The sequence below is a fragment of the Gopherus flavomarginatus genome, chromosome 1 (assembly GCF_025201925.1).
Source record: "Gopherus flavomarginatus isolate rGopFla2 chromosome 1, rGopFla2.mat.asm, whole genome shotgun sequence".
In the NCBI taxonomy this organism is placed as follows: Eukaryota; Metazoa; Chordata; order Testudines; family Testudinidae; genus Gopherus; species Gopherus flavomarginatus.
In genome coordinates, this window is record NC_066617.1 from 245,066,478 (window position 1) to 245,138,566 (window position 72,089).

Here is a 72,089-nt window from a genome sequence, read left to right on the forward strand (position 1 = left end):
CCCATCTCCACGAGGAAATCTTTTAATTACCTCTTCTCCTCTCCCTCTCCCCGAATGACAGCTTTCACCACTGGAGTTGAGTTCTTGGACATTAGCAATTGAATAGGAAGCCTTCATACTGTATATCATTTTAATCTTTCATGTTTAAGTAAGCCAGATGGCTTATTATTGCAAGCTCTGTTTCAAAAAAGCACAAAGTTTCTATCAGAGGATTTGTAAGATGATGGTAAAAAAGGGAGATTTTGCATCACACAAAATAGCCTGAATTTTAATTGCACATCATACTTTGCCAGTAATTTTCCCGTAATTACCATTCCTGCTAAATGAATAGGTGGATTAAATGGATAACTAAAATGGCATTGAAACTTCCTCGAACGGAGATTTGTCTTTAATATATGGACTAGCTAAGCAAAATTGTCAGTTGCTTGTATGTAATTCACACAGCTTTAACACGCTTTACTAGCTTGGGTGGGTTTTTTTTTAGCTATTAATGTTTTACTCCAGCATTTTAGACATGCCCAATGTGATTTAGCGCGTTACATATGGAAGCTTTTGATTGATGACATTAAAAAAATGAAGGCTGTTTTATGTAAGCCTTGGCTAGACTCTTTCTTGCTATTTACAGAATACCATTCCCAGTTCTCTGCACTCTGGGTCTAATTATGCAAACATTTATGCTTGTAGCATTACTTATGTGTATAGTCATGTATATAGTCACTTTAAAGTCAGTGCGACTACTCAGATGTGTTACATTTCTCACGTGCATAAGTATCAGCAGTATCAGACTCTATGATTCTTAAACAGATACAGGCACACTAATGTTGCCACCTCATATTAGGAACAATTAAAGGATTATTGAAGTTCTAGAGACTACAGGCTATATTCTTGCTTAAGTGCATGTGGATATTTATAACACTTTGTGATTTGAAATGATACTAAATCTTGTATTCATGGAACCATATTATCTCTATTAGAACTGATCAGATATTATTTGTTGAATAATAAATGTTGCCGTTATTCAGCTAGGTCTGATCCCCACATAATAATGTCTATGACCAGTCCTGTTCCCATTGAAATCAAGACCAAAATTCTCATGATCTGGTTCTTATTTCCAAAAAAAACTTTACACCACTTTGGCAGCACACCGGGGCCTTAAATATAATTTGCACCCACTGTAAGGATCCTTTAACCTCCCAGGTGTAAAGGAGACTTGCGTAATTAGAATCACACTCTCACTGATTTCAATGGCAGCAGGATCAACCTCTCTGTCTGGGCCACAAATTCTTTAAAATAGGGAGCAGGTGGCAATCCTAATACCTATACCTACATGAAGCTCACATCTTAATCCTAGCATTCTGATCAATTTATATCAGATGTGCTGTTTTAGTTTTCAGATGGAATGAAGTCCTGTGCTCTGTCGAGGTCTATCTAGATCAGGAGTTGGCAACGTTTCAGAAGTGGTGAGCCGAGTCTTCATTTATTCACTCTAATTTAAGGTTTTGCATGCCAGTAATACATTTTAATGTTTTAGAAGGTTTTTTCTATGTCTATAATATATAACTAAACTATTGTTGTATGTAAAGTAAATAAGGTTTTTTAAATGTTTAAGAAGCTTCATTTAAAATTAAATTAAAATGCAGGGCCTTCCGGACCGGTGGCCAGGGCCTGGGCAGTGTGAGTGCCACTGAAAATCAGCTTGTGTGCCACCTTCAGCACGCATGCCATAGGTTGCCTACTCCTGATCTAGATATAGTCAACACTCAAATACACACCCTTCTCTTGACCCAAAGTTAATGACCACTATACAAATAGGAAGGCTAACTGATCAGCCACTGGCCAACAACCTTTTGCACCACAAAGTTTGGAAGTTAACAAAGCACTCCAAAACAGTTTGCAATTATTGAAACATCTATTGTACTGTCTTTTACTAAATATATTAAAAATATTCATCAATATGCTTCATTTTGCATTCATTTGAAGATAGGGTGATCATATTTCCCTCTGCTGAATACGGGACACCTGGTAAAATTACATGTATTCAAAGGAGTTTAATGGTAATCAATCAGAACTATGCAGTACAAACGTTCAAATTAACATCAAGTTGATGGCACCCCTGTTAAAAAGAAACACTGTGTAGTTAGAGTCTTTTTATTTATCTTCTTATCTGTAAGGCTTTAGGTTTCACAGGAGGAGGGGTGAGACACATACCCCCCTTTCCTTCCCTCCCCCCCACACCTACTCCTCTCTCACACATGGAGGTGAACAACTAACCTGACCCTCCCTACACAGCACTCTCCACCTTCCATGCCTGGCTGGGCCCCTGGGATGGACCTGTGTCTCCCGGTAACTGGTGCTGCATCTTCCCAAGGCAATACATGGGGGGGGGGGCATGCGGGGTCACATGCCCCCTCAGATTTTTGCCAGGGTTCACACCAGAATGTGGCCGGCAGCAGCCTTTCAACACTGTGCAGGAGGGAAGGAACAGGAGCCGCTTCCAGCTTCATGGGAGCGGGGTGGAGGAGGAAGGGATAACTGGCCCATGTCTTTGCAGAGCTCATCCCCACCCCCACTGCCGCCTCCCCGTGGCTGGAACCAGCTTGTCCCTTCCTGTCTGCAAACGCAGCTATCACAGCCACTGACATAATCCAGCCACCTTCTGTCCCGTGGCTACAGCTTGGGCAGGAAGAGGTTAAGTCCTAAGAACACATTGTGCACTAAGGCCCAGGGAATTTGACAGCAGGGGCTTCAGCAGCCCAGGCCAAAGAGGTGGCTCAGCAGGGGAGGGTGCCTAGGGGACAGAGCAGCCCCAAGCTCCCTGGGGCAGGACACAGGGTGGGGGGTGCTCCCGGGGGGCTGCTGTGGAGTCTGTAGGATCAGGGCGGGAACAGGCTGGAAATCACTTCCCCTCTCTCACTCCAGAGCTTAGCGGGGAGCAGAGAGACTTCCCCGTGCCAGTGCTGTGCAGGGCTTTGGCACACACAGGGCTTGGCCCCTCCTCGTCTTGGGCTTTCCCAGGGCTCCAGCCCAGCCAGAGGCAGTAGGGGGAAGGAAAGAGCCTGCCAGCCGGGCTGTTGGTGAGCTGAGCGCGCTGACCAAGGGGTGGTTCTCCGCACAGCATTGGGAGCGGGACGTGCTTGGCTGAGGGAGATATGAAGGAACAGTGGGACTGGGGGGAGGGGCCAAAGAGCAAATCAGGGGGAGGACAGTGAGAAGAGGCGCATGTAAAGGCCACTGCCTGGTGCCTGCCCGCACTCACCGGCAGCTGCAGCTCACAGCCAGCACTGGCTGGAAACAGAACAAGGGGCGGGGCCCTGCTGGCCGACAGCCTGCACACAGCGGGAGCTGTGCTGACAGACCAGCAGGAGGAGTGGCCTGGCCCAGCGTGCTGCAGCTTCGCCCCACCACCACCAACCTTGCACACCCACCCCTATCATCAGCCACTGGATGCCCCCTACTCTACGCTGGTGGGAGGGCAGCTGGCGAGCAGAGATCCGACCAGCAGCAGGACCTGCCATTACTGATGGCGGGAGGCAGAAAATATGGGACAATTTGCCCATTTTAAAAAAAATTGCTGGGACACTTGCAGGAGGGCTTAAATACAGGACTATCCCTTTAAAAACGGGACAGCTGGTCACCATATTTAAAGAGTAATAATGATTGTAAATAGATTCTGCTTTCAGTTAAAAAAACAATTCTAGAACCTAAATCATGACTGCAGGCCAGACATTCAGGTCATTTTTTTAGCATAACATTTAGGACTATTTAATTAAGAAGTCATCACTGAACTTTGAGGTGAAGGATGTTCTTAACTGAGAGGAGGGATGATACAGCCTGTGGAGCAATAGTCTTGAACTTTAGAGACCTGGGTTTAAGAGCCTGCTTTGCAACAGGCTTCCTGTGACACCTACACCAAATCATTTAGCCTCTCTAGGTCTCAGCTCCTGATCTGTAAAATGGGAATAATAGTACCTTTCTTATACAGATGATAAATGCATTGAAGCTTGTGAGGTGCTCAGACTATGGTAAAGGGGACCATATAAGTACATAAAATAGATGATATTATGGTCCATTTTCTGACCCACTGCAAATGTTTCCTGACTAAAAGCTAGGCCCCGATCCTGCAAGCTGCTCTAGCTGGACCAGCCCTTTTCAAGTCAGTGCCTGGGTCCACTTGTGCAAAGCAGCCTGCAGAATTGGACCCATAGTCAATGTCCTGTAGGTCAAAGTCCAAAGTGTTTTGCATTGCAACATTTACTGTGGCTTTTTTTTAATCAATGGGTTATGCTTGTCATTCCATGTGTGTGCCCATAAACCTTGATGCCACACTGCACACTATCATGTATTCTCCCCTTCTATACTAAAATACTCTTCATTTGGGGTTACATATGCATGACTGGCTGAGGATATCATTTGAAGAGAATGCAGTTGCAGATATAGCTCTGTAGTTGGAACTGGGCAAAACACTGTGATGTTCATAATGTTCAAAAGTAGAAGTCTTTATTTTTTGTTCTGTAGAACACCCAGGGGCAGCTCTAGCTTTTTTGCCACCCCAAGCACAGCAGTCAGGCAGCCTTTGGCGGCACGCCTGCGGGAGGTCCGCTGGTTCCGCGGCTTCAGGACCTCCCACAGGCACACCGCCGAAGGCTGCCTGACTGCTGCCCTCGCAGGGACCACCCTAGGCATGCGCTTGGAGCACTGGTGCCTGGAGCCACCACTGAGTACGTAGTTGGTGCTACATCAATAATAATAATAATAATAATGAGTGGTTCTGAGGTTCAAAGCCCAGTTTTGTCTGTGGGGCTGAAGGAGGGAATTTGTAAAACATGACCAGGTATAGGTGGCATGCTTTAGCGGATCTATGAACTAACGAGTGGTTTTTATTTAAAGAAACTGGCAGTGGTTCCACAGGGACTGTGAACTATAGGGATGAGGGCATATAAGTACCTGGATGGACAGTTGTTGCAAGTCATTCTGTACGAAGCTGCAAAAAATCCAGCATGTAGGGGCTGGTGTTGAGTTTAGCAAGCAATAGAAAAATCAAAAGGAAATTGGCTGCATCCCTTTACCTTGTGCAGACACTTCCATATGAGCACTAATATTACTGGGTCATCAGTGCCAGTTTTTCCAATTACAAATAGCTAAGAATGCAGCATGTCATATCTGATGTCAGTAAATTGCCTGAGCTGCGGATTTCAGGAGACTGTTGTAGTTTATCAATTTTCAGTTGTCTCCTCCCATGGATGCATTCTAGTTGGAAAAGAGTTGATCACAGAAATGGCTAAACAGTCAAAAGCTTTGTTAAAAGTAAACGCTAGCCCGTTGCCCTAATATTAAAACAAAAAACTTTGGTGAATGCGTTTGAAATTGTTGCTGTTAATGCTTTCAGCTGCCTCCAGCCTTATTGTCTTCAAGGTTTAAGTGGATGGAATCACTAGCCCCACAGTCTATTATCCTTATTAACAAAGAGTTTATATCACTCCTAGAGACAGTGCTTACTGAGTGAGATATGGCACTATAAAGTGAAGCCTATTACTGTACCTTAGGGAACAATGACACTATCACAGATTTCAGCTCCAGCTCTCTGTTATTTCAAGACAGGAGCACAAGGGTTTTACACAATCATCTCATTGAAGAGGCAAAGCTCTCTTAAGCTAACAAATCTGGGACTAGAGCTTCCTACTGCTATCTAGCTCTGTCATGCTGCAATAAGAAGTAGATTAACCATTCACTCCATCAGAGGAGTGCCTTGTCTGTTGTGTTGTCCATTGTCGGTGCCACTGAGATGTTGAACCCACCCTGAGTTGTTATTCATGTAAACAGTTTGGATAAATTTTATTTTTGTTACTTTAATTTCAGGTACTATCAAAAGGACTCTGACTAGTTAAATATGCTCTAAATTTTGACCAGATCCTATTCATCTTACAAGTCCATTTGGGACCCAGTCCTGCAAGCTGATCTGCATGAGCAGATAGATTCCTTTGTTTGTGTGGAACCCCACCCTGATACAGTGGTCCCCCTGTGTGCGTTAGCTTGCAGGGTCAGGACGTAAGAACTTTTCTAAACACAGTTTTGTAAGGTTCGGTAACTGATATGCTTAAATCAGTGCAACACCCCCTCAGTTATACTAACATAAAGGTGCTGGTGTAGCTTATTTCTTTGAAGTTAGTAATAATGAGGTGTTATATTAAAAAGGCTACGTGAAAGAGAAGATAAGTAGAATTTGGCACTTTTGGCTTTATAAATATAAGCTCCGACAATCCTAATACTAATAGAATTGTTTCCATGATTTTTTAAAATACCAATTAAAACAATGTAGTTAAATAAATATTCCCTTGCACTGTTTGCAACCCACACTTCTATCTATTTGTCTATCTAAGGGTTTATACTGCCATTCATCGTGACAGTATTTGAGTGTCTTCTGTTTAAAATCAATAGCAGTTGGAGCACTATGTCAGTGCCTGGGAACCAGGAAGAGAATTTAACTTGCAGTGACCATAAACAAAATGAAGTTGACCAGTCTGTAATGTTTTCATTGTTTCAACTGGAGAGAAATTAAACTGTACTCAGACAGCAGAAATAGGGAGATATAAATCTGATTTTTAAAATTCTTTCACTTCTAATAGTCAAAGTTGTTAGTATTAGTAACATAGGTGAGGGAATTTATTTTTAAAAAGTTTTTTAAGCTGACAATGTTTCTTTTATCATAAAATGTTATCATCCTAATTATCTATTATTTTCTCAATAAATATAGTTCCCCCCTTTCTTTAAGTGCTAAGAGAATATAAATTGGTATAAAAGCAAGAACTCTCTTAATTGTAGTTATTATCAGCCCATATTACTGTACTCTGTATAACATACTGGTAGGCCAAAATAAGATATTCTAACTCTATAAAAATACATGCATGTATGTGTGTAAAGCGTACACATAACCAATTATATGTTTGGAATATATTCAAAGTCATTTCTTTTTAACCTACATTTTTTCTCTGACCTTGGACAGATTCCAAATTACTTAAGATGACAAAAAATTGCTTTTACAGATAACTTTTAGAATTCTGAAGAAACCAGAAGGTAGCAGTGCAAATCCTGAGTATTGACAGAGTCTGTTATTCGTACTCATTTGTCCCCAATTGGTGGATCTGTTTGTTTTTTTAATGTGTCTCTAATGTCTCACTAGTGTATGTGGATAGAGAGGATGACATAAGGCCCAATACACAGAGGACTTAGAAACTGCACACTTGATGTTGCCCACATGGGCTTTGTAACTACAGTACAAAAAGAGGAACAAAAACCTCAATCTTCTGGCTACAAAAGGAAGTCATATTGCAGAGTACTGTAAGCTACCAGCTCCTGAAACATGCCCACTGAAGAGCTTTGGGGTCCACAGTGTGCATCTCATGCACCAAAGGCTGGGTAGATTGCCATCCCAGCAAAGTAGCCCTGCTTCTTGAGGTGCAGAATTTGACAGAAAAAAATGAATTCTTTCTTTGAAAATCAGTACAGCCAGGCTCACAAAGGGAAGGCTTAAATAAATCTTTCATGTACACCACTGACGTTACTTTTTCGTCAACTCCTGTTGTGGAAATCCCACACAAAAACCCATCTATCATGATAACGTAGGTATCTAGAGCAGAAAGCAGCTTCGTGCACAACAACTGGCTGCTGAAGGGCAAAGGATAAAAATAAAAAAAAAAATTTAAAAACCCTATAATAAAAAGGCTTTAGGGAGAAGAAATCATTTTCAACAATTGTAATAGTTAAATCATTTTAACCTTACACTCATTACTTGCAAACAAATGTGACATTATGAATCAACTTCAGTTATGTTGTTAATAGACTTTATTAATACCAAGGAAAAATAATATACATAGTATCCTCAATGGGTGTATAACTATCATCTTAAATGGCATTTTCTGATATTTTAAATGAACAGCATGGTTTATTTTGGCAGCGGCATCACATAACTAATGTTTCAGATTACACACAAAAATGAATTTTGTTCCAGTCTTGAAATGAAACATTTCATTTCAATAAAGGCTTGTAATTGCAACACTTAAAAACTATCATTAATGGTGAAAAAAAAGTTCTCCAGGCAACACTTAAAAAAGAGTAAACTTCCCTGCTCATTCCTGTATTACAGCCAATGTCTTTTTATTGTCTGTTTTCATCTCCATTTTACTTTATCTGCCAAACTACTTTGCATTTCAAGACATTTCCACTCACCTTGAGTTCTTGGTTCAAAAAAGAAACAATAAAGTTTAATCTTTTCACTTGACAATGATGTATGGGTCTGTTGAAAAACACTTTTCAGGTATTATCATTAAAAAGTCCTCTTTTTTTTTTAAAGTTTCTCCTCCATTCTTGTACACATAGAAATAGAAGATATCATGCAAGCCAGGGCTTTTATCAAAGCTTCTAATAATACCATTTAATTAGAAACCAAAGACTGCTAAATATTCCCTCTAAGAGCTCTTCAGCATAGTCCTTCTCTAGGTTTAGTCATTCCTCTTTAGCTAAACATTGTCTAATGACTTTATTAGTGATTTTAAAGGCCAGAGAAGGCTACCATTCTGCTTCTTTCTTTCCATATTACATCTTGCTGGTTGGGGAATTTGCTGAGCTGTAGCATCAAGCAACTGGTTTGAATTAGGATTTTTTCCCCCTCTTGCAGTTAGCTACTTATTAGCATTTGTCAAAACAGAGATAATGCAGCCTCCGAATGTTTAATATTGTTCAGCAATTTTCTGAGAAAACAGTCAGACAGGAAAGATATAACAATTGTTCCTTTCTTGGGAACATACAGGGCTGCTGTGGGGTTACTTAGAGTAAATGTCTTAATTTAATTAGATTGAATGCATAACTGTGTTAAAATTATTTAACACTTTGGATTTTTTTCTGCTTAAGACTTTTTTTTAAATGTCTGGTTTGTTATGCAGGAACCATGCACAAACCAGCAGCCAGTGCAAACAGACTGCATCACCAAATAAATGAAAACTGCCCAACTGATAATAAAAAGTCTGGGTGGCATTTTTGTTGGAAAACTAGTGTCTAAATATATAACATCCCCAATTCAATTTCCAGAAATTTACCAAACCCAGGAACATCCATTAATAAAGAGGAAAAAGCTACATCAGTTAAAGGCTCTCAAACTTTTCCCCAATTATCCAAAGTTACATAGCTGAAGTATGAGAAATTGATTTCTGAAGTGGATTAATTTCCTTGAGTAGATAAAAACCCTTGCTCTAATTCAGCCCGCTTATGCTGTTCCCAGCTATAAAACTGTTCTCTTCATCTTCCTTTTTTGGAGCAATGGTAATAGGATGTTGGAGTGGGATAGGTGCCATGAAAGATGATATGTTAATTACTTTAAAACATACGTTTTCTTTTCAAAGCCCCTCTAGAATGAGCTGTGAATTTATCATTTCATCTGCATGGTACATTCCATTCTAAAGTCAGAGCTAAATTCTCCCTCTTTCTCTCTCACTCACTGTTCAGAAACACTTTGGAAATTATTACCACATGTCCAGGAGTCACTCATGATGATGACCGCTAATGCCATTCCTCTTGTTACAGTATTAACTCAAAATATACCACTGTTGTCTTTGATTAGCACAAGCAAAAGCTAAGAACAAAGACATACCACTGACATAATGACAGTTTTATGGCTCCCTTCTGAAAAAAAAATATGCTCATTAGCATTCAAAATATAAAACATTCTCTTCAGTAATTCGGTGCAAAACTGTGTAATCTTCTTTTTGCTTCAAAACCTCAAAACCACCGACAAGTTACCTATTTCCTGCAATGCATATCTGTGGTACTTGCTACATATAGAAATAAAAACATCAGGTGAACTGGGCCAAACAGAAAATTATCCCAGATCTTTCCCTGTGATCTCAGAATTAACCCCTCCTGATGGATTGGTGTCCTCTAGCAGAAGGCAATTGCACAAAGATATTAATGCTGCCACTTACACATATACTCTTTGTGAAGGCAAACACACTTTGTCCACAATGAGGCAATGACATGTTCTGGTTTGTTTTTAAGTCTCATTATGTGATCATGCCCTTTAGACCAACTTTTGAAAAGAAATCCACTCCCTTCCCCAAACCTTTGGAAGCAGCCTTATAGGAGCTATCCACTCAAAATCAATAACCACTGTATAATCCCTTTGCCTTTCCTTGTGGCTTCATTAGTTATTAATTTGTTCTTCAGTTTATAAACTGCACTTAGCCAACAAACTGCAAGCACATGTGCACTAGTTGAAAATAGCACATACCTCATTAATATTTAATTAACTAAATGGACTCCCACCCAAAGATAGCTAGTTCCATTTTCTTCTTATGCTTAATGAAAAGATGGACCAGTGAGGTGATCAAATCACAGAGCCAAAGGCCCTCCACCAAGAACACTTCACATCTGGTCCCCAGATGATGAAATCCAGGCCACCTTCTCCCCTCACTGCTACATGCAGACATCTCCCATTGAAGTCAAACGGAGTAACGTGCACACTGTGGCAGAGCTGGTTAGAGTCCAGGGACTGCTGGTGAAAGTACTTTCACTGATCTCAACTGGCACAGTGGTTCATAAGCCCCAAACCACATAGGGCTTTAAAAATCAAAATGAACACCTTGAGTAGCATGTAGAAACAAACAGGAAGCCCATGCAGCCTCTAGAGAGGAGATGTTATATGTTCCCTATGATTAACATCACTAAGCAAATTAACCACATTTTGCATTCACTGAAGCTTTCAAGTAATCTTCATGTATAGCTCTCATATACAGAATATTGCCGTAACGCATTCGAGAAGAGCATGGACGACTGTCGCAAGGACCACAGGGGAGAGAAATAGCCATAATGGTATAGCTAAGCACAGATGCAAATAGACACTTCTCCACACTTGCCAGAAGTATTCCCAGATTGTGAACTCCTTGCCACCAGTTTCATCTCAGCACAATTTTTGCCAGGTGCTGGGAAAACAAAAAATCTGCATTTTCTAGTTTTGGGAAAGTAAGATTATGAAAAGCTATGTCATATCCTCATATTGCAGCCCAAATTCTTTCACAGTCTCCCTTAGTAGATTCACACACACACTGATCAAGGGAAAAGGGTGACAGAATAGAACCCCACATGAAAGGGAGCCCTCAGAGAAGATGAGCAATTGTTCGGAACCACCCACCTGGGATCTCCATTAGATGAAAGAACTGAACAAGCATCTCTCCCCATTAGTTTTTGAGAAGGGGAAGGGGCATGCAAAGCGCTATGTGGTGGGAAGATATTAATAGTCCAGCTGGGTATTGCTAGTCTGGAGAGGATATGAGACTAATTGAAATGCTAAATCTAATTTTGTTAATGATTTATTTTCCATTTTTAATATTTGTGCTTTGTTGTACATACAGTCAAAGCCTCGATACATATGTTAAAGAAAACCAAAATAAATCAAAAATAAACAGTTACACTCTCACTTCCGGCCAGGGTCCACAGTGTGGTAAAGCACTCCTCATGATCAGTCAAATCAAACGGCGATGACAGATCTAAAAGAATCAACCTGGACACAAGCTCTCTGCTAGACATAGGCCTTAAGTCAGATAGAAAGGGGCCAAAGAAATCTGAGGACTCCTGCTGATATCAGAGTTGTCTTGCCACAACCCTCCCAATGACCTCATCCTAAAAAGGAAAGTTAGAGACAGGACAACAGTTGAACAGACTATCACTGTCAAGAGATAGGTTCTTTACAGCAGCAGAACAACTAGCCACTCAAAGAAAGCTGTCTCCCTGCCGTCTCTTGGAGAAAGCATTGATAATATCATCCAGAAACAGACACAATACTTCTGTACTATGAAGGGCATGAGGGTATGAGGGCCATGAGTCCAGCTGATAAATTGCAGAATGAAGGTGCAATCCTTACTGTGACCTTGCAGTCTATATGATTTTATAAAAAATTGATCATGAGTGAATATAATAGGATGGCCAGATGAGAGGAAGAAAATATTGGGACACATGGTGGGGGAGGGAGGGCGGGGGTCCGCAGGCAGACCAAAAATAAAAATAAAACAAGCCGAGTGCTGCCAGCAGAGCGAAATATTGGTACAAAATGTGTCCCAACCAAAGATCGGTCGGGACACAGGACAAACATCTAAATATCAGAAAGGTCCCAATTTTATCAGGACGTCTGGTCACCCTAGAATATAATGTAACTGGAATATGCTTCATGCAAAAGATCTCTTGTACGGTGCCATTACAAAGCTTATAATCTACTGAGTGCGATCATCCTATTTGTATAAATGTACCACTCTTGTATTTGAAACTAGAAATATGAAATATGACTCTGAGAGCCTATTGTAATTATGCAAAGTGTAGGTCATTAATGGTGGTTTGGAATCTTGATGACTCCCATTAACCAGAACAATTGTCTGCAGATGGGTGTGTTTTACCTGTAAGTCTTCCTGTATACATGTGTGCTGGCAAGTGGGCAATGAAGGTTTGCAGTGACATGTGATCATGTCACCTAAACTGGAATCCATCTTTAACCTAGTGTCTTTCCATTGAGAAGGAAGGGGTGGAAAGAGAGGCACAAAGGATTCCTGCCTTATGCAAAAGATATATAAAGGGGTAGAACAGAACAAAGCAGGAGAGGAGCCATCATGAAGAATCCCCTAGATACCACCTGAGCTGGAACAAGAGCTGTACCAGGGGAAAGAATTGTGCCCAGGCCTGGAAGGTGTCCAGTCTGAGGAAAAAACTTACTGAAGCATCTCTGAGGGTGAGATTATCTGTATTCAGTTTGATTAGACATAGATTTGTGCATTTTATTTTATTTTGCTTGGTGATTTACTTTGTTCTGTCTGTTAGTACTTGGAACCACTTAACTCCTACTTTTTGTCTTTAATAAAATCACTTTTTACTTATTAATGGACCCAGAGTATGTATTGATACCCGGGGGAGCAAACAGCCATGCATATCTCTCTATCAGTGTTAGAGAGAGCGAACAATTTATGAGTTTACCCTGCATAAGCTTTATACAGGGTAAAACGGATTTATTTGGGTTTAGACCCCATTGGGAGTTGGGCATCTGGATGTTAAAGACAAGCACACTTCTGTTAGCTGCTTACAGGTAAACCTGCAGTTTTGGGACAAGTAATTCAGACCCTGGGTCTGTGTTGGAGCAGACGGGAGTGTCTGGCTCAGGAAGACAGGGTGCTGGAGTCCTGAGCTGGCAAGGAAAACAGGAGCAGAGGTAGTCTTGGCACATCAGTTGGCAGCTCCCAGGGGGATTTCTGTGATCCAACCCGTCACACTTACCACATCCAGAATCTCTGCAAGTGAAACTGTCTGATACTTAAACAGAGAAGACATTGCACTTGACCGTTCCTGCCAGTCCCCTTACCACAAATCGCTAGTCTCTTCTGGATCACATTGCTTTTATCAATGAAATAACCAACACCTCACAAGTGTAGTCTATTCTGCCTTCAGGGGAAGGACTTCTGGATTCAATAGTCTGTTTACTACCCCAAACAGGGTATGAATGGACTAGAAACTCAGGAATATGATTTTTTTGGTGGGGGAGAGTGTCATAATTATAAAGGTAAGGGTAACAACCCTCCTGTATACAATATTATAAAATCCCTCTTGGCCAGAGGCACCAAAATCTTTTTATCTGTAAAGGGTTAAGAAGCTCAGGTAACCTGGCTGACACCTGAGCCAAAAGACCAATAAGGAGACAAGATACTTTCAAATCTTGGTGTGCTGGGAGGCTTTTGTTTGTGTTCTTTGTTTTGGTGGCGTTTGCTCTTGGGACTCAGAGGGACCAGATCCAGGCTACAGCTTTTCATCAATCCATATTCTCCAAATCTTTCTGAACAAGTCTCTCATATTTCAAGCTTGTAAGTAACAGCCAGGCTAGGCATATTAGTTTATCTTTGTTTTCTCAACTTGTGAATTTTACCTTTGCTAGAGGGAGGTTTATCCCTGTGTCATGGTATAATTCCCCACTCTGAACCTTAGCGTCCAAAAGATGGAGTACCAACATGAATTCCTCTAAGCTCAGTTACCAGCTGAGTACTTGTAGCGCTGCCACTAACCAGGAATTCCAGTGCCTGGTACACTATGGTCCTCCCAAAACCTTGCCCGGGGACCCCCAAGACCCAGACCTTCTGGATCTTAACACAAGGAAAGTAAACCCTTTCCCCCACCGTTGCCTCTCCCAGGCTTCCCCTCCCTGGGTTACCCTGGAAGATCACTGTGATTCAAACTCCTTGAATCTTTAAACAGAGAGGAAAATTCACCTACCCCCCTCCTTCTCTCTCTTCCTCCCAGACTCTCCCTGAGAGAGAAAATAATCCTAACACAGAGAGAAAATTAACCTTTCTCTCCCCCAATTCCCTGGTGGATCCAGACCCAGTCCCCTGGGGTCTCACCAGAATAAAAAAACAATCAGGTTCTTAAACGAGAAAAGCTTTTAATTAAAGAAAGAAAAAAACAAACAGTAAAAATTATCTTTGTAAATGTAAGATGGACTATGTACAGGGTCCTTCAGCTATAGACACTGGGAATACCCTCCCAGCCTAAGTATACAAGTACAAATAAAAATCCTTTCAGCCAAATACACATTTGAACTCCTTCCAGCCAAATACACATTTGCAAATAAAGAAAACAAACATAAGCCTAACGGGCCTTATCTACTGGACATATAAGAGACTGTATCAAAGAGACTGGAGAGAAACCTGGTTGCACGTCTGGTCCCTCTGAGCCCCCAGAGTGAACAACAACCAAACACTAACAGCACACACAAAAACTTCCCTCCCTCAAGATTTGAAAGTATCCTGTCCCCTGATTGGTCCTCTGCTCAGGTGACAGCCAGGCTCACTGATCTTGTTAACCCTTTACAGGCAAAAGAGACATGAAGTACTCCTGTTCTATTAACCCTTAACTATCTGTTTATAACACCCTGTTTTGTTGTAACTTTGAAACTAAGGCTAGAGGGGGTTCCTCTGGGCTCTATGAATCTGATTACCTTATAAAGTTATTTTCCATCCTGATTTTACAGAGATGATTTTTACATTTTCTTTTTAATAAAATCCTTCTTTGAAGAACCTGGCTGATTTTTCCATTGTCCAAAGACCTAGGGGTTTGGGTCTTTAATCACTTTGTAACCAATTGCTTAGGAGATTATTCTCAAGCCTCCCCAGGAAAGGCAGTGTAAGGGCTTGGAGGGATATTTCAGGGGAAGAGGAACTCCAAGTGGTCCTTTCCTTGGTTCTTGTTAAATCACTTGGTGGTGGCAGCTTGACAAGTTTAACCAAAGCTGGTAGAAATAAGCTTGGGGGCTTTCATGCAGGTCCTCATATCTGTACCCTAGAGTTCATACTGGGGAAGGAACCCTGACAGAGGGGGACTAAGGACTAGACTAGGAATGTGGTGGCAATGGAACACTAGGCTGTCACATAGAATGCTTAGGATGAGAAGAAACATTGGAACTTCTGCTGCCTGGGGTTTTGAGGAATATGAATACTGTGGAGCTGATTCCTTCTGCCCTTCTCAAAAAAAGAAATGTAATTCCATATAAATGCAGCATCCTTGATATCTGTTGAAGCATTGTCTACGGTGGAGGGCATATTTCACCTTGCCAGTTAGAGAATGAGTACAGCAAAGGTGGTAGCATCTAAAGAGAGAGATTGCAGCGAACAGGGGTGTGTGAAGGGAAACCTGATAGAGCTGACTGGGTTCCAAAGGGACTTCCACTTAACCAGGAAAAGAAAGAAACCAGACAGACATGCAAACATAAAGCACCAGGGAAAAGAAGCACAGAATGTGTCTAACTGATCTATTTTAGAATTTTCTATAGCACCCATCACCATAAAGTATAAATTCTTCCTTCACTAGTTAACTAGGTCCTTTCCCTGGTTATAGGCAGTGATGCTCGGGGTATGTATTTATAATCATTTTAAAAATTAATATTCAGGTTATGAATTAAAACAGAGATTAGTCCACAGTCAGAGGAATCAATAATCAAATCAGTAATTAGTGCTAATTAATGAATTATTAGTTCAAGATACCCATAAATGTTCAAATTATATAATGCCACTCATGAGACCACCAAGGCAGCACTCTGTTAAAACAAAATACCATGTGTACTGTTCCCCGTGAGTTGAGCTTTCATTACCACAGGCTCCAATTTTTCTTCCAAATAGAAAAGGCACTAATGAATGGTACCCAAACTGTGCGTGAGAAAAAACATCACTTTTTATTTATCAAGATGTGTGTGTGTGTGTGAGAGAGAGAAAGAGGCTACGTCTACACTACAGCATAAAATCGAAATTACTAAAACCGGTTTTATAAAACTGATATTATAAAACCGATTTTAGGCGTCCACACTAGGGCACATTAATTCGGTGGTGTGCGTCCATGGTCCTAGGCTACCATTGATTTCCGGAGCGGTGCACTCTGGGTAGCTACATTAAAGGAATGAGACCAATAACTTCGATTTCCATCCACACTAACCCTAAATCAATATAGTAATATCGATTTTAGGGTTACTCCTCTCGTTGGGGAGGAGTACAGAAATCGATTTTAAGAGCCCTTAAAATTGATTTAAAGTGCCTTATAGTGTGGATGGGTACAGAGTTAAATCGATTTAATGCTGTTTAAATCGATTTAACTGTGTAGTGTGGACCAGGCCAGAGAGAGAGAGGGAGGGAGGGAGACTTACCCAAGATTTAAAAGAGAAATTATGTTCAGGGGGCCAAATCTAGAGTTATTCATTGACTTTCATTGTGTTGATTTCAGTTAGTCAACGTTTACATTAATGTAACTGAGCAGCATTTGGCCTAAATTCTAAAAGTAGTGAGAGGGAATATAAGATTAGGGGCAAATTTTCAATAGTTGCCTGTGGGCCTGCGAGTATCAATGTCTGCAATTTTGCATATACAGGTTTTCAGGCATTTTAACATGTCATAAAGCTTAGATTTGATTGCACAAAAGGCATTTGCATGCTCAGATTTAGTATGCAGACATCTAGCAATCAAATTTACTTTGATAAAAACTTGTGAGCCCAAAATTGCTAGCCCAAATTTAGGGACTGTGAGGAGGCCTCTTTGAAAATTAATCCGTAAATCTGTGTCACAAAAAAAAAAAGGGAGGGGGAGACAAAGATGAAACAGAGAAAGGAGACGTGATTAGAAATGAGATATCTAAAAGTAAATCAAGAGAAAAAAAAACAGGAAGGTCAAAATAGTCGAGACTTAAATCAAACTAGGAAGTTCAAAATGGACACTGGCACTTATATAGAAATGATACATATTGGGTCAGATTCTTAGCTATATTCTGGCTTCCAGATTCTGGATCTGATTCTATGCTGGACCCAGCACTGATAGGCTAGGATAGGATATACTGTGGTGCTGAGATAACACAAAGATGGGCACTTTAACATGATTAAATTGGTCTGAATTAGATTAGATCTCTTCTTTTGAATCACTTCTCTACTTTAACACAATTAAGCATTTCGTTAAGGCAATCCAGGTGTCAACATCATATGTCAAAATACACAAAGTAAATATCCTTAAATCAAACTCTAAGGAGTTCCCAAGCAGCATTTTTCTTACCTTGCCCATCTGTACATTTTTATTATGGATGTAAATATATTTTCCTCAGCTTGTGTGTGTAAAGTGAAATCACCTTTAATCAAGATTTACTGATAAAAATCTAATCCTTCCAAGCCTAGTTAAGGGTCATTTTGCTTCTGCTGTAATCACAGTGAAGTTAAGAAGATGAAGAAATAGATTATTTTTTTCATTCTGGCGCTAAATCTATCTATAAATAGGCCACTTATCAAAATCATTTTAGTGTAAGTTAGTGTGGTTTAGTGGAAAATCCTGGATCCAGGCTACAGCTTTAGTGAGTAGGCTGTACACTGGGGAGCTCTGCAAAGGCTGGAGGGACCAATTATTTAGTTATTTAGTTACAGAAGACCCCTCTATGTTCCAGGGGATTTCCAAACACTCGAAAAGGATGGTCCCTGCTCCAAGGAAGTACAAGGTAAGGAATCCCTTTCTCCAGGACATAGAATACCAACAGAACTGTTCTCCTCCCCCTCTGCAGGAGAATGCCCAGGGGATGTAACTAGTTACAGCTGCACCAACCTTGCCACCCTACAGCCTCTTACCCCTCCCCATCCCTCTCCACACTAGAGCTCTTCAGAAAGCCTCAAAGCAGACCAGCTCTGCTGTATGCAGTATCTGCACTCCCTGCACAGACTTCCTCCAAATCTTCACAGTGAAACCACATTGGTACCACACTGCCTTCAGGGTCCTCTGAGCCAGCAGATGGGGAGCAGGATTTGCCTCTAAAGCCATCTCTGAGTAGAAAAGGAATGTCACTTCACTGCTTGGTTATCTATCTATCTAATCTATCTATCTATCTATGTAGTCCCCATACTCATGGTATCTGAGCATCTGTACTCATGTGATTATGCCAGATTCCCCATCAGCCCTAGCTCTGTATATATAGGTCTGGTAGTGCTCCTTTTCTAATTTGGCTTCCAGTAACTAGCACAACACAAGTTTGTTGACAACCACAGTGGCATTTTAAAATGCAGATTGTTTGACTCAGCCTCCTTTTTCCTTTACAATACAATTTTTAGACCCAAGCATAGATATAATGTACAGGCCCATAAAGAAGGAATATTTAAACCAGTCGGTGGTATACATAACAAAAGGCTTCAAGAAGTGTACTTAGTGTGCAACCTCAGTGGCTATCTTACTAAGTTATTTGACTCCTTTTTTCTCTCCTCCACCCTTCAAAATACCAAAAGCTATTAGAGCACATTATGGACTAATCACTTGCTATATTTCAGTAAGTCAAAACCAGTGTTGCATTATTGTGAGCAAAAAAACTACCTTAATTGCTGTAAAGCTTAGGGCAGTCATCTGGTCCTAGCTGCCAGATTTCATGAGGATTAATACTATTATAAAGCAGAGTAGCAATATAGCAAGGCAAGGCACCTATAACTTCCCAAGTGGGATGTGAAAAAAATGGATTTTTCCAACAGTTGAAATAGAGAATATGATGCTATACTACATTTATAATGATTGGTAAATCAAACTATGCATTTAACTCTCTGAGTAGATTTCAGGTGGGCACAGAAATTCATTTCAGATTATTCTCCTCTTTCCTCCAAATGAATTAACAGCCTGAGGGGAAATCCTCTACCTGTCTGACACTAATGCACACTTTCCTAACTAATACTTTTCACCTATGACAGTCACAGGTCAATCCCAGTGCCTGGCACTTGGTGTGGATTTGGAGTAAACCAATATTTTCAGGGTGAGAGAATACATAAGTCTTTTGCCATGATCACTCAGCAGCTTTTGCATGGGAGAAGAATTTTCCCTACCCAGACCTTAGCTAAAGGCCTTGCTAGGTACACAAAAAATGTAGTCTTCTTTATGCAGTACTAAGTGACAGTGGTGACTTTTGGTACTATATCTAAAGCCAAGTCTCAGGTGAATTTTAATCCTTCATTATTCAGGACATACTGTTTTTTCCCTTTCCCTCTAAAATGACAGTCATGCTGTTAAGCATAATAATTGTTCATGAGTGAGCACTGCGTATTGTCCCTCTTGATTTTGCCTCTAAGGCAGGCTTCTTACTCAGCAGAGGTCAAGGGTCACCTGCTAAATCATGCATACCCACAATCCCTTGTGAATTAGGCAGTTGACAAACTGCCGCTAATGATTAGTACAACCTGCATTAAAACGCTGGCACTAAATTGATATTACTTGAGTGATGGATTACACCTCTAATGAGCAGATTATTGCCACAAGTGACCTTGTCAGCTGAAAAAGTGTTTCAATATAACTAACATCTCTCACATTCTCATGTCACAGCAGTGCTAAAAAATATTCTTTTTCCTTTTTGATTTTTATTCCTGTGTTGCTTTCTCTTCTTTCAGACAACCAATTAATGGGTAAACAGCATGTCTAATGGGATTAGTCATCAGAACTGCACCCCAATTAGTATATCATAATATCTCTGAAATATAAAGTGCTCAGAGAGTCATTTTTTCTGATGAAAAGTGTCATTTTTATTTTGTTCCCTATTCTTTGGAGCGTTGAAGTTCTCCTATCAGCAGCTGGCTTGTCTGCAGAAGCAGTCATGTGATCACATAGATAAAAATGGATTTGCTGCCATTTTCTGATGAAAAGATTAACTGATGACTGTGAACTTCAAAGTGCTCCTTTAAGGGAAGTCATCATTGCTTAATCATATAGATGGGACAGAATACGTTCTGAAAGACTTCTTCCTCAAAACACTGAACTGGAGTTTATCATGTGCACTGCTATGTTTTACTAAGTGCAGTGTAAACTCATTGGAATAGGGATTGTGTTTTCACATGTGTTTATTAAGCACCATATAAAGTTATTGCCCTGTATAAACGTTTTGCAACCATAAGATTCAGAGAGCAATGCTGTGGTTTACCCATATCCTAACTGCAGTTAATTTAGAGGGAGGGTACTGGCATTTACTTATCATTTCACCAAACAAGAAAATCTCCTGCCAGGATCTTGTCTCAGCTGAAGCTGCACTCTGTCTTTAAAGTTAATAGACCCCTCTTGGTGCCCAGTCAGGTCTTTCTTTATACACAGTTAGTGGTATATTCATGACTACCTGTCATGCTACACTAGTACAGATGAGGCTAGGGGGAACTATATTAATTGAGTATAAGCCATGCTGACTGGCAAGGAAAAATCACGTGAGAGAAACAAAACACGTGCCTCACCAGTAATTTGCCCTAAGAAAGAATGAGCAACTAAAGAATAAGCAAATAAAGGGGGAAAAAATCATAAGCAGAGGATGTTGATAATGAGATCTTTATTATGTTTAATTCTCTGAGGGCCTGTGACATCGGTGTGAATTAGGAGTAAATCCACTGAGGCCTGGAGTTACACCAGAGCAAAACTGGTTTAAAGAAAGATTAGAATCAGACCCAATAATATTTCATGAGGTAATCTCAGATAGGTTCAGATTTAATCTTGTGATCCTTCCTGCTCCAAGCCAGTTGTAGAGTTTGCCCCTCTACAAATGTTATCTAATGTATTTGATGTTCTCCCCAATGAGGAAAACTAGCATTCTGGATATAATGAGACTGTCTTCTGAGGGTGCCTATTAATTAATCCTTAAAGACCTCCTTGTCCCAGTACCCTGATGCAAAACTTACAATCAGATGGAATTCTCTTCCTGTCCATTCCCAGGGCTGAGTTCCAGGAAGAAATGATAAGTTGCAGGGCATTGTGGGCAGATGGCTCCCAGCTCTGGGCTTCCTTCCTCTCGCAGTATTCCAGACCTCTAGTCTGGTGGCATTCCAAGAGCATTTCTTTAACAAAGCATTTGATCTGAATCAGTATGGTAACTAGGGATAGTTATTCTTTTCCTGCTGGCAGGTGTGGGCAGAGAAAGGTATGATCAGTTTGTATTGAGATGTTACAGATAGCATCAAGGCAAGCAGAACACCCTGTAGACATGACTTCTTCAATTCTTCCTGTTGAAGGTAGGGGTCCGGGCAGAGACAGATGCATCGTGGAGGTGAATGCCTGGCTGCAAAGATGGTGTCGCCAGGAGGGCTTTGGCTTCCTCGACCACGGGATGCTATTTGAGGAAGGACTGCTAGGAACAGATGGCATTCACCTTTCGAAGAGGGGAAAGGCCTTATTTGCGCACAGACTGGCTAACCTAGTAAGGAGGGCTTTAAACTAGGTTCGACGGGGACAGGTGAGCAAAGCCCACAGGTAAGTGGGGAACAAGACCTGGGAGATGGGTTGGAAACAGGACGGAGCACAGGCTATAATGGCAGAGAGGAAGGAGGGTCAGGGCAAAGCTGGGAGGCAAGATCAAACCAGTATCTTAGATGCCTATATACAAATGCAAGAAGTATGGGTAATAAGCAGGAAGAACTGGAAGTGCTAATAAATAAATACAACTATGACATTATTGGCATTACTGAAACTTGGTGGGATAATACACACGACTGGAATGTTGGTGTGGATGGGTATAGTTTGCTCAGGAAGGATAGACAGGGGAAAAAGGGAGGAGGTGTTGCCTTATATATTAAAAATGTACACACTTAGACTGAGGTGGAGATGGACATAGGAGACGGAAGTGTGGAGAGTCTCTGGGTTAGGCTAAAAGGGGTAAAAAACACAGGTGATGTCGTGCTGGGAGTCTACTACAGGCCACCTAATCAGGTGGAAGAGGTGGATGAGGCTTTTTTCAAACAACTAACAAAATCATCCAAAGCCCAAGATTTGGTGGTGATGGGGGACTTCAACTATCCAGATATATGTTGGGAAAATAACACCGCGGGGCACAGACTATCCAATAAGTTCCTGGACTGCATTGCAGACAACTTTTTATTTCAGAAAGTTGAAAAAGCTACTAGGGGGGAAGCTGTTCTAGACTTGATTTTAACAAATAGGGAGGAACTTGTTGAGAATTTGAAAGTAGAAGGAAGCTTGGGTGAAAGTGATCATGAAATCATAGAATTTGCAATTCTAAGGAAGGGTAGAAGGGAGTACAGCAGAATAGAAACAATGGATTTCAGGAAGGCGGATTTTGGTAAGCTCAGAGAGCTGATAGGTAAGGTCCCATGGGAATTAAGACTGAGGGGAAAAACAACTGAGGAAAGTTGGCAGTTTTTCAAAGGGACACTATTAAGGGCCCAAAAGCAAGTTATTCCGATGGTTAGGAAAGATAGAAAATGTGGCAAAAGACCACCTTGGCTTACCCTTGAGATCTTGCGTGACCTACAAAATAAAAAGGCGTCATATAAAAAATGGAAACTAGGTCAGATCACGAAGGATGAATATAGGCAAATAACACAGGAATGAAGAGGCAAGATTAGAAAAGCAAAGGCACAAAATGAACTCAAACTAGCTATGGGAATAAAGGGAAACAAGAAGACTTTTTATCAATACATTAGAAGCAAGAGGAAGACTAAGGACAGGGTAGGCCCACTGCTCAATGAGGAGGGGGAAACAGTAACAGGAGACTTGGAAATGGCAGAGATACTTAATGACTTCTTTGTTTCAGTCTTCACTGAGAAGTCTGAAGGAATGTCTAGTATAGTGAATGCTTATGGGAAGAGGGTAGGTTTAGAAGAGAAAATAAGAAAAGAGCAAGTAAAAAATCACTTAGAAAAGTTAGATGCCTGCAAGTCACCAGGGCCTGATGAAATGCATCCTAGAATACTCAAGGAGTTAATAGAAGAGGTATCTGAGCCTCTAGCTATTATCTTTGGGAAATCATGGGAGACGGGGGAGATTCCAGAAGACTGGAAGGGGGCAAATATAGTGCCCATCTATAAAAAGGGAAATAAAAACAACCCAGGAAACTACAGACCAGTTAGTTTAACTTCTGTGCCAGGGAAGATAATGGAGCAGGTAATCAAAGAAATCATCTGCAAACACTTGGAAGGTGGTAAGGTGATAGGGAATAGCCAGCATGGATTTATAAAGAACAAATCGTGTCAAACTAATCTGATAGTGTTCTTTGATAGGATAACGAGCCTTGTGGATAAGGGAGAAGCAGTGGATGTGATATACCTAGATTTTAGTAAGGCATTTGATACGGTCTCGCATGATATTCTTATAGATAAACTAGGAAAGTACAATTTAGATGGGGCTACTATAAGGTGGGTGCATAACTGGCTGGATAACCGTACTCAGAGAGTAGTTGTTAATGGCTCCCAATCCTGCTGGAAAGGTATAACAAGTGGGGTTCCGCAGGGGTCTATTTTGGGACCGGTTCTGTTCAATATCTTCATCAACGATTTAGATGTTGGCATAGAAAGTACGCTTATTAAGTTTGCGGACGATACCAAACTGGGAGGGATTGCAACTGCTTTGGAGGACAGGGTCAAAATTCAAAATGATCTGGATAAATTGGAGAAATGGTCTGAGGTAAACAGGATGAAGTTCAATAAAGATAAATGCAAAGTGATCCACCTAGGAAGGAACAATCAGCTTCACACATACAGAATGGGAAGAGACTGTCTAGGAAGGAGTATGGCAGAAAGAGATCTAGGGGTCATAGTAGACCACAAGCTTAATATGAGTCAACAGTGTGATACTGTTGCAAAAAAAGCAAACATGATTCTGGGATGCATTAACAGGTGTGTTGTAAACAAGACACGAGAAGTCATTCTTCCGCTTTACTCTGCGCTGGTTAGGCCTCAACTGGAGTATTGTGTCCAGTTCTGGGCACCGCATTTCAAGAAAGATGTGGAGAAATTGGAGAGGGTCCAGAGAAGAGCAACAAGAATGATTAAAGGTCTTGAGAACATGACCTATGAAGGAAGGCTGAAGGAATTGGGTTTGTTTAGTTTGGAAAAGAGAAGACTGAGAGGGGACATGATAGCAGTTTTCAGGTATCTAAAAGGGTGTCATCAGGAGGAGGGAGAAAACTTGTTCACCTTAGCCTCCAATGATAGAACAAGAAGCAATGGGCTTAAACTGCAGCAAGGGAGATTTAGGTGGGACATTAGGAAAAAGTTCCTAACTGTCAGGGTAGTTAAACACTGGAATAGATTGCCTAGGGAAGTTGTGGAATCTCCATCTCTGGAGATATTTAAGAGTAGGTTAGATAAATGTCTATTAGGGATGGTCTAGACAGTATTTGGTCCTGCCGTGAGGGCAGGGGACTGGACTCGATGACCTCTCGAGGTCCCTTCCAGTCCTAGAGTCTATGAGTCTATGAGTCTATGACATCAAGCCCAGAAAGAGTGAAAAACAGCTCAGGCAGCAGGAATTTATGAGGTATATAAAGAGCCTCCTCTTCTCTCAGTTCCATGGGAGCTGACGTTGTAGACAGGACCAACATTCTTATAAGGAGACCTTTGCTTTTTAATATTTCCAACATACATGAAGCGTTTTGGGACAGCTCTATGGAGCATTATAATTTGAAAATGACAAATTCATCATGGTTTTGCAAGCAAGAACTCTTTAAAAAAATCATGAAAAGCAGGAAATAAATGACTATTTTATTTCTTTATTTCTTTTGAGCCCTGGAAGGGGTTAACCAAAAAAACCACCTTTTTTCCCCCCAGCTATTATGGCATATACAAAAGTTAGGCAAAATATTAAAGAAAAGCAATAGCCAGAAAGTGGCTCACATGATTCAAAAACATAATGGCATGATCAGCCTTTTGGCACTCACAGGAAGTGCTGTGCTACAGGGGCTGGAACAATTCAAACCATACCTTGGCTTATGCACTTTGTAAAGAGACATTAGGAAAGCCTGTCTTTGACTAGCCAATACCTGTGGTGATATCCTGGAGAAATATAGAAGGTCAGATCTACTTTAGCTTACTGAGCTACATCCCCCAAAATATCCATTTACCTCTTGTAATTTTGGCCCTAAAAATAGCCCATTTCCAGGATCTGGAGACAGGAAGGGACAGTGCTAAGGAGATATCTGACCTTCTTCTGTGTAGAAATTATGACATCAGTGTGAGGAGAGCCCACACCCTCTCTCTGAGGTTCTTGTATGATCCCCATTGCTATGGAGACAAAACACCTCCCAAAATTATAAAGTGAACATATAAAGATATTTTTTCTCCCTTTCTTTCTCTCTGTCTCCTTTCCATTCAGGGTCTGGATTTTGTTTATTTACTTATCTCTGTGGTGTATTGTGGGATGCCTCACTCAAAGAAATGGAGAAATGTCCTAGTCATCTTGATCTTTTCCAATATAAGCTCCACACTCATGGACCAGTCATTTAGAAAGGTCTGGCTCTGGTGCACATGAGCTTCATTCTTGAGATTGAGAGTCCCAGTTTTCTGGTAAAATGTAGCTATCATGGAGGACCTTGGTTATGCCTGGTAGGGCAGTCCCTCCAGTTATCTGGGCCACTCCCATGGTGGGATTTGTTGAGAGATGAGGACAAAAACCTTGAACATGGAGAAACTGTTTGACAGAAAATTAGGTTTTTGTCTAAATGAAATTTTTAAGCCCCAGCTCCTAGAGTCATGTGAATACATGAAATTCTCTGCTTGCATTTTAAAAAAATGAAGTTTCTAGCCATGATGGAGAAAAGCTTGAAAACATGGCCTGTGTGCACCTTAATGGTTCAAAAACCAGAAGGCAAACAAAGAAATCCCAGAATTTATTGTGTGACGGGTTGCCCCCCCTTCGAGATGCCACGTAATATGCTGGGATGCCACTGAGCTCACCTGTTCTGCCAGCCTGGGCACCCTTTTTACCTTTCTTGCTGAGCCAGACTCTTAAATTTCCTCCAGCACACACACAGGCAGGGCCACACCCAACTGCAGAATGACACAGACACTGAGATCAGCTCTGGGGACTCATCTTAAGGGGCTTGTCCCAGCACTCAGATGTCCACCTCCCTTGGGGTGAAGACCCAAAGGTATATTATGAAATCCACCTCTTCCCTCACTGTGAAGGAAAGTAAACACAGCCTCTCCCCCACCCCCAGTTATGAATTGCACAAACTGGGTTATATTATAAACAAGAAATAACTGTATTAACTATAAAATGCAGATTTAAGTGGTTAAAGGAGTAGCAAACAGAACAAAGCAGATTGTTAAGCAAATAAAACAAAACACGCAAACTAAGCTTGTTTCACTAAAGAAATTGGTTACAAATAGTAATTTCTCACCCTAGATATTGTTGCAGGCAGATTACAGAAATTCTTGAAAGGCAGCTGCACTGGTCTGCAGCTTGAGACCTCAGATATTATTACTCACAAGCTAGATGCCCTTCCAGCTTGGGATCAACATTTCTCCCCCTAGTTCAGTTCTTGCTTCCAGGTGTTTTTCAGTGTCTCTTTGGGTGAGGAGGTGGAGGAGAATCATGATGATAACACTCCGCTGCCTTATACAGCTCTTGTGTATGGCAGGAACACTTGGTCTCCCAGTGTAAGAACACTGGCATTCCAAGGTGTGGGTCCAGTACCAGGTGACTCAGACCCATGTCTCTGCAGGGCTGGGGCAGTCATTACTCGTAGGTTGTTTGGAGCATCCAGAGAAGACTGAGCCCTTTCATAGTCCATTGTCTTTGCTAATGGGCTATTAGCCCTGTCTAGCTCTTCCATTGCTGTACCTGAATGGCTAGTTGGGGGTTACACCAAAGTAATGTATTTGAAACACAGATACATAGTCAATATTCCTAACTTCAGATACAGAAATGATACAAACATACAGATTGGATAATCATATTCAGTAATTCGTAACCTTTCCAATGGTATCTTATATGAGCCATCTTGCACAAAGTACATCTCAGTTATGTCATATTCATATCATAAGCATATTTTCATAAACAATTTGGAGTGAAACCTACATATTTTTTTATAAAAACTCAAAATTGGTTTGAATATATCATTTTCTGGGGACCTGACTCATGATTTTTGAATATATAGTGTGTTACAAAGTGATATAACTAGAAGTGATTTGATGAAGTTAAAAAAGCCAAAATTTAACCTGAATGTGAAACAAACTTTCTTGACAATTAAATTTATTTCTTTTATTTCCCAAAGTAAATTTAGGAAACACTAGTGCATGAGGCACTTTGAACTGAGTCCAGAGAATACCAATAATCAAGTCAGGAGGCCACAGAAGCATGAATATTTGTGGCTAAATTCAAATCCAACATGCTGGTGCACAAGTTTTTCTTTTTTACCAGCTATACAGACTGTACTAGATTCAGCCTATTCTAGTCTAGAACATGTATAACAGGGAACAATCTTGCACTGGCAGAGAAACTGACCACAGACTATTGGTCTTTCCTATCTATAATTTCTCTGGTTCCAGAATTCTGTGGTTACATTTATTATTGCAAATTATTTCACTAATCTATTTCCTTTAATGTAAACATCACATTCTGGCTCGTTACCCTTCCTGTTCTGTCTTATTACTTGCAAAGACTATAGTTTACTACCCATTCTGGAGGAATTGAGTAAAATGCCAGTTGAGCGAGAACCTTTAATTTTTCTGAACTCACAGCAGATTAGACTGTTCTTTATCTCATAAAAAATGTATACAAAGAAAATTCTTCTCAATATAAATCCTATAATTTTAAGCCAAGAACACTAACCACAAGTAGCTATGATAACCTTATAAACAATTAATACTAATTTACTACAAGTAAAATCCCATCAAAGCCATGGGATTATTTGTGGAATAAGAGTGTTACCAAATATAAGCATATCACAATCTGGCTATTTGCTAGGAATCGTGACCATACAGAGTAAGTCCTCCAGGAGGCACAGAGATAACACACTAGGTGTACAATCTTCAATGCAGTCCTTGGGGTTTCCTGAGACACACTTCATGCTGGAGACAGAAACAAAGGAGCCCACGACAGGGCAGTCCCAGGCTGCAGCTACACAGAGCAGTAGGAAGATTGTCACCTCCTTCCTATATACAGTTCTGGGCTCTGTGTATCAGTAAGATACTACATGGTACTGGCAGTGGAAGTCACAGCATTCTGGAATACCCAGTGAGAAGTAACACTGAAATGGCTGCTATAGAGCCTGTGCCATTGTAAGTAAATCCCTACTCTGAGAATTAGGGGAAACACTGAATATGCCTGGATATGACTGAAACAGCAATTTGAACTGTATATGAAAACCACAGGGGCAAATAAACTGGAGGATGAGCAAAAGATTTCTTTGCTCTTAACAGTGACAGGGATAGAAGCCCCAGATGTATACAAAGCCTTCCATACAGATTGTGGTGGGGAAGAGAGAAGGGAGCTGTGCAGAAATAATGCAAATGTTTGAGGATCGTGTGCCTAGAAAAAAAATGTAACTCTTAAAAGATGTATGTTGGGGATGAGAACACAGAATAAAGGAGAAACAGTAGAGGAGTTTGCCAGATTTAAAAAGTCATTCCTGTGAATATGGAATATTAAAGTGATCTTTCATCAAAGACCAGATTGTCCTGCAGTGCTGACAGCAAAAAAAGCCCATGAACAGTTACTAAAGGAGTTGGATCTGACGCTAGTAAGGGCAATGTGCATATGCCAAGCAGCCGAGCAAACAAGCACAAAAGCCTAGAGAAAGGCACAGAGCATATGACTGAGTATCATCGCTAAATCAGTGAGACAAAAGTTAACAGAAATTAAATTGACCAGCGACAGAAAAATGGAAAGCAGGAAACAATGCCAGCACTGTGGCAACCAGCGTTAAGTATAGGAATTGCCCAGCATTTAGGCTAATATGTAGAAACTGTAATAAGCCCAACCATTGTGCTAAAATGTGCAAAGAAGGCAGGAATGTGCATGTATTAAATGCAAAAATGGATTCCTCAAGTGAAAAGGCAGAGCGGAGCTTAACCATAATAATAGAGGAGGCTGAAAACTCAAAAGACTGGTTAATTAAAATGTACAAAAATGGCATTTATGTGACATACAAGACAGACAGTGGGACACATGTAAATATAATAACGAACTGAAATCAAGAGATGTAAGGAGCACATAAAAGCAGAAGAATCAGAAATATCTGTGAAAGACTACAATGGAGGAACAATTCCAGTGCTGGGAGCATGTAAATGGACACTTAAATACAAAGTAAAAATGATAAAACAAGAGTTGTGGTGATACTTGAGGCAACCAACCAATCTTGGGCCACCACACATGTGAGGTACTTGGTCTCGTTAAGAAAATGTGTGCCATAGAAGAAAGACATCATAGAACCAGATATAAGAGTATTAGTAGTATCATATGAAGATGTATTCACAGGAAATGAGTGCCTCCCAGTAACATACAAGATATGGTTAAGAGAAGACACAGAAAGTGTGATACATAGTACAAGAAAGTAAGAAAGATGCTAGAAGAGGAGCTGCAAACCATGACAACGGATGGTATTATTTGGGGAATAGAAGAACCAAGAAATTGAGTTCACTCCTTGCAGTTGCAGAGAATAAAGGAAGGGGACTAAAGTGTGTATGGACCCTAAGGAGCTGAACACAATCATCAGAAGAGAGCACACACACTTGCTCACAAGAAGTGAGCTATTGTCTGAGATGGTAGAAGCCAAATTCTTCAGCAAATTAGAGGCATCAGCTGAATTTTGGCAAATCCCTTTGGACACTGAAAGTTCAAAGATCTGCACTTTCAACACACCATTTGCTTCCTAACACTGCCTTTCAGAATATGTTTGGCTCCAAAGTATTTCCCCATACAGTAAGTCAGATGCTAGTGGGTCTATCAGGCATGAAAATATACTTTGATGACATACTAATTTGGGGCAGCACTACCATTAAGCATCAGGAACAACCAAGGAGTGTACTGGAAATTGTGAGAGCTAATAACTGTAAACCGAATAAGGCCAAATGTCACTTTCAAACAATGGACATAACATACCTGGTAAAGACATGGACTCCAAACAAAATCTTACCTGATGAATCAAAGATTCAGACAATACTGAACATGCTGAGACCTGAAGATAAAAAGGGAATTCAAAGGCTGCTAGGCATGTTGAATTATGTCAGCAAATTCATACCTAACAATACAAATCACACACATCTCCTCCACAAGGTCACTGAATGGGCATAGATAGCAGAGCATGAAAGAAAGTTTTGTGATTTAAAGCACATTCTGACATTAGCTCCAGTGCTGTAATATTTTGACCCACAGAAAGACATCAAGCTCTCCACAGGTGCCTTGAAAGGAGGACTGGGAGCAGTACTATGCAGTGTCATGACACTGATTGGTTGCTGGTCTCACATGCATCTAGTGTGATGACAGCTGCAGAGAAGATGTAAGCACAAACTGAAGAAGAGATGCTAGATTTGGCATATAGGTGTACAAGATTTCATGACTTTTCTCTATGGTCATAGTTTCAGAGCAGAATCTGATCATAAACCTCTGATGGCAATACATTAAAAGAGACTAGGAGAAGTACCACCCAGGATACAGGGACTATTTTAAAATACAGTACTATTTGTGACCCTGGAGTTCCATTCTGGATGGCTTAGTAATGACAGACACATGTTGAAGAGTGTATGCTCCATCTGACAATACATAGCCTCGACAAGCAGTAAACATGCATGTGAACATGACAAAAGCCTCACATGCTGTATCTCCAGGGGTGTGGGAAAAATTAGAGACAAATGACTAAAGATGAAATGCTGCAAGCAGTAATATAAGGAATAAGAAGGGGTGGGAATCAACACTGCCTACTTGCATATTCCCACTACAAAAATGAACTGTCAGTGATCACAGGAGGGCTCTTGGAGGGGACCACGATTGTGGTTCCCACCATGGTGAGGAGGAAAATATTGGAATGAACACATGAAGAGCACCTGGGAAAGATCAAATGAAAAAGGAGAGCCAGAGAAATTATATAAAATTACAGACTGTATTACAGACAAATAGTGACACTGAAGAAATGGTGGGCAGGTGCAGAATGTGTCAGAGGTACAGAGATTGCCAGCAGAAAGAGACAATGATAATGCACAAACTACTTGCAATTCCATGGGACAAAGTGAGACATGAACCCCTAGATATAATGGATGACATTACCAATTTCCCAATAGTAGTCACACTTGATGATACCAGAGCAGCAAGACTCTTCAGGCATATTAAGTCTGTACGTGTATGTCATGGAATTCCAAGAACAGTAACAACTAACAACAGTTTAAGCATAGGGAATTCCTGAACCTTGCTAAAATGTTTGACTTTCATCATGAGACATCTAGTCTCAAAAATCCCCAAGCCAACGGATCAGCTGAACATGAAGTACATATAGTGAAGAACTTGCCCAGAAAAGCAAAGGATGCAAAAGAAGATTTATATTTCGCACTACTCAACTAGAGAGCTTTGTTGAACTCCTCTACAACAGAATGTATAAATACTTGATTACCAGATAGGGGACAAAAACAAAGGGATGACTAAGGAGTCTGTGACACAGTGAAAAGATTGGGAAAGTACAATCAGACAAAGAGGATCAAGACTTCTTCCACAGTCAAAAAATAAAGACTTGATGAGAATTTAGCAAGATGGGCACTTGGCAGTCAAAACTATTGTGATAAAAAAGGAACCACTTCACTGGTGACAACAGATTAAGGCAAAATCTTTTGAAGGAATCATAAACATCTGCTCAAGATACCTGACCACTTGGCCAAGACAAGTGAAGTGAGAGCAGATGTTCAAGTTGAAAACAATTCAGAAACTGAGCCTGTAATTAACAATAAGGCTGGCTGACAAGGATTCACCTAAAGGTCATTTGATATGTAGCAAACCAGGAAAATTACTGAAACACAATAAGAAACGGATAGAGTCATGATAAGATTGTGTTAAACCAAACGGAAGGGTTGTTAAGTCAATTATTATATTGGTTATAGCTTGTTAGTTAACTTAATGTTTTAGTTCAGTCAATAACTGAGAAAGGAGTCTAGAAATGGGAAGATGTGCTCTAGAGTAAATCTTCCAGGAAGTGTAGAGATCTCACGCTTCCTGGGCACTCTTCATGCAGTCTTTGGGTTTCCTGGGACACTTCCTGTGGGGGCAGGAACAACAAAGCAGCCCAGGACAGAGCAGTAAAAGGCTTCAGCTACATGGAGTAGTTGCACAGTTCACAGAATCCTCTGACAGCTGTCCTTTCTGAGGTGAGAGGGAGACCCTGGCACAATTCTATATAGGATGTGTCCAGTCGCAAGATGGCCATCCATCACACAAGGAGGAAGCCAGATTGGGGCGGGGTGCTCTGTGACTGTCAGGCTATTGCCGGTCCCTCATTCGCTCATGCCTCTGAGTTGAATTCCTAAGGGAGTATCCATGGACTCCTTAAACACCTTTGAGTAGCGGTGGGTACTTTTGGGGGTCCACTAGTTGGTGTCCCCTTCTGGATCCCTTGTTACAGCCCTTTGACCTTCACTCCCACCCCTATTTTTTCATTTGTTGTCCCCCTGTTCACTTGACCGCTGGGTTCAGTGACTCCTCTCCTTTGGTTGAGGAGATGAGCTTTTAAATTTAAGTGGGGCTAGGTCCACTCATCCCAGTACCTGTAATAGGTACACAGAGTAGTAAGAAGTTTGTTATCTCATTGCTGTACATTGTTCATAATAACTCAGTTATGTTCATAATAAAAGGTTTATCTTGACATCGGTCAGCTCATCAGTAAGATAGTACAGAGGCAAGAGGTATGCAGAATTTAAGCCTAGGTCTTCAAATTCTTACATCCAGGAACAGCTCTGTCTTACGTGAGTAGCTTCATTGTCTTTAGTAGGACTATTCAAATGAGTACAAATTTGTAGGAGCAAACTGTTGTATAACGTCCAAGTTAACACCAACAGTCACAGGCAAAAAGTAAGAAGAAGTAAAATGAATCCACAGAACTAAAACATGAGCTAGTCTCTATATACAGCCTTAGGAAAGAGTTTTAGGACATTGCTATAGTATACTGGCATAGTATATTAAAATATTTGTAAGCCAATAATATATTGCCAGCAAAATGTGCATTATACTCCAAATTTTGAAGTTCCGTGCTCTGTGTTAACAAGTCCCACAAAAACGAAGCCTACTTCTCCAGCTTTAGCAGGTGAGCCAGAGACATGGAACTGCATCCCTGCCAGTAACAGTGTGGCCAGGCAGTCTCCTTTCTTTCTTAAAACACTTCCATTTTTTTTTTAAAGTTTCTTTATGCTGTGCAGCTCAGAACATAATTACTTTTCACTGTAGGCTCAAAAAGTCACTAAGCAGCTGATAAAAGGCAAAGGAATCAGTGCTATTTTCTAGCTGAAAAAAGGGCTTTTCTTATTGGAACTGATAACTCTCACCAAGGGCTCCAGGCTTTTGTTACATCAATTTGAGGAACTCATAATCTCTGCTTTATGAATGTTCAACCAGGATATTTCCTGCTATAGTGCATCGTGCACCTTCAATATCGCACCTCCTGTTGTCATCTTTGGGTAAACAACTTTTGACATGTTTTCAATTTGATTACATTAGAACAAGTGGGTCATGATTGATAAGCTAATATTCAGCCCATGCAAATCATCAATCACTGGAAGTATATTAATTATTCAATGTAACCGTCTAATGCAAGAATCAATGTTGGAAATGAAGAAAAGAAACTCACAGCTCCCAGCAGAGTCTGCAGTAGATAATAAAAAAAGGAATACTAAATAATCTGAGCCCATAATCATCTGTTTAATAAAATCCATTTATTTAGCTGTCAAGTACATGGTACAATTATTTAAAAAAACAGGATGATGAAAAATATTATTTTTCCTGCAAAAAAGAGACTTTTGTGCTTTTAAGCAGTGATTAAATTTGAGGGTTTTTTTAAAAATAAAAACTGTAAATGATGAGAATAGCTGAGACATTGTAAAGAAATTCATTCACCACTGGCACCACCTAGCGGTCAGGTGAGGGAATGGCAGACCCTCTCCTTTCTAGGCACTCCATGTTGACAGTCTGCAGTGATCTGTCCCTTTGGTGATTCAGTCCTTCAGCCAGGTCACTTGTTTGTCTGCCCCTCTTGGGGTACATAAGAGTCCATCAATGGGTTAACCCACTGGGTTAGGTGAGGGGTTCCAGTCTTCCGCCTGGGTCAGGGTCCTGTGGTCCATTCCTTCATTCCATGGGCAACATGTCCCCTTTCTATTTTTTTTCTTTTGCATAAACAATACTTTTAATCCCATCCTATGATGCCCCTGAAACAACTACCCTGCACTTAGCTGCTTTTAACCCTTTTCATCTGAATTGCAATCCCTTTTCCATACCATGACCTTTTTGTAATGGTACGATTTGGGTCTTAGATTTGCAGACTTTTTCCAGCATCTGGTTTTCTATCGCATGAAAATCACTCCTGATTGATTCCAGCACCTGCAGAAGCTGAGAGATTCATCAAAACCACATAAAGCCATTGCTACTTCCACAGTAGGAGGAAGACCACAGAAAAAAAAAAGCTATTTAACTTTCTCTGAATCATAGAATCATAGAATTTCAGGGTTGGAAGGGACCTCAGGAGGTCATCTAGTCCAACCCCCTGCTCAAAGCAAGGCCAGTCTCCAACTAAATCATCCCAGCCAGGGCTTTGTCAAACCTGACCTTAAAAACCTCTAAGGAAGGAGATTCCACCACCTCCCTAGGTAACCCATTCCAGTGCTTCACCACCCTCCTAGTGAAAAAGTTTTTCCTAATATCCAACCTAAACCTCCCTCGCTGCAACTTGAGACCATTACTCCTTGTTCTGTCATCTGGTACCACTGAGAACAGTGTAGATCCATCCTCTTTGGAATCCCCCTTCAGGTAGTTGAAAACAGCTATCAAATCCCCTCTCATTCTTCTTGTCTGCAGACTAAACAATCCCAGTTCCCTCAGCCTCTCCTCATAAGTCATGTGCTCCAGCCCCTTAATCATTTTTCAGAGGGGTAGCCGTGTTAGTCTGGATCTGTAAAAGCAGCAAAGAATCCTGTGGCACCTTATAGACTAACAGACGTTTTGGAGCATGAGCTTTCATGGGTGAATACCCACTTCCTCAGATGCATGTAGTGGAAATTTCCAGGGGCAGGTATATATATATGCAGGCAAGCTAGAGATAATGAGGTAGTTCAATCAGGGAGGATGAGGCCCTGTTCTAGCAGTTGAGGTGTGAAAACCAAGGGAGGAGAAACTGGTTTTGTAATTGGCAAGCCATTCACAGTCTTTGTTTAATCCTGAGCTGATGGTGTCAAATTTGCAGATGAACTGAAGCTCAGCAGTTTCTCTTTGAAGTCTGGTCCTGAAGTTTTTTTGCTGCAGGATGGCCACCTTAAGGTCTGCTATAGTGTGGCCAGGGAGGTTGAAGTGTTCTCCTACAGGTTTTTGTATATTGCCATTCCTAATATCTGATTTGTGTCCATTTATCCTTTTTCATAGCGACTGTCCAGTTTGGCCGATGTACATAGCAGAGGGGCATTGCTGGCATATGATAGTGTATATTACATTGGTGGAGGTGCAGGTGAATGAACCGGTGATGGTGTGGCTGATCTGGTTAGGTCCTGTGATGGTGTCGCTGGTGTAGATATGTGGGCAGAGTTGACATTGAGGTTTGTTGCATGGATTGGTTCCTGAGCTAGAGTTACTATGGTGCAGTGTGCAGTTACTGGTGAGAATATGTTTCAGGTTGGCAGGTTGCCTGTGGGCAAGGACTGGCCTGCCACCCAAGGCCTGTGAAAGTGTGGGATCATTGTCCAGGATGGGTTGTAGATCCCTGATGATGCGTTGGAGAGGTTTTAGCTGGGGACTGTATGTGATGGCCAGTGGAGTCCTATTGGTTTCTTTCTTGGGTTTGTCTTGCAGTAGGAGGCTTCTGGGTACACGTCTGGCTCTGTTGATCTGTTTCCTTATTTTCTCGTGCGGGTATTGTAGTTTTGAGAATGCTTGGTGGAGATTTTGTAGGTGTTGGTCTCTGTCTGAGGGGTTAGAGCAGATGCGGTTGTACCTCAGTGCTTGGTTGTAGACAATGGATCGTGTGATGTACCCGGGATGGAAGCTGGAGGCATGAAGGTAGGCATAGCGGTCCGTAGGTTTTCGGTATAGGGTGGTGGTAATGTGACCATCACGTATTTGCACTTTGGTGTCTAGGAAGTTGACCTCCTGTGTAGACTGGTCCAGGCTGAGGTTGATGGTGGGGTGGAAGCTGTTGAAATCGTGGTGGAATTTTTCCAGAGACTCCTTCCCACGGGTCCAGATGATGAAGATGTCATCAATGTAGCATAGGTAGAGAAGGGGCGTGAGTGGACGAGAGCTGAGGAAGTGTTGTTCCAGGACGGCCATAAAAATATTGGCATATTGTGGGACCATGCAGGTGGCCATAGCGGTGCCACTGATCTGGAGATATATATTGTCATCAAATTTGAAATAGTTGTGTGTGAGGATAAAGGCACAGAGCTCAGCAGCCAGTTGTGCTGTGGCATCATCAGGGATACTGTTTCTGACAGCTTGTATTCCATCTGTGTGTGGGATGTTCGTGTAGAGAGCCTCTACATCCATGATGGCTAGGATGGTGTTTTCTGGAAGGTCACCAATGCTTTGTAGTTTCCTCAGGAAATCAATGGTGTCACGGAGATAGCTGGGAGTGCTGGTGGCATAGGGTCTGAGTAGAGAGTCCACATATCCAGACAGTCCTTCAGTGAGAGTGCCAATGCCCGAGATGTTGGGGCGTCCAGGATTTCCGGGTTTGTGGATCTTGGGTAGTAGATAGAATAACCCTGGTCGGGGCTCTAAAGGTATGTTGATTTGTTCCGGTGTTAGTGTAGGGAGTGTCCTGAGTAGATGTTGCAGTTTCTTAGTGTATTCCTCAGTGGGATCTGAGGGAAGTGGCCTGTAGAATTTGGTGTTGAAGAGTTGTCTGGCGGCCTCCTTTTGGTAGTCAGACCTGTTCATGATGACAACAGCACCTCCTTTATCAGCCTCTTTGATGGTAATGTCTGGGTGGTTTCTGAGGCTGTGGATGGCATTGCGTTCTGCACGACTTAGGTTATGTCTACGCTACATTGATGACATCTTCATCATCTGGACCCATGGGAAGGAGTCTGGAAAAATTCCACCATGATTTCAACAGCTTCCACCCCACCATCAACCTCAGCCTGGACCAGTCTACACAGGAGGTCCACTTCCTAGACACCACAGTGCAAATACGTGATGGTCACATTACCACCACCCTATACCGAAAACCTACAGACCGCTATGCCTACCTTCATGCCTCCAGCTTCCATCCCGGGCACATCACACGATCCATTGTCTACAACCAAGCACTGAGGTACAACCGCATCTGCTCTAACCCCTCAGACAGAGACCAACACCTACAAAATCTCCACCAAGCATTCTCAAAACTACAATACCCACACGAGGAAATAAGGAAACAGATCAACAGAGCCAGACGTGTACCCAGAAGCCTCCTACTGCAAGACAAACCCAAGAAAGAAACCAATAGGACTCCACTGGCCATCACATACAGTCCCCAGCTAAAACCTCTCCAACGCATCATCAGAGATCTACAACCCATCCTGGACAATGATCCCACACTTTCACAGGCCTTGGGTGGCAGGCCAGTCCTTGCCCACAGGCAACCTGCCAACCTGAAACATATTCTCACCAGCAACTGCACACTGCACCATAGTAACTCTAGCTCAGGAACCAATCCATGCAACAAACCTCGATGCCAACTCTGCCCACATATCTACACCAGTGACACCATCACAGGACCTAACCAGATCAGCCACACCATCACCGGTTCATTCACCTGCACCTCCACCAATGTAATATACACTATCATATGCCAGCAATGCCCCTCTGCTATGTACATTGGCCAAACTGGACAGTCGCTACGAAAAAGGATAAATGGACACAAATCAGATATTAGGAATGGCAATATACAAAAACCTGTAGGAGAACACTTCAACCTCCCTGGCCACACTATAGCAGGCCTTAAGGTGGCCATCCTACAGCAAAAAAACTTCAGGACCAGACTTCAAAGAGAAACTGCTGAGCTTCAGTTCACCTGCAAATTTGACACCATCAGCTCAGGATTAAACAAAGACTGTGAATGGCTTGCCAATTACAAAACCAGTTTCTCCTCCCTTGGTTTTCACACCTCAACTGCTAGAACAGGGCCTCATCCTCCCTGATTGAACTACCTCATTATCTCTAGCTTGCCTGCATATATATATACCTGCCCCTGGAAATTTCCACTACATGCATCTGAGGAAGTGGGTATTCACCCATGAAAGCTCATGCTCCAAAACGTCTGTTAGTCTATAAGGTGCCACAGGATTCTTTGCTGCTTTAATCATTTTTGTTGCCCTCCGCTGGACTCTTTCCAATTTTTCTACATCCTTCTTGTAGTGTGGGGCCCAAAACTGGACACAGTACTCCAGATGAGGCCTCACCAATGTTGAATACAGGGGAACGATCATGTCCCTCGATCTGCTGGCAATGCCTCTACTTATACAGCCCAAAATGCTATTAGCCTTCTTGACAAACAAGGCCACACTGTTGACTCATATCAGCTTCTCATTCACTGTAACCCTTAGGTCCTTTTCTGCAGAACTTCTGCCTAGCCATTCGGTCCCTAGTCTTTAGCAGTGCATGGGATTCTTCCATCCTAAGTGCAGGACTCTGCACTTGTCCTTGTTGAACCTCAACAGATTTGTTTTGGCCCAATCCTCTAATTTTTCTAGATTCCTCTGTATCCTATCCCTACCCTCCAGTGTATCTACCACTCCTCCCAGTTTAGTGTCATCTGCAAACTTGATGAGGGTGCAGTCCACGCAGTCCTCCAGTTCATTAATGAAGATATTGAACAAAACTGGCCCCAGGACCAACCCTTGGGGCACTCTGCTTGATACCAACTGCCAACTAGACTTGGAGCCATTGATAACTACCCGTTGAGCCCGATGATCCAGCCAGGTTTCTATCCACCTTATAGTCCATTCATCCAGCCCATACTTCTTTAACTTGCCAGCTAGAATACAGTGGGAGACCATATCAGAAGCTTTGCTAAAGTCAAGGAATAACATGTCCACTGCTTTCCCCTCATCCACAGAGGCAGTTACCTCATTATAGAAGGCAATTAGGTTAGTCAGGCATGACTTGTCCTTGGTGAATCCATGCGGATTGTTCCTGATCACTTTCCTCTAAGTGTTTCAGAATTGATTCCTTGAGGACCTGCTCCATGATTTTTCCAGGAACTGAGGTGAGGCTGACTGGCCTGTATTTTCCCGAATCCTCCTTCTTCCTTTTTTAAAGATGGGCACTACAGTAGCCTTTTTCCAGTCATCCAGGACCTCCCCCGATAGCCATGAGTTTTCAAAGATAATGGCCAATGGCTCTGCAATCACATCCGCCAACTCCTTTAGCACCCTCGGATGCAGTGCATCTGACCCCACAGACTTGTGCTTGTTCAGCTTTTCTAAATAGTCCTGAACCACTTCTTTCTCCACAGAGGGCTGGTCACCTCTTCCCCATGCTGTGCTGCCCAGTGCAGTAGGCTGGGAGCTGACCTTGTTTGTGAAGACAGAGGCAAAAAAAGTATTGAGTACATTAGGTTTTTCCACATCCTCTGTCACTAGGTTGCCTCTCGCATTCAGTAAGGGGCTCACACTTTCCTTGACTTTCTTCTTGTTGCTAACATACCTGAAGAAACACTTCCTGTTACTCTTAACATCTCCTGCTAGCTGCAACTCCAAGTGTGTTTTGACCTTCCTGATTTCACTCCTGCATGCCTGACCAATATTTTTATACTCCTCCTGGTCATTTGTCCAATCTTCCACTTCTTGAAATTATAAAGCAACCCCACACTTGACTTCAAGTCAATCTCCTGCACTAGTTGAATGTGCATTGCACAGCAAAATGCCAAACAATGCACCTCAGGCAGAAGGTGCAGAATTTTGTAAACATAAGCTAAAGTAGTTCACCAAAAGGAAATGTTGAGCACTACTTTTTCATATTAATATTGGCAACACTATACTAGTTCATCAAAGGAAGAAAGGAACCTGATGACACCATTCAGCTCTCATCTTTATTCAGTAACACATGTCAAAGGCACTTCAATCACTTCTCAAAAGAATGGTCATTCTGTTACTGGAAATACGTCACTTTTCCAAGTGCCGAGAGGTCAGATGCAGTCTCCAATCAATAGACAAGGAAGATGATGTAAATGCTCTCTCTCCACAAGAAACTCCTGAACTGTAACACCAATTACTCCTATGAAGGTGTACCCCAGAAGGGATAACAGTAGACATCTGCAGTGTCTGATCAATGAGATTCCAAGCAGACACTGATATAGACCTTCTGGCTTATCCTACTGCTAGAAAACAATTAAATAGTTAGAATGTTCATTGCTTGACTTAGTTTAAACAGGAAGGGGACAGTAGTTAGCAACTCATTCCATCATTGCTTAACCCAGGCTAGGGCTCAGGAATGAGGTCTGCCGATGAGTGAAAGAGACCCAGGGAGGGAGGGCAAGGTGGGTGTCCCTGGAAAGGTTCATGTATTGTGGGGGGTGGGCATATGCCAAGGGATATACAGTAGGCAGGGGCGGCTCCAGGCACCAACACACCAAGCGTGTGCTTGGGGCGGCAGCTGTGAGGTGGGCAAGCAGGCTGCCTTCGGTGGCTTGCCTGCAGGAGGTCCACAGGTCCTGCGGTTTTGGCAGCAATTCGGCAGCGGGTACGCCGAAGCCGCAGAACCCTGCCTGCCATGCTTGGGGCAGCAAAATACTTAGAGCCACCCCTGACAGTAGGAGGGGCTGAGGTGTGCATGAAGGAAATATGGACTCTTGGGGGATGAGTGCATGGGGAAGGCTGTGTGTCTTGGTACCCTGAGAGGAAATCCATGTCAGCGATGACAGCCTTAGGACATAAAGTTTGGGTAAAATTAACTTGGGAGGTCTAGTGACTGATGGGGAAGAATAGTCCAGGGGTTAGAGCACCCGCTTGGGATTTAGGAGACAGGTTCAATTCATTGCCCAATGACAGATTTCCTGGGACCTTAGGCAAATGATTTAGTCTCTCAGTTCATCATTTCTCAGATAAGGATAATGGCACTTCCTTCCTCACAGGGGTGTTCGGAAGATAAATAAATTAAAGATTACAGAGGGGCACAGTACTGTTGTAATGGGGGAGCAAATAAGACCCTTTAGTAGAAGGAGAAGAGTGGGTGTCTCCTCTGTGGGGAAGCACATGAGAGGCATCACATGGGGAAGAAATGCAAAACTGCCTTGGGGGAGAAAGTGGGAGACCTGCTTGTTCAAAGTGCAGAGGGTGGAGGAAGGAAAATACCCATCAACAACCACTTCCCTAAAGCACAGCCTGGTTGCACTTGCTACCTCTTGTGCTTTCCCTGTTGAATTTTTCATCAGCCTTTCAATTGTTAGTCTCATTTTGCTGTCAGCATTTTGTTCTGTTGCTGAACTTGTTTATTTATTATTACTGTTGGATTAAATATGTCTGTGTTTAAAAAGTCTAAAATTCCAAACAAGCTTAATAATTGAAAACTTCTTTCACTTCAAAATTGCCTTTTAATTTTTGTAAATGTTAATGAAAACCTTCATGTCTAGTTTCTAAGAGGACAGAACAAAATTAGCAAATTAAGTGTTGAGTTAAAGCTTTGAATATTGAATTAGTTCCCAAATGAAGGTAAGAAAAGCTCAGACAGCGGCCTTCCTGGGAAACTGAAGTTGTTTGTGTTCAGCTCTTTCCATTCAGTCTGTAACAGGGACCAAAAAAATCAAAGAGAGAAGTGGGTTTTAAATAAGAACCTGTTTTTCTAGGCAATGTGTCAGAAAAACGAGAGTAGCAGTGTAACAATCAAATCAAAGGAAGAAGCAAATCAATTCACCTTTCTTATAGAATTTAAAAAATCGTATACAGTAGGGATGTGCATGAATATAAATAACGAATATCAAATGAGATAAATAGTGTGAGATGTGGAACTCTGTACTCAAGTACCAACTTACGTATGCTTATTCATCCCCTCTTCCACGACCTCCAAAGCAGCTTCTTTTCCCCCATGCCCACACAGTGTATTGTTACTATAGGTTGTGTAGCAGGAAGTATTGTGGTTCGCAGAGGAGTGTTGCTGGCAGAAGTTACAAAACAGCTTTCCAGTATAGCATAGCAGCGCACTTAGAGAAGCTACTAAACAATATTTCAGATCACTTATTCAAGTGCTTGCAGTTCCCATTTCAGGACAAGTGAAAGGATAACACTGAGCAAAGGACTTTAAACCATAGTCAGAGCATTTTGATCACTAAAAAAGATGGTTCAGGCCTTCCTGATTCTTGCCACCTCTTATTTGTACATTCAAGCTTCACTTTTAAAATATTTTTGTAGAATATCTTTCATGTTTAGTTGTAAAATGTATAGTATATTTACCAAAGAGATCAGACCAAGCTTCAGCCTCCAAACTTTTTGACAGATTTAAAAATATATATATTTTCACAAAAGACCAAAACCCTCCTTGACAGTCTCACCGGCAATTACATATGTAGGCAGTTTTTTTAAAAAGTTCTTCTTCTGTACCTAGCTGGGCAATTGGTTAAACACTTATTGATACATTATTTTAAACACAGATTATATTATTTAGCCAATAAACTAAAACAATTCTGTTGGCAGTTACTTGGCGTCTCACACATAGCAGAAGAAAAATAGGTAAGAGTCACACATTCTATGCTGAGACAAAGTCAGTGAGGGCAGAGAATACATGTGAGAGTTTAATTTGGCCCATCATTTGTATATTGAAATTACTTACTGCACAGTGTTTTACATATCAAAGCAGTTAAGCATATATTAAAGCCAGGCTTCAAGCATATGTTATTTTGAAATCTAAATTATACAGAGGTTTTTACCTAAACATAGATTTGAACCCATATCTCCAGAAACAGAATTATCTGGCATTTATCCTTTCATGTCTCAAGCCTGCATTGTGCAGAAAACCTCTTGCAGTGGAATGAAGGTGCTGCAGTTAATAGGATGTGAGAGCCATCAGCACCTCACAGGAAAGTCTGAGCACCTTGCAGAATTGGGTTCTCAAAGTTTTCTTTTAAGGTAGCATCCTTTTTCATAGTGCCATCACATTAAAACTCACAGTGTTATTACCCATGATCCTGGTTTAACCCATGCCCACTGGGTGTGGTGATCTGTCCCGCTCTAGTGGCACCTACACCACCTAGAAATTGATGATTCTGCTATAGCATTGGCTAGGAAGCAGGTGGCTTTTAGATCACGCAGTGAAGGCTCAAACACTAAGCTTCAGAGATCCCAGGTTCAGCCCTGATCTAGGGTGACCAGACAGCAAGTGTGAAAAATCAGGATGGGGGTGGAGGGTAATGGGAGCCTATATAAGAAAAAGACCCAAAAATCAGGACTGTCCCTATAAAATCGGGACATCTGGTCACCTTAACCCTGATCACTGGGTTCTGTGTGTATTGCACTGTGTGCTGATGTCCTATCTCTATGTTAATTTTAGGAAGGGTGTCACAGGGTGCAAACAGGTGAGCCTGCCCTCAGATCATTCTAACAGTAATTAGTTCCCCAGTCGGAAGCTGACAGGATAATCATTCAATCAGGCTGCCCAGCTGCCTGGTCTGATCAGAGGCTACACAGGAAGGAAGTGCAGGGGGAAGGAAAGAGAGGGAGGAGCAGGGCTAACTGAGCCTAGCCAGATAGAGGCTCAGAACAGGGAGTCCTCTGTTACCCTCAGGCCGGCCCCTGTGAGAGGGCCAAAAGCTAGTTGAATATTGTAAATTAGCCTGTTGCAAAAGGCCTGTTGTGAAATTGGTGGAGTAAACACAAAATAAAAAGACATGGTAGAGGCACAACCAGGGGACTCTGGGTAGTTTTTGTGGGGAGATAGCAGGAGAGGAACCACACTCACTGACAGAACTGCAGAGCTAACAGAGCTATTGTGCGGAAGCTAGGATTAGCAAATCAGCACTTTAAATAAAAAATAGGCTGCATGAACCCTTTCTCTCTTTCTTTCCTTTTGTAGGGAAACCCTGATTTTTTATTGTTAGTTTTCAGTTTTAGTTTGTTCCATTTTCCTGAAATCTACCACTTTAAAAAAATCAGGCTCAGAAGTAAAAAGTCCACAAGCTCAAAAGCAAAAATAAATAGAGAATAATGGGAAAGAACATGTAACAAGTCACAGGAGTTGGTACCAACTTTGTTCTCTCTTTCCTTTAAAAGAAAAGTCACAGAGTAATATAAGCAGTATTGTTGTAGCTGTATTGGTCTCTGAAGAAGAGCTCTGTGTAAGTTCGAAAATTTGTCTCTCTCACCAACAAAAGATGGCCCAATAAAAGATACACCTCACCCACTTTGTGTCTCCACTGTGTAGTATAGCCTGTCATCCTGCTACTGAGGGAAAACAAGGGCTGCAACTGACCAGAAAAGGTGTGAGACTAGATGGAGACATGGCCGGACCTGTGGTAGCAGTCAACTATCAGAACTGGCTGACCATGTAGGGATGGGGAGGCTGGTCTAGTGGCTAGAGAGCAAGCCTGGGACTTGGAAACAGAGCTTCAGTTCCCTACTTTTCCTCTTATTCACAACTGGAAGTGATTTAAGGTAAATTAAATTAAGGCCACTTTAATTCTGAATGAGAGTCTTGACACAGGGATTCAATGCAGTTTATCTAGTCCACTTTAAATTCACACCTTTAGTTAATTTGGAGCATTTTTTCTGAGTGTTCTGTGTAGACAAGCCCTGAGCCTTTCTGTGTCTCAGTTCCCAATCTATAAAATGGGGATTATAGCACTTCCCTGCCCAGGGGGTTGAGAGGCTAAATGCATTAAAGCTTATAATGTGCTCAGATACTATGGTAATGGGGGCCATATAAGTACCTAAAATAGATGGATGTAGTTGTAGGTGTTGCAAGTTACACCCACACACAAGAAGGAGCTCTGAGAGGCAGTCTCTCCCTGGGTGGTGAGGCCCTGTACTGCCCCCAAGCTGTAGGGCACAATTTAGCCTTTACTGACTGAGCGCTAACTTTACACTTTGTAATACCATGTGCACAGCTGACTGATTTTACCATGTCGTGGCCCATAGATTAGAGCCATAGGTAGGCCATCAGTGGACACACCATTATCATGCATTGGGCACGTTGTACTTATGGAATGAGCTACTCGCTGTCTGCTTCTGTGCCTGCCTTAAGCTAACTGTGTTGTGGAGGAAAGCCAATCTCACAGGACAGTCTTCTGTTGCCTTGTCCATCAAGGCAATTGTACAGCATTCCAGAGAAATGTTCAGAAATGTTAGCAGGCATTTGTTGCATGCAAATAGCTGCAGAATAAATCATTGTATATTGCAGCACAACCCCTGAGGGGGTTTGTACCTATGGAACTTGGTACTGTCACTCCACTTCCACATGTACCTTAATCATGTTATTCATTCAGTGAGAAGGAAGAACATTACAGCATGAGACTTTAATCCCTCACTGCTGATGATCTGACTCTGGGAGACAGAGAGAGAGAGAGAGCAGGAAACCCATGGAAAAGTCTTTAGGTAAGATTCAAATACCATTATTTCTCTGCACTGACTATAGGCAAGGATCTCATTATCAGAACAGTTTCCTAAGATATTTCAGAGAAAGATATGTGTGCCAGTATGTGTGTAAATATAGGGGTTAAATACCACCTTTAGGACATTGTATTTCCTGACCTCTAGGGCAGCTGGAAATATCGTACCTGCTATCTATCAGGGGGCAACTCCACAAAAATGATTTCTCTACCCCCTAACCCTCTGGATCATTTCCCCTAAAGAATATAAAAATGACAAAGGGAGAAAATACCATCATAATTAAACAGCATTCTAACAGGGGGCTTTTTTTAAAGAAGTGGATTTAGCGCATATTAAAGGTACTTGTCTATTTGAGACCCCTGGGGCAGTGATCCTATTAGCAACAGAAAAGGGGTTGTGCACGTTGCTCCATGCTGTCATGCCAGTGGTCCTTAAACTTGACCTAGAGGGGAGCACCTCTATGCTGATTCAAGCCCTTACCTCTCTGCTGAGACTGCCAGCAAGGATGTTAATTATCACTGCCTGCAGTGCAGACAAATCCACTGGAAACTAGACTGACACCACCAACACCGATCCCAGAACAGCCATAGCATAGTACGGACATTTGTAGATATTCCTGAGTACTCCTGTCATGGAATGGACATGAACCAGTGACTGAGAGATGTAGGGCAATTGCTAATTAATCACCCAAACCAGCCAGGCTTTCTGATTTTAAAACAGGTTCATCTAGAAAGCTAAAGAAATAGATTGACCAGCATAGCCTTGCATATTTTTGAAGTATTATGCCTATTAAGCAATTTTATACTAAAGAAAAGGCCAGACAAATAAATAGAAGGATACTAGACAGCTATAAGCCATTGTAAAGGTTACAAAAAGCATACAGAACAGCACATTTCAAACAGCTCTCCAACGCCTGAGAGGAATACCTACATTCATAAACTACGTGAACAATGGAGGGGTTGTCACAGAATGCCCTAAACTACCTCACAAAAGCTGAGACCCCTTCCATTGAAGTCATGCATGTGAGTAGGCCAAGATTCCATGGGCCAGATCTGTGAAAACAAGTCAATTTACACTAATTGAGGATACTCCTCTTTGCCACATTTTTTTCTCCAGCTTCTGTTTCTGATAGCAATACTGCTCTGCAGATTGGAAAACAATAGTTTCCTCTAGCTTCTTTTTGGAGTGAGATGTCCCTGAGCCATTAGATTGTCTTGCTTCCTACCTCCACTCAGGGCCTCTGTCCATCACATTGGGACACAAAAGAAGCTGTGCTTGACCTAATATTAACTCAAAGCCCTGTCAGTCAGTATGGAAAGCAGTGGCAAGGAAAGAGTCATGAATTTTTGTTAAGGTGGATATGACCGAGCACATGCTTCAGCTCTCTGATCTAGTAGTAGTAACCATTTTAATAATACATTATAATGACAAGCAATGCTATGATAAACAACCATATATTTGATCTCTACAGCTCCAGTGAGGGCAAAAGACCATGACAGACAATGGGAATTGAATTAGAAACCTATTGCTATCAAACTCCCTAGATGACTACAGAGAAGCTTTAAAGGAAGATCAGGCCCTTATTGGTGTATTAGCACATTCGAGGACACAGGCTGCCCATTATGAGTTTCACTGGGGATTCATTTTTAATACTTTTATTGCCATTATTCCATTTATACTATATTCCAATATAAGCAGCCTGGGACTTTTCCTGGACTTTGAAGACATTCATACTGTAATGAACAGGCTCTTGTGTTTGGGTAGCACTGCCCTCTATTAGATGGAGTCATGCTAGATGTGCCTCAAAGGCCTTATAACACTTGACACTTATGGTGGTTTCTCCTTTAGCTCAAGTGATAGTAGCCTGTGCTAGTGAACAAGAGGATCTGAATTCCATCCCTGATATTGCCACAAAATTGTAAGTAGTCATGGTATGCAGCTCAATGACAACCCTCTTGTTCCTAAATTACTTTGGATATGTTGCAGTTGTTTAACAGACAAAATACAAGGGTGACTAAGAGAAATGGTGATATAAAGCCCTTTCCTGTTACTCATTGCTTATTCTTTCTTGCTCTATAGTATTAATCATGCATGTCAATGAATGAAAGTACAATTGTTAGAATAAGGGAGTAACAATCTCTGCAGTCTGATCTGTAAATAAAGGAATAGAATTTTTTAATCCTTGGGGTTAAGATTTTCATGCATGTGAATGGGATAGGATGCAGTGGGATGAAGTATCTGGCAGGCAAACTATCAGCAGATACCCAAAATTACAGCTCTGCCTCTCTGCTTTTACTATTTTGGACAGGTTTTTGAGTCCTGTGCCACGTATCTTCTATTCATATCAAACACTAGGGAATGAAGACTTAAAGGGAAAAAACGGTGCCATTTAAACTATGTATAAAGCACCCTGGGGAACATATCTGAACATAAGCATGAGCCAGGGAAGGAAGAGCAATTTTTTAAAATCAATGCTCTTCATATTATTTTTATAAAATCAGATGAACCAACAGAGTTTAACATTTTATCATGTAATATCATTTAATATCCCAATAAAGGATGATAGAAAGCATTAAATTATGGGAGGCAGATATTGATTTTATACCACTGGTATTTGTTCTCAGTAATTCCCAGAGATACACACACATAACCCAAGTAATCAGGCTTTGTTTCAGGAAAGCCCCAGCAATTATGGGGGATGGAATTCACCATGCCAAACTGCAGAGCTCCAAAGCAGCTGGTCCATAGCCACTGTTCTATCATATGGGCAGGAGTAGCAGCTCCAAGTTCTACATGAGAGGTTTGGACCATTGGAACTCATTAAATGTAGTCTTTCCTCAGTCTGTCCCCAGCCCACTTCAGTAGCCCCCACAGCACCAGCTTATTTAGGATTTGTTTGACAAGCCCTTTGCAAGGTGTCAGGGCACCTCTTTGTGGCTACTCAGCCCATACTATTCCCATCACCACAGGGGCTTTGCATATGCTATCCACACCTATGTCACTTTCATCCTTACTGCAGATATATTGGAGGGGTAGAGGGAAAACCACTAAGAATTTGTGTGCTAACTAGTTGAATGAAATCACAGTAGTATGAACATTTCAAAGCCAGTTATCAGTTTCAAACACAACAGGTGCCCACTGGCTAGGTGAATAGTTTAGAAAAATATACCCAGCACTTCCAAAGACCATAAGTCTCTGCAATATGAATTCAATCTAAACATTTATTGCTGAGCAGTTTGGTTTGGTTTCAGGCCTGGGTTTCAATAAATGCATTCAAGAAATAGCTTTCTCATTATATTTCTTTAGCTAGGCTGTTATTCTGAAAATACTAATTTAAAGGTGCCAGTATGAGCTGTTGCAAATTAATGAGTTACATTCCCAAAGACAAAGATATTTTACTGGAAAAAGATTTCTTATATTATTCACCACTTTTTATGAGGTTTCATTGTTTGGATTCAGTCCTAAATTTAGGACTGAAATCCAAACATAAACTCATATGCAATCTTAACCCCCTAAAGTCACCCGGAGTATAAAGGCTATTAGCATTTTTCTCTTAATTATGTTTCTGCTGTGCAATGGATATCAGTATTTTTTTCAAACACGTTTAACATTTTATGGAAGTGTGGGAGATTTTTATGATCCTTTGTAGAAAATATTACATTGCAATTTGGGATGCACATAAAAAAATATTTGTGCAATTTTTATCATTATTTTTTCTCCTTCATTTTTCATAGTTCTCTGGCCACCAGCCGCAGAACACCAAAAAAACTCTAATATTCTGACAGGCCATTTCATTATTATACGCATAGATAGATATAGATGTATAACGGTAGACAGGATATTATAGAACAAATAAGAAAACAAAGGCCCTGCCCCAATGAACTTGCAATCTAACCTATTTTATTCATATTTTCCCTTCTATGGGAATAACTGATATTCCTTCACACTGCCCTAATAAATCAGTCAGGCGCTAGGAAACTCCACAGGGCTATGTGGGGAAGATCTCTCCCAAAAAAAATGGAGCTGTTCTACAGCTCTAGCCAAAGGGCTGGAGTAGACTCTGTGATTCTTTTGTCCCATCCATCCCCTGCATGCGAGTGGACGGTCAGAGGTCCCCAGTATGTTGGCGCTTCCCATCTTGTCACCACCTTATCTTGGGCTACCCTCAAAGTACCATTCTGTATAGTAGCTGGCTTTGTGGAGCACAGCGCCGAACTGCACATGAGGCCACGTCTACGCTACAGCATAAAATCGAAATTACTAAAACCGGTTTTATAAAACTGATATTATAAAATCGATTTTAGGCGTCCACACTAGGGCACATTAATTCGGTGGTGTGCGTCCATGGTCCTAGGCTACCATTGATTTCCGGAGCGGTGCACTCTGGGTAGCTACATTAAAGGAATGAGACCAATAACTTCGATTTCCGTCCACACTAACCCTAAATCGATATAGTAATATCGATTTTAGGGTTACTCCTCTCGTTGGGGAGGAGTACAGAAATCGATTTTAAGAGCCCTTAAAATTGATTTAAAGTGCCTTATAGTGTGGACGGGTACAACGTTAAATCGATTTAACGCTGTTTAAATCGATTTAACGCTGTAGTGTGGACCAGGCCTGAGATGCAAAACTACAGCCAATCCACCTTGTTAAGATCCCTCTTCACTGACAGGGGGGGAGTCAGGAATTGGGCATAAAGAATAGAATACTGAAATTTGGCAAACTCAGCAGTCCTACCCAGCATGCACGCACGCATACACACACACATATGCCCAAAACCAGCTCCTTATATTTATTTTTCTACATGGTGAAAAACCAAAGTAAAACTTATGGTTCCACATACTTACTACAAAAAATGGCAAGGTCAGTTCTCAGCCACTGTTCTGATCACTTTTGCACTGTCTGGAAAATTTATGCGAAAGGAGCACCTGAGAGTTCCACCAGCATAGAAAAATCCTTCAGTGGCTTAAAGACAGCATAGCCAGAGCTGTCCACCAGTTGTTTTCATGCCCCATGTAAGGCATGCATCAAGAGCAGAGAAAAGAGGGTCAGCACCTGTCTCTGACAGTGGGTAGTATCAGATGCTTCAGGAGAAAATGCTAGAATTCTTTTAATAGATCATCATGGAAGGATTTCACTATATGGGAAGTTTCTTCTTAAACCCTGACAATTACTGATTGGCTTATGCCTGGAAGCAGAAGGGTTTTTTACCCCTTATAATTTTACCCTGTGTAATATTACTATGGATGTTCCAGCCATATAAATGGAATATATGTAATAAATGCCATATAAATTCTCTTTGAATCCTGTAAATGTCTCAACCACAATGAAATCACGTGGCAATGAGTCCCTTTAATAATTTCATTGCCTATTTCTGACTCCTTCTACTGCTGCTAAATCTTGTTCTGAGATGGCGTGATCTGCACTAAGCACAGTTATACCATTACTTTATATAACAGCATTAAATATTTTCTATTCCATTCTCCTAACATTTTGGTTGCTTTTTGGACCATTTCTGCATATTGAGCTGAGGTTTCCATTGATTTTGTCCAAAATGACAGCCAAGCCTTTTTCTTGAGTGGCTGCAGTTATAATGTGTATGAGTAGATCAGATTATTTCTTCCAATATTCATTACATTGTATTTGTCAGCAGTAAATTTCATCTGACATCATGCTTCCCAATCACCTAGATTTTGTAGGTCCCTCTGGAGTTCCCCACAGTCTTATCTAGTCATAACTAACCTAAAAAACTTTGTATAATTTGTAAATTTTGCTACTTCACTGTTCACGCCCTTCTCCAGATCAATAGTGAATACATTAAATACCTTGGATTGTAAGGGTACTCCATTGCTAACCTCTAGCCTTGTTGAAAATTGACTTGCTTTGTTTTTTTTCTCTTAGCTAATAGTGGCAGAATTTTGACTCTCACCCCATAACTAATCGGTATTATTAATCGGATTTTGCCAGTGGCTTTTTGAAAGTCCAAAATTCTGTATATTAGTACTCAGAACTTAAGGATGAATAACATCTGTCCGGATAACTTGTCGCTATTAAAGGTACCAATTTGTTTGAATACCTCCTCTTTTGACACCTCTCTGCATGTGCCTCATTTTTATTACGTGAAAAGAGTGTGTGTTGTTTCTGCATGCTGCACTGACTCTGGCCAGATAGCCCATACAGCAGACCTTGATTGAACTGCCAAATAAGACCACAAAACCCATTATAGCAGCAAAGGAACTCAGTCAGGTTTATTACCAATGAAGCATGGTCCTAGCTCCCTAGATCAATGTTTACAGTTACACTAGCACAGGTATGCCTGTGACAATGGATGCAGCTCAGTCAGTGGCAGGACTTTCCAGTGCCCCCTACAAAGGGTGAAGGCGAGGTATCCTGACATTTATAGACTGATGCAAACAATCTAGGATAAAAAGCTTACATATCACCTTACAAGTTTCATTACATGTTTGTTGCCTCCCTTGTACTTTCCTCCTGATGGTTCAGACAAAATATCCTTATTCACCACCTGTCTTTGTACTTTTATTCATGATGTTTCAGACAAAATAGCACTATTCATCACTTTTGTGAAACCATTTTATCCTGTATTAGGTTGGGGTGTTCTTGTGCTGGCCTGCTGGAATGTGTTTACATATTCAGTGTGTTTTAGCAATGCTAGCAATACTGGTGCTGAATTTGTGTACTGGACACTGACCTGCAGGCAAGCACCTGCTTTTGACAGGGCCTGACTGTTGCTCATAGCATAACTTTTGCTGACTTTGGTTCAGGCCTTAGGCCTTGCACCAGGCCCATGCTTCAGGCTCTCTCTTTCTACTACACTTGCTTAAGGTCATTGTCAGGATTCCCTCCCCACTCTGAACTCTGGGGTCAGATGTGGGGACCCGCATGAAGGACCCCCTAAGCTTATAAGTACCAGCTTAGATTAAAACCTTCCCCAAGGCATAAATCCTTTCCTTGTTCTTGGACGGTATTGCTGCCACCACCAAGTGATTTAGATAAAGATTCAGGAAAAAGACCACTTGGAGTCCCTATTTCCCCAAAATATTCCTCCAAGCCCCTTTACCCCCTTTCCTGGGGAGGCTTGAGAATAATATTCTAACCAATAGCTTAACAAAGTGAGCATAGACCAAACCCTTTGGTTTTTAGAACACTAAAAATCAATCAGATTCTTAAAAGAAGAACTTTAGAAAGAAAAAAGTAAAAGAATCACACCTGCAAAATCAGGATAGAAGTAATAAAAGTAATAAAAGTAATACAGAGTAATAAAAGATTTAGAACACAGAGGACTCTCCTCTGGACTCAACTTCATAGTTACAAAAAACAGGAATAAAACTACCTCTTAGCTTAGGGAAAATCCACAAGCAAAAACAAAAGATAAACGAACGCATTTCCTTACCTTTACTTACAATTTCTGTAATTTTAGATGTATCATTTCAGGTTATCTTTTTAGGAGCTGGTTTACCAGCTTGAGCAGCAAAAAATCCTGTGGCCCCTTATAGACTAACAGACATACTAGAGCATGAGCTCCTTCTCTGTCCCAAGAGGGAACAAACAAAGAGAGCACAAACAAAACCTTCCCTCTACCCAGATTTGAAAGAATCTTCTTTCCCCATTGGTCATTCTGGTCAGGTGCCAACTAGGTTAATTGAACTGATTAACCCCTTACAGGTAAGTGATTCTGCACCTCTGGCTAGGAGGGATTTTATGTTACTGCATACATAAAGATTGTTACCCTTCCCTTTATCTTTATGACAGTCATATTCCATATTCTCTACATATTTAGTGGTTTTTTCTACTGGAATTTCCACTACTTTACTAGAGATAGATGTTAGACTGACAGAATGGAAATTCCTAGGTTCACTCTTCTCTCTATTTTGGGAGATCGGTAGTAGCATATTTACCACTATTTAATATTATATTTAAATTTGATGCTATTTAAATATCTCTACAGAATTAACATGAGGATTCCCCTTGATATTTCCAATAAGTGTTACTGTAACGTACATGAGATCAACCAAACTAACAGCTGAAGAAACTGGGTTAGATGCACAGTTACTTAACAACATTTGCATTAGACTGAATGGATTTGCTCTTCATACCAAGGCAGAAAATGGAATCTTTTGACACTAGGAAAATTATTTCAGAATGAATATTTGGGGACTAGTCCTCCTTTGGGCCCATTACTCCCTGACAATTTTTCAGAAATATGTGAGGTTTAGCATAATGGTACTTAAACGCTGTACTTTTGGCAAGGAGTCTAGAGTCTGGACCACCCAGGTGAAAGTCCACTGGAGTTCATGAGTAATCTTCCTCTAAATGCCTTGGAATGTCCCCCTCCAATATTTGGTTTTGGGGGAAGTAGGGGTCTTGACCTCCTTTTGAATTCCACTTTTGTTGCAAAAGTCCACTTGAGTTCCAGGGGTGAGAGGAGGCCTTTGAAATAATAAAATAAAATAAAAATCACAAAGATTTAACTCATTTATTGTTCCCAGGAGGCCAACCCCCAGACCCAAAAACTAAACCTTACAGGAAAGATAAAATGAAAGGCTGGTTAAGGACATGGCTCTGGGTTTCTTTATCATTTTGTATTAACATGTAGCCTTGAGATGCCATGTTCTACCTACAAATCACATGTTCAGCAACCTATCCACCCAGCCACAGCTATCCAGTAATTGTTTGCTGCACAAACTCTGTAACACTTCATTAGTTCGGACACACATCTACTTCCACGAAAGTAAGTTTCCAAAACGACAAAGCACAGGGCAACATTACAGCTTCGATCTATTTTTAGTGCAACTTAAAAAAAAAATACAGGAAATGCAATTGAGGAAAAGGGTGCTTGCACTACAGTTTACAATTTAAAAAAAAAAGGTCTGTTATTTTTTCTGACAATCTTACATTTCTCCAATGAAACTTTGAGAAATGTGAAAAGTTATGTGATCATTTCTGACAGTTCCTGGCAGCTGGGCAGGCAAGCATTGGAAAGGATATCTCTCTCCCAATCCAAGATTAAATTTGGACTGAAACACAGGGCTCATTTAGGCAGCAATTAAAGGACCTTATAGACTGAGGGAGAATGAAATGATAAATGCAAAGAGGCTTATTTAATGGGGATATTAAGTAAACTGCTGGTAAAAATGCCCATTTATCATCCATTGAATCCTAATTGGTTTCCTGTTCCTGCCTGCATGTGGCATTTTCAGAAGGAATTACCTTCCTTTAGTGCGACCGTTGCAAATGCAATAAATCAAGCCCATAGATTTTAGCTAATTTAGATAGAGGCTAAATGGGAGCCAAAGCATGCAAGAGTGCTTGCAATTAGTGTTCATTACAACTTTTAGCTTCAAAAACTGGAAGGATAATATTAATGCACCACTCCCAACCAAGGCTTTCATTCCAAGGCTAGGCCACTCTTCGTATGTCCAGCAGCAGTCATCCACCTTTGTAAGAAACTCATCCTACCAGAAATCTAATGGGAACTGATCCTGCTTTCTAGTTTCCCTTTACATGCTCTTATCTTAATAAGATTCGTTCCTGTGTCCTGCCTTTTGCCTCCATGTACACTACTCAGTTCTCATCATTTTCTTGTAAGGTTCAAACTTTTATCAAGCTAATAAATAACTAAAAAAAGCAGCATAAACTTATAGATTTCAACTGGCATTTTAGTCATTTAAACTTTATCTTCTTTATGGAATGTTAGGAAGTAAAAAATTTCCACTTGAAAAATCAGCAAAGTATATTGCAGTTTCCCAAGCAGTAACTTCCATATGCTGTATTCAGTGGGTTTATGGGTCTTTCAGTATATCCATCCATGAAAAATTTGTCTTTGCAAAAGGAATAAAAAAGCATGTGATAAAATAGAAAGTACGCATTTTGTGAGGCCATGAGCTTCTATAAAATAGACAGTAATTCACATAGGCTGCCTTGGGAGTGGAATTTATGTCTGACCACTGTCTCTTGGTATTTTCTTTTTTGACACAGCGAGACAATTCCCCCCACATTTTCACCAACAAAAATCTGGAGAAACTCCATTTGATTGTATATACAGTTACTCCAAATTTACACCAATGTAGGCTTAAGCAGAATTTGGGACAGTGTTAGTAATTCCAAACAAGATAATAGGACTAAAAATCTCCCACCTTCTAAATACATTGAAGTTAATGGGAGTCACTTACATACAGTGGCAAAATACTTAGGGTCACTGGGCCTTAATCTCAAGAAAAGTCTTTATAAATTTGGTAAGACTTTCATAGTTTCTGCTATCCCCTGTAAGAAAAGACTTCTTTTTGTTCTCAAAAGTAAACTTGACCCAATCTAGACAGTCAAGTGAGATAGATTTAGACACACTCTTCGTCTCAATCTTTCGTACTTTAGACAGGAGATATCCTACAGTTTTCAGTTAGATTTGAACCCAGCTTTTACCAATAATGTCAGCCTTTTTGTTCTATCATCTACCATGACTCTTTCCTGTTATTCTTTGTTTTCCATTTGGGTCACTTGTCATTCACCTGATTGACCAAAGACTGAGTTAATGGAGGCATCAAGGACCCAGAATTAACACTCTTCATAGCTGGAAGGTATGATCATTTGTGAACAGGATAGGTTGAAACCGAAGTGGGTAATAAAGAAATCCATTAACATACTAATACACAAACCTTCCATACTTCTCCTTAATGTGCCCAGGAATGGTTATAGGCTGTGCTCTTGGGAAGATGGTGGTTACGCTGACTCTGCCATCCGCATAAAAATAAATATTGAATTAACCAGAATAGATTAGACCAGAAAATAATCAGACACATAAAAACATATGTACTTTTACTAACACCACAGCACAGTTCACTGGAGAAAGCATAAGACTGACAGTCAGGACACCTGGGTTCTATTTCCAGTTCTGCTCCTGTCTTACTGTGTGACCATTGCCAAATTAGTTAATCTTCCTGTGCCACATTGTGCTCATTTGTGAAAAAGAGGTAGTGATACTTCCACTTTTGGAAAGTGATTTGATATCCACAGATAGACACTGCTGTATAAGTGTCACGTATTTCTGTTCATTTTAACTTAAACTCACCTTTAAACAATGTACCTGAAACACCAGAAAAGCTTAGGAATTAGTGCAAAGGCTCTGGAATTTTATCCTGTTACAGGAAGGGAGGTGTCACCATTTCAAAACTAGCTCAGTCTGTCTGGTCACACTTGGATGCTCATTTCAATTCTTGTCTCCAAACAGGTCTAAAAGTTAAACTGTAGGATAATCTCTATATAGCCTTTAAAACAAAAATCCAACACACTGGACAGAGAAGATGGGGGAAAACTTAAATTTGCAACAATCCTACTCTCCCTGATGACCCCAGTTGGCAATCGTTATAGTTGATTGATGGTGGCTGCTGTGTTTCTAGGTAATGGTGAGTCCTTTTTAATTTAAACCGTAGCTTAAAACTATAAAACCTAAACTTTATAAACAATTCCCTTTCTCTTTTCCTGCTAATCTAACAACCTCCTAGCACTGGGCCATATGTCAGGGGCCTTTCACAGACAGAGCCTGATTGTTCCTGTTCTCCTCCCCCACCCTCCCTCATTCACACAGAAGGGGAGATCAGCTATCTTCACAGAACCAGCGTTCCCTTCATCAGGGGCTAAGAGTGAGTCCAGGATCCATGTATGCAGAGGGGAAAGAAATGGGGTTGTCCTCTCTTTACTTCAGCTCCAACTGTGAGGCCACTATCTGTAAGCTTCCATGTGCCTAATGGAGCCCTGCTGTCTTTCAGACAACCCAGAAGGTGAAACTCCTTCCCAGTTTCTCTCCTGATTATTAAAAAACCCGGAGACAGATTTTCCCAGAAGACCATATAAAGCTGGTGGGCACTGGTGCACTGGGCCATTACACTTCAAAAAGGCAGAGACTGTGGAACTTGGAACTATAATCCTTCTGATTTCCAAATAATTGCCTTGATTCTGATCTCACAGGTTTTACACTGCTGTAACTCCATTGACTTCAGTGGAGCTACTTCTGGTTTTATACCAATGATAAGTGACATCAGAAACAGCCCTAAAGGCCTGGCTAGATAGCACCTCTCACCTAATTAGTTTGACAACTCTTTGAAAGCCATCTCATTTAACCATTCACAAGGCCTCACAATCTTCAATAAGGAAGATGCTTAGGTTTTCTTTAAACCAGATGCACCCTCTCTGCCAAACATTTAGTCCAATTAAATCCCAATTTTATATTATTTTTCAGCCACATGTTACAACAAACAACAGACTAGAAACTCACATATGGTTCTTGATATAAGAATAATGAAACTCAAAGAAAGAAAGAATTGAATTTCCTGTGGCTCTTATAAAAATATAAAATGTGTAATATTTTAATGGGCTAATATCAGTACACATGGCTTATTACATGGTCCCTGCTGAATACAGGGTTGCACATTAATGGAAAAGTTCTGCTGATGTAAACAAAGAGTTAGGACATTGCTCTAAACAACTGGGAATTTATTACTCAACCAAAGTCATGTAGAGTGGTGATACAAGTCACATGCCTGATGCAAGGAGAAAATGTGTTGGTGTTAATGTGAATAGCCTTGTAATTGCCAGCTTCCAATGGTGTTACAGGGCCTGATTCTGATTTCACATGGTGTAAATGAGAAGTAATTCCATTGATGGCATTGGGCTTACTTTAGTGTAAAACCTGTTTAAGTGAGATCCAAATCAGGCCACAGTGTAGCTGCAGCAATCATTACCAGGAAATAATGTGAAAACATACATAGTAACTCTGCAATTAAAGGGACACTCTCAAACGTATTTCACTATTTTTAAATGAAGTGTATTTAGCATCCTTGTTCAATTTCTGTCCATACTTTTCCTTTTTTTGTTTTGCTCTAAAATCCTGAGAATGTGTGTAACCCACAGGTGAGTGTGTATTATAGGGCCCCTCTGTGTTTGAGCCACAAAGGCTCTGTTACAACATCTGCCTGTGGATCTTTAGCTCAAGCTCTAAAGGCTCATGCTTTTAGCTATTCATATCCTCAGTTCAACCCCCCGTGTCGGCCAAGATGGAAGCTCTCACGTGTGTATCTGGGGCCTGATAGAAAGACTCCCACTGACTTCAGGGGGCATGGGACCATGCTCTCTGAGCACAGCTTTCAAGCCTGCACTGCTGCCACCAAGCCATGAAGGACAAAGAAAAGTTCAGGTGTAAAGTACTTCTCTCCTGTGATGGCAGGGTGAGGGAAAAATAGCTGGACCAGAATCCTCCCCATATCCTCTACACCATTTTCAGAGGTCAGGCAAAAAAGGCACAAAAACTCATGATATACTATTGGACATTCCACAAAAAATCTTGTGTGTGGGAAGTGTACTACTGCAATTCTCTAGTCCATCCTCTCACCCCACAGCCAATGCTAGTGCAGAGCTCCTCAGAAAATGGTGCTGAAGTCAGTGACAGTTTTGCCTAGGTAAAAGACTAAGTTAAGCCATCAGGATTTGGTCCATTGAGGGGAGAAGTCATATGCAGTGTATGGGATGTAGATGGAAAACTACTGTGGTAGGTGTGAAACTGGATCAGGAAAGATTATAATCTGGGTATCTGGCAACTAGAAGACACAATGAGTTACAGGGAGGAAGAGATCATTTCAAAATTAATATAAGGTTCTACACTGGAGAATTAATAGCATATATATTACCAAGTCAGGTAAAATAGTAGTAGTTATACACTAATTAATATGGAATCACAAAGGAAATCCTATTTCATTAGATAGATGAAGCTTTCATGTATTACCCTTTCCATTTTTATTGTTAACTTTATAAAATGCCTTACAGGAGGTCAAATTAAGAGACCAAATGAACATTTTAAAAATTAAAATAAATGCTATACCACAGTGAGTCTAACTACACTATTCTTTATCATCATGGCATCAAGTCTTGTTTTAGCTTTGGTGTTGGAAATTAACTACTGTTATTTCCACAGAGGCCCATTTTTCCTGAATGTAGATCATTCAGTAAAGTCAGGCAGAAGAAACAAAAGCATTACTCATTTCTTAAAAAGGTGTAAGCCGAACGGGAAGAAAGCAAGCAGAAAATTCAATGGGTCCATGGTGCTAAATCAGTTCCACTTTCTCCCAGAGTGAGCCATATGAAGGAAGTCTCACAAATCTCAACTTGTGTTTATGACAGAAACCAACAGCGTCTTTGGCTTTCACTGACTCTCCCAAGTCAATAAATCACACTTGAAAACCAGCTATACAATTTTAGAGGCCTCCCTTTAATTACCAATAATTCGGAATGATGCAACATGACCGCGGTCCATGCAAAAACACACACATAGAGTTATATACAATTAAGCACGTGTACACTTTACCAGAATCAGATCCAAGCCATAATATTTTGTTTTTGTGTTTTTTATACCACAAGCATTGCATTGCTAACACGGTTTCCATTTGGTTCTTTGAGCTTGGTAATTTACATTATCCTCAACTAACATTAAAGTCTAGCGCTCCAGCTATTTTAGATCAATTTTCTGAGGAATTTTTATTTTATTTTGAAATAGTGTTTACATGTCAAATACGTGTCAAGTCTGAGGGCATTAGGAGTTTAATAGCTTGGAGTAACTAGTGGAGTCACATCTGGAAAACAGCATTTGTTGGAATCGGAATACTAAATTGATATAATCATTATGCCAAACAGGAAAGATTTCTGTATGGAAATTCATAGCTTTCAAATAATAGTCTTTAGTTCATAAATAGAAGTGCCAGGATGCAGTTGAGCAGTGCTATTTCAATTGCAGTAATATTCAAAAGAAATACAAAACTGCTCTTCTCATTTTCTTTTTTTCATAATGAACTTTAATTTGAAATGCTTTGATGAACAAATACAATAGATTTTCCACATCAGTTGGAATGGGAGGAGAATGTGAGGATAAAACACAAATTCAGATTGACTCTGCCTCCTACAAAGAGCTTAAATGTGAGCTATGTTTCTCGTATCCTTTGCTCATTCAAACTCACCTGCTCCATACCTTTACTCTGATGGCTACCCTTTCCTTCTCTGTCCCTTTTACAAACACCCCTTCCCACTTGTGATTGTCTCCTCCTCCAACACTTTCCCCACACATATTTCTCATGATGAGTGATCCTTTTCTTCCTCATTCACACTGATTCTCCTCAAAACCCCCTTTCTTCTACTGGGAAATCACCCTTCCTCTTCCTCATATCCTTTTTGTTCCTTGGACTCTTCCTATACTCTTAACTGATCTATTGTGAGCTCCACAAAAGGAAGAGGCACACAAGTGGCCAACTTTGCAGAAGTTTCTCTTTCCTGCCCCAAATGGACAGTCTTCAGTGAAGGGGATTGTTAGGCTGTTGTCTGCCTAGATAAGCTGGTCTGGTAACTGGCTGCATTAAAGTGCACAATGGGAAGGGGAATGACAGACAGATAATCAAGTTGGGGGACTGTGAAGGAGTAGTCAGCTATTCAGGTTATGCTTACATTGGGAGAATAAAAACAACCACTTGCCCAGATCACAGGATTTGGGCTCTGGGGCTGAAAAATTGCTGTGTAGACATTCAGGCTTGGGCTTCGATTCAGTAGCTATTATTCTTCCTTTTACATTAATATGGAATCAGTGCCTTTCACGAGAGGCAAAGCAGGTATCCTAACCATTTTTGGCCATTAGAAATCTCATGGCAACTTTTGCAAGAGTAGAAGTGTTAACTTTGGTGTTCTGACTTAATTGTGGCAGAGTGTATTCTGCCTACTTTTTTCTATTCTGTGTTTACCCCAGAGAAGAGTGTATTTCATTAATTAATGAGCAAAGTAGTCCCTATGTAGATGGTTTGATTAAATTAGTGATTGTTCAGTTTATAAATTTGTCAAGATTTTGAGATCTCTGGATCCGTGGTCACAGTTATTATTTAATGTGAAATGATTTTGTGAGGAAAGAGAAATCTTATTGAGGTAAGTGCAGTGGAGTCATTGAACAAATATCTAGTCATGGTTCAGAGGCCACGGGCAACATAAATAGCATTTCATGTTGTCATAAACAGATAGCTAAGGGTTAATGTCTCTTTCACCTGAAGCACCTGACCAGAGGACCAATCAGGAAACCGGATTTTTTCAACTTTGGGTGGAGGGATTTGGGTGTCTAGTGTCTTTGTTTTCTGGCTGCCTGCTTTCTCTGAGCTTTGGAGAAGTAGCTCTACTTTCTAGTCTTCTGTTTCTAAGTGTAAGGACAAAGAGATCAGATAGTAAGTTCTATGGTTTTCTTTTCTTTGGTATTTGCATGAATATAAGTGCTGGAGTGCTTTGATTTGTATTCTTTTGGAATAAGGCTGTTTATTCAATATTCTTTTAAGAAATTGCCCTGTGTTGTATCATCTAATACAGAGAGAACATTTGTACTTATTTTTTCTTTCTTTTTATATAAAGCTTTCTTTTAAGACCTGTTGGAGTTTTTCTTTATTTCAGGGAAATTGAGTCTGTACTCACCAGGGAATTGGTGGGAGGAAGAAATCAAGGGGAGATTTGTGTGTTGGATTGCTAGCCTGACTTTGCATTCCCTCTGGGGGAATAGGAAAGTACTTTTTGTTTCCAGGATTGGGAACAGAGAGGGAGATTCACTCTGTTTGGATTCACAGAGCTTGTGTCTGTGTATCTCTCCAGGAGCACCTGGAGGGGGGAAGGGAAAAAGGATTATTTCCCTTTGTTGTGAGACTCAAGGGATTTGGGTCTTGGGGTCCCCAGGAAAGGTTTTTCAGGGGGACCAGAGTGCCCCAAAACACTCTAATTTTTTGGGTGGTGGCAGCAGGTACCAGGTCCAAGCTGGTAACTAAGCTTGGAGGTTTTCATGCTAACCCCCATATTTTGGACGCTAAGGTCCAAATCTGGGACTAGGTTATTACACATGTAGAGATGTGAAAATAGTCACGTTATATTTTGTACTAGTGCAGCCGGTCTGAGATTTTGACTCAATAAATTTCCAGTTTTGTTTACTACACATTGTTCAGGATAGAGAAGAATATGATAGTTAGAAAACAAAGAGAAACAACATACTGGGGTCAATAATCATCGGAGAGAGACCACAGAGGACATATTCTGGTGCTGCATCATCTCATCAGCCACGTTCTAGTTTTGCATAGCACAAATACACAAGACAAGTAGAAAGAAAGAAAACCAAGCATGATTTGGATCCGGGTTCCATTTTATTTGAAACAGCAAAGTTAAGAGTGGGTATTTTCAGTAGAAGGTACCCATTTCTTTGGATGGACTGATCCTGCTTCCACTGTAGTCAATGGCAAGTCTCCCATCAAGTTAACAGAAGATGAGATTGTATCCTCTGCAGCTTTGAATATTGGGGGCTTTGGTTAAAGAAGGCTGTGGCTTCTTTCAGGAACTCCCACGTTTCCCCTTTCCCCTCCTTGTGCAATTTTAGCTTCCTCATGAATTTGAGAAGAAGAAGGCATCATCCTTGTTAATTGGCTAGTCTGAGGGGCACATTGGAAGCCTGTTGGCTCCCATGCACCCAACAGGAAGGCACATATGCCTTTTCTCTGTGGCCAGGGTTCCATCATAGACCAGGTGTGGAGGGATTTAGATCTGATGGCAGCCCTCCCCAACAGGTAGATTATGGAAGGAAGGATAACCTGCACTATACAAGTTATTGCTGGATAGTTCCCAGAGGAGTTAATAAAGTTGCAATTTAGTTAAACCATTTCCCTTGCATCTTGTCTTTCCTCCTGTATGTCTGAGAGAAAGCAACATTGTCCTTTGTATTATGGAGAGCCTCTGTGGCACACTAAGCCTAAATTCTGTAGCAATGACTCAACAGTGAATTCTGCAGCAATTCGATGTCAGTGTTGATTGATTACAGTTCCTAAACTGCTTTAAATGATGTGATTTGCAGCCAGTCACCACACCATCTGAGCATCTGAGTGCCATGCTCTCAGCCCCCTGGCATGCCCTCTCTCAGACACACCTACATTTTTAGCAGTAATTAATTGTTGGAACAATTTATCAAGGGTCATGGTAGATTCTCCATTTTTAAATCAAAATTGAATGTTTTTCTAGAAGACACGCTCTAGAAATTATTTTGGGAAAGTTCTATGTCAGCTTTGCACGATCCAAGGATTTTCCTGCTTTCCAGTTTCTTTGCACTGCTGAGACTCTGCTACTATTCTCTAAGCACTACAACACCCCCTCGTGCACAGTAACTCATACATTCCCCATTCAAGCCATACTCTCAGAAAAAACACAGTAAATAGGCCTCATTCTTTTTTTTTTCTCCACAAGGCCATGTGCTGCCCAGTTGTTAAGCAAATGTTTGCAATGTTCTCTATCATTAATTTTTTTGGACAAGCCTCTTGATTCACTGGCTGACTCACTTTCTGCACTCTGTGATGTCCTGTGATACAAAAAATTCATCAAAATCTCCAGGAACCTCAGTGGAGAATACCGTTGGGTGTTGAGGAACAAGAGAGATTACACTGATCGGCTAGTCACCCAGCAGCTCAGTAATGGAGACTTGGTCTAGATCTGTATTTTGAATGTTGCTACATATTCAGAGCTGGTTAAGACTCTTAGAAATATTTTTTTTTAAAAGCACGTGTTTTGCAGTAGAATCAGTGACTAAGTTGTGCAAATAACTTGTACCAAACCCCAAACCATGCAAAAGCCTCATGGATTTGATAAAAAAAAACACAACCCTTTAAAATTCATGCAAAGCCCTATGCTGATTATGCTGCAGCTCCATCCTATGCAAAGCATTCCTTTGCCTTACCAAACTCCTGTTACCTTCATCTTCAGGTGAGAGTCAACAGCCTACAATACCCCAGGATGAAGACCTAGGTCCTTTCACACACACCTCAGAATCATAAGGGACATCTGACTGGCAGTTGCAACCTATCCAGGTTTTTCCCAGGATCATCCCTTTTTTAAGGTAGCTGTCCCAGGAAATCTGCAAGGGATCTTAGTGCACACTGCCAGCTATTCATTTTCATGGGCTCTAATTCATCCTGGCTGTCCTGATTTTTTTTGTACCTCAGAGGTGGCAACCCTACATGACTTCTTTGCAGAGCCAGAGAGCTACCTGGGAGCCAGGCAAAGAAGCCAGTTGCCCCTTTAATTACATGGAAAGATAGTCCTTTGGGGTAGGGTGCCAATCTACTCTTCAGTTTAGCAGTATCAAGGCAGCAAAGACCACAGCTTCCCACTGAACTCAGGCCTAGGGAAAGTCAGAGGCTCTCTCCATCGGGCACTTTTTCTGAAAAATGAAACAAGACATCTGCACACAGAGAAAATCTGAGGAGGGAATTAAGGTCCTCCTGCTGATTTTGCTGTCTTTTCCGAAATCTTTGTTTTCATTTTAAAAACAATAACGTTTATAGTTTCTTTTAATGCCTGCACTCTGTCAACCAGCTGAGTCTGTGGCCAAACAGACTGAAATAATAGTTCTATTCATTTAACAGGATGTTAGCTTTGAAGTTTAATTATCAGAGATAGTGACTCTTCACATTCATAGAAATGCAGACTGAAGTGTGGAATCCAGTTGGCTGAATGTCATTTTTATTCCATGTCAGTACAATAAGGAATTTATGTTGTGTGCCTGGAGACTCTGCTTGTTCCCTCATAGAATCCCAACACCCAATCTGGTCCCGGTAGTCATTGTTAATTCCACAGCACTGTCCCCAACTGTGGTCTTTGAGAAAGAAGAAAAAGATTTTTTTTCAACCTTTTTGCTGGCTGTGCCACCCCTTGTAACATCTGTGTATTTAGATGTTCAGCTATTGCAGCTTTCACACTGACATTCACCGCCATGCCAAAAATCCTGAGATTGTGGAAGCAATCATGAGAGTCTGAGAAAACTCCCAAAAGACTGATGGGCCATTATCAACTGCTCTGCACCTTGTGCAGTCATATAGACCTGTGAAAAATGGATGGAGAACACTGTCCTTCTAATTTAGTAACATTTTACACTCACTTTGTATTTATGTAAAGTCTATCCATGGGATAGAACAACAGTGAAACAGGCTATGTTTTCAAGCCAAAAAGCTGAAGTGAGTCAGGTCTGCTTAGGATCAGTCCTGGTTTTCAGGATTTGGGGCTTAATGAATATTTGTAAATGTAATTTTAAAATGTTACTGCACTTGGTCACATTTTCAAAATTCTCTAAATTTTGTGAAATTCAAACCAATCTTTTTGAACTAAGCAAAGATCCTAGTCCTAACTGATGACTATGCCAGTGCCCAGGTTATTGTTTCAAACTTTATCCATATTTGTTACCACATGATTCTCAAAATTTGTTTAGATTTTTTTGGTTTGTTTTGTAGAAAAAAATGATTTTTTTCAGTCCTGCATAATTCAAAAAAGACAATGAATTTTGCTCTAATTTTCCAAAAATACGAAATCATCCATCAAACACATACAATTCACTAGAGTGCCAATAAAATCAACTAGCAAAAAAAAAAAACCACCTCACAATTTAAAAAAAAGATATAAGCAGAAGATTTGTAAAAGCCAGTTTTACATAACTGAACAATCCACTTCATCAAATGTATAAAAAATACATTTATATTTTTACAGAATTGTTTTTAATTGGCCTTGAATTTTATGTACCATAAGTATCATTCTCATGACACAGTTTGAGGAATACAGTAGACAGACAAACAGATGGTGGAGAGAGAGAAATTTAGGACAAATGCATTTGATAGCTGCATAGTGAGTATTGCTGGCATTATGGTACACTGATTTCCCCACTGATAGAACAATAAGATCAAATACAATAAACTGCACACATGTCATTCTAATAAATAATTTCCCAGCTCTTCCCCACCCACCCATATTGAAAAGCCAGATACAAAAATAAATATTTCCTATCAGAAAGTCTCACTTTTGACAAATAAATCCCCTTAAGCTTATAAAAAGAAGTTAGAATGTAATAATTAGGATGAGTTATCCAATATGCAAAGGAGATCCCATGGATTGCTCTGGAGTCGCTGAAGGTTTATTCAGCAGGCTCCTACAGCAGCAGTGGATTTCTTAAAGAAAACAAACCAAAAAACACCTTATTCGTGGAGAGGGGGGTGTAACAAATAGAAAGAATAGAACCTGCTCTTTCAGTGAACATCTAGCTGACATGTAGCTTGCTACAAAAAATATGTGAATAACTTTAAAAAAGGCTAAGCAGAAATGTACATCAAGCGCCATTATTTTATCACCAGCTTTAATCACACGCTGCTGCTCAGAATGGCTTGGTAAGTTTGTTGTTAGAGAAGAGATTCCTATACCATTATTAGTACCTCTGAACAAATGTGGTAAGGGAAAAAAAAGAGAGACAGAGAAATGTAGCAGTGGTTAAAGCATAGTTTAATAACTCCAATCTCAGTCACTTTTTCATATGTATTGTATGTGCAAGTCCATAGTACAGCATAATGTGTCATAATTTGGGCTCCAATTCTGACAGCACTGCTTGACTTGGGCATTAAATCATTGCCCCGAGGAATTCACATTCTGGCAATTCCTGATGGTAGGACTGTCATCTCCTCCCACACATTACCTATCACTTTTGACATGATTGAATCAAAATTAGTCAGTACATTTAGATGTAAATTAGAGACATCCAAGAATAATAATGAGCACAAAAATATAGCTCTGTGTAATTGACATGGCAACAGCTTAGTACAGTCTTCCGCAGTGCCCTGGAAATTATTAATATCATGATAACAAAAGTATTGTATCAAAAAAGTGAAAAAGTTTTTTTTGGGGGGGGGGGCATATTTAACTAAGCCTTAAATCCCAAAGAAGCCTATAAATGTTAGCTCATCCTACACTTCTATTAATAAAATAGTCCCAAACAAAAAGACATAACTGGCCATTTGTAAAGCGCCAGCATCTTGCCTTTCTTCGTAAATCATAGTTCTAACTTTTCCATTTTTTTATTTGATTCATTTATACACAGGATTCCCCACCAAGCAACAGGGAAGCACTGCCCTGTTGCCAGTCCCAGGAAGTCATTGCCAGATCATTTCTGTTTTCCAAGAAGGGGGAGAGTTCCTGATGTATTGGGTTCACAGCATTGTGTCCAAGAGAGACACAAGAAGTTGGGTTCTAATGTTATTTTCATTATAAGCCTCTCTTTGTGAAAGGTCTATATTTAAGGCTGGATTATTTATTTTCACACAAGCCAGGGATGTCAAAGGCTTTGTGAAACTGCATATCTGCCACCAAGAACAAGAAATCTCAGAGAGAAGCATGAAATTCACATTTTCCACAAGTTTTTCTACCCGTCATCACCCATGCTCAGAAGCCTAAGAAATGGGATATAAGTGTAAAATAGTAACATTGGGGAAAGCAGGAGGCAAATGGGGGTGGGAGGGTTAGCTGAAGCACAATGGCCTGTTCTTACACTCTAGCAGACCAAGCTTGCAGCCCCAGCTTCTCAGGGCTTGTCTATGTGATGCTTTAGTGTAAATTTTAGTCTGCATTAGCATGTTGCACACTAGCTGGCTTGTGTGAACCCTGCTTGTGTGCACTAAAAATTCCCTCATGCACATTTGTGTAATCCTGTTTCAAACAGTACTATGTTAAGATACACAAGGAAACTTTTAGTGTACACCAGCAGGTCCACATAGGCAAGTTAGCATGTGAAACACTGGTGCAGACTAATGAACTGTGTAGACAATCCCTACAAGCAGAAAAGAAAATACAGGAGCAGAAGAGGAAGAAGATCTGATGTGCACCTGAAGAAATAATGCTGGGAAGGGCTAAGTTCCCTTTATACTGAGCATCTGTGTTTTCCCTCCTCCCCACGTAGTTTCAATAGACTAGTCTGCAAGACAGGCTCCTGCTTGAAAGGAATTCTACAGAAATGGAGGGAAAGAATAAATACCTAATATATGGAAACCTGTATTTAAATTATAGAGCTATCACTTTAAATGCTATGGTTTTCCAGGTCCTGCTTACAGGTTAGGCAGCTCTGTAGGAAAGTATGCAAGTGTGTCAGACAGACAGCCTACCGTAAGGTGGGGTAAGCTGTGTCTATCACTTTTAGGGAGCAGCTGTTTTGTCTCTCCCTCTTTCTCTCTTTCGGTTCTTGTGTGTTATCAGTCTGAATTCTAAGAAATAAAGTAGTGTTATACTAAAACCTTATAGCAAGAGTATTTATGTTTTTGGACCTAACTTCACACTGTATGTGCTGAAAAACATAACACCCAAGAATTTAGGGGAAAGAAGACCCTGACGCTAGACGAAACAGTCATATTAATTAATAGTAGTATTTTCTCAGGTGGGGAAGGAGGAGAGAAGTTCTTGATTTCTTTTTCATTTCCATCATTTCTGAATGGTTCATTCAGGGTAATAGAATTGCTACCTGCTCAGTTTTCATCTGGCCAGTTTTTGTACTACTTGTCAGTTGAAAGATTTAATGTGCCAGGGGCTGGGGGAGGGGAAGCACTTTGGACATATTAGAGTGCTCTACAGTCCCCCCACCCCACCCTATACCATCTGGACTGTAGAGCCATTTTAGAATAAGGTAGGAAAATAATAAAATAACTTAAAATACACATATGGTAGGTTGTTTTGATTGATGTGTGTGTGTGTAAAATGGTTCTCGAATATATTTTAGTAATAATTAGCTTTAGTTGGAACTGGGGCTCTTTTTAATGATGCAGGAGTGGGCAGTGTCTGGATTTTCTGCATCTCAGAGGTGGCGACCCTACAGGGCAAGCAGGCTCTGTCTTCTTTGCCCTAGAAAATGACTGACTTTAAAGCCAGAGTTATTGTACACACAGTATTGAGTGAAACAAATGCAGATTCTATGTTAGGAAACATTTCTGCCAAATTTCAGTCTTTTATTTCAGCAATAAAAAATAACAACACTCTGTATTTCTGGTGGTGGTATAGGTTGCACAGTGTGCAATATTTCAGTTACCATAGAAGAAATGCTATATGTGATCACCACCTAGAAGCTCTGACACGTACTGAGAGAAAGGGAAAGCTTGAGTTTGCTGTAACCTGCTCTGCAGAAAAACAGGTGACTGAAAAGAATTGTTTAGGACAAAAACAATTCAACAAGAAAAGTAGCTCCTTTTAATATGGTGGGAGCATCTGTATCTGATAACATGGCACTCAGTGATCTAGATAACCCAACTCTATATTACTACCTTGAAGCAAACCTAAAATCTCCTGAGGTCATGGCAACATCTCAATGGTTGCATACTGAGTATCTCCCTAAAGTCTTTGATTACCATGTTGCCGGGAGGGGGGGGGGAGAAATTAGCTGGAACAATTTCTGTGTCAGTTGTCTGGGAAGAAAGAGCTAGTGCCCAAAATTGCTATGTCCTCAATGTACTTGCCGTACCTTTGCTCAACAAAGATGTTAATATGCTGAACAACCAAGTGAAGAGACTGTCAAAGCTATTTTATTGGAATGTTTTCTAGAGGCCACAAATTATAAAACCATTTCTGAAGCAATATTGAAAACACTACAAAAGTTTGATGTTCCCTGTATAAAGTGTTAGTGGCCAGCAATACTGTATATATGAGTAAGAGCTGGTAAAAATGCCTCACATGCATGCAGCTTGACTTTCAAAGGTGGTAAATATCTGAAACTCCCATTGAACACAATGTGATCTTCAAGTGTTTGGCACCTCAGAAAAATCAGATTAATATTGTTTAAAGGAGTGTATGTAACTTGTAAACCTTACCTACTAAGCTTGTTGGGTGAAAAACTTTAGTAGTGTACATGACCTTGGTGTAGCTGTTAAAAAAGCAAACTTATTCACAACTATTCCTGAAAGCAAAGCCAGATACAAGCAATGCTTGCATGCTCAAGGCCAATCCTCATCACTGCTGCCTTTGTCAGAAGGTGGAAACAATTGATTCCTTTGTTGAACAATGAAACATTTGATTTTTTTGATGTTTTCTACCATGGAAAATACTGAGATAGCTACTTCCCTTTGAAATTACCTCAGCACCTGAGGTGTACCAAAGCCTCTTGTCCCAGATCTTTGACAAACTGGACAGGATGGGAGTAATTGCTGATGATCTGCTGTGCTGAGGATGAAAATGGTGTAAAACACAATGAGAGAGAAAGACAAGGGATAGAATCTTAAAATAACCAGTAACTTGTGCCAAATTCAGATGGAAAAGATTAATTATGCATAGGCTTGGAAGGATTAGATTTTTATCAGTAAATGTTGGTAATGTTAATTTCAACATGCATATACAAATCATTGAAAAATTATTTCCATCCATAATAATCAAAAACTTACAGATAGGCAAAATAAGAAAAACGCTGCTTAAGAACTCAATAGAGTTCAATAGAGTTCCATTTAAGGATATTTACTTTTTATATTTTTACATGTGATGTTATAATTTGTGTTATAATAGTTATAAAGCTTCAACTTTTTGAATCTCAATATCTACTGTCATTAAATAATTATTGTCTGACATCCTATTGTCTGACACACACCGCATAATTTCCTACAATTGTGAAAATTTAAATCAATGAAAATAAAAAAGTGCATCAAAATAAACCTTGATATTATTTGTCATAACATTTGAAAAAATTGAATTTTGCCATGCCTAGTTATGCAAGATCCATATTTAATCACAAAGGAGTTCAAATGGACCCTACCAATGTGGCAGGAGTTATACAAATGGAAAGACTTGAAAAAAGGGTCCTGACAAAGATTCATGACTTGTTAACATATATATATAGGAATTTATCCTTAATTTGTCCAAATTAAGTGCACCATTCAGAATTATACTTTAGTCCAGTATAGAAAGGCGCTGGGATGATTGGCACTAGGGAGTTAAAAAAATTATCAACAGAGGTATTTTGAAATGAACAGAAGAAAAGTCTGGGCTTTCTAATAATCATTTGCCCCTATGAAAAATGGCTGCCATCTCCCATTGTTTTCAACAGAACTTAAGCCATGATGTACTCTTAGCCAAATTGGCTGCCACTTCTCTACATCCTGCAGAAGTAAAAGCATGGCCTCTCCTAGTAAAGTTGGCTGCTGTGGGTAAGGACAGCGTGGAGGAAAGCAGAGAAAAAATGAGGTAATAA